The sequence below is a fragment of the Aegilops tauschii genome, chromosome 7 (genome assembly GCF_002575655.3).
Source record: "Aegilops tauschii subsp. strangulata cultivar AL8/78 chromosome 7, Aet v6.0, whole genome shotgun sequence".
Lineage (NCBI taxonomy): Eukaryota > Viridiplantae > Streptophyta > Magnoliopsida > Poales > Poaceae > Aegilops > Aegilops tauschii.
In genome coordinates, this window is record NC_053041.3 from 98,426,139 (window position 1) to 98,484,578 (window position 58,440).

The 58,440-nt window shown below is 45.3% G+C and overlaps 5 protein-coding genes across 5 annotated transcripts; 2 read left to right on the forward strand and 3 right to left on the reverse strand.

The window, feature by feature from the left end:
* Nucleotides 1-13,955: 13,955 nt before the first annotated feature.
* Nucleotides 13,956-26,205, reverse strand: LOC109769681 (chloroplast envelope quinone oxidoreductase homolog). Its single transcript, XM_020328411.3, has 4 exons — nucleotides 26,059-26,205; nucleotides 16,706-16,847; nucleotides 14,980-15,071; nucleotides 13,956-14,835 (listed from the first exon to the last, which is right to left on the reverse strand). The coding sequence occupies exons 1-4, from the start codon at nucleotides 26,140-26,142 to the stop codon at nucleotides 14,140-14,142; spliced, it is 1,014 nt and encodes a 337-aa protein (XP_020184000.1). The 5' UTR covers nucleotides 26,143-26,205; the 3' UTR covers nucleotides 13,956-14,139.
* A 4,639-nt stretch (nucleotides 26,206-30,844) lies between these two features.
* On the forward strand, nucleotides 30,845-31,336 carry LOC141026879 (uncharacterized). Its single transcript, XM_073503753.1, has one exon. The coding sequence runs from the start codon at nucleotides 30,845-30,847 to the stop codon at nucleotides 31,334-31,336; it is 492 nt and encodes a 163-aa protein (XP_073359854.1).
* Nucleotides 31,337-31,659: 323 nt separating this feature from the next.
* LOC141026880 (uncharacterized) lies at nucleotides 31,660-33,890 on the forward strand. The gene is made up of 4 exons (XM_073503754.1): nucleotides 31,660-32,213; nucleotides 32,370-32,683; nucleotides 32,771-32,839; nucleotides 32,956-33,890. The coding sequence occupies exons 1-4, from the start codon at nucleotides 31,660-31,662 to the stop codon at nucleotides 33,888-33,890; spliced, it is 1,872 nt and encodes a 623-aa protein (XP_073359855.1).
* Nucleotides 33,891-35,085: 1,195 nt separating this feature from the next.
* Nucleotides 35,086-35,783, reverse strand: LOC109769678 (histone H3.2). The gene has a single exon (XM_020328405.4). The coding sequence runs from the start codon at nucleotides 35,686-35,688 to the stop codon at nucleotides 35,278-35,280; it is 411 nt and encodes a 136-aa protein (XP_020183994.1). The 5' UTR covers nucleotides 35,689-35,783; the 3' UTR covers nucleotides 35,086-35,277.
* Nucleotides 35,784-41,255: 5,472 nt separating this feature from the next.
* LOC109769677 (protein NUCLEAR FUSION DEFECTIVE 4) lies at nucleotides 41,256-44,429 on the reverse strand. Its single transcript, XM_020328404.4, has 3 exons — nucleotides 43,880-44,429; nucleotides 42,513-43,390; nucleotides 41,256-42,152 (listed from the first exon to the last, which is right to left on the reverse strand). Exons 1-3 carry the CDS (start codon nucleotides 44,210-44,212, stop codon nucleotides 41,672-41,674), a joined length of 1,692 nt encoding a protein of 563 aa, XP_020183993.1. The 5' UTR covers nucleotides 44,213-44,429; the 3' UTR covers nucleotides 41,256-41,671.
* Nucleotides 44,430-58,440: the final 14,011 nt, after the last annotated feature.

Sequence of the window (58,440 nt, forward strand, 5' to 3'; positions counted from 1 at the left end):
AATCCTATGTGAGTCTCTCTTATGTGTCAATTAGGGTTAGGTTTTCTTTGATTTGAGATTTGTTTTCACCGATTTGATTTGGGATTTGAGCATCCACTCTATCAGGACTATTGTAGATCCCATGGATAATTGTTGACCCGGAATGGTGCAGCATTGTTGCCGGAGGAGCCGGAATGGTGCGGCATTGTTGCCGGAGGAGCGATGTGTAGTCACAAGGCGCCGATGCAGAGGGTTGTTGTATTCCAAGGCATCAACATTGGTTGTAGGTTTTATGGATGCACTAATGAGGTTAGTGCAGGTCCTCTGTTTGATCTTCAAGCTAGTAGAAGATTATGCATGTCCTCTGTTTAGTTCTTATCGATTTAGGTTCAGATTGATATGAACAATATGTGTTTATGTTTCCTTGTTAACTGAACATTTGGAGTAGTTCAAGTCTATTTGCTTGTTGCAAATGCTTTATTAGTAGTATTGTGTTTATGTCTGTCAGATTTAATCCATGCTTTGTACTCCATGCTTAGTATTTTTTTTATTCTTATAGGAAGGAGACAATTGTGGTCTGGTCGCATGCGTTGACCCAGAATGGCCAGTAGCAATTTTGGGATATGTATGAGCTGAGCAGCAAAGATATTGACGCTAGAGAATAGGTAATACTCAAGCTAGCAGAAGAGAAGAAGCTAATCCACGAGAAGCATCACAGCCACATAAAGGAAACAAGCAAATTTTTTGCAACAATTCACAATAATATGATGAGGGAGAATTACCAGAAGATTATAGAGAATACTTATGTAGAGAATGTTGTAGTTCAAGCCGAGGAAGAGAGGGCTAAGCATGCATGAGAAAGATAATATGGAACTTAGGACATCACTTCAAGTGATTAAGCGGAGCAATGATGATCCAGTTAGCAATTGGAAGAAGGTTGCAGCATGTCAAGGTTTTGAACAGGTGAAGCAAGAGAAGAAAAGGCTAGAGTATATCATAGTTGATTTGCTGAAAGTTGGGGAGGTGAACAAGAGTATGATTGGGAAAATCAAAGAAATTTGTGACGAGTAAATGTAATTTCTTGGTATTATGTATGGTGGTTGGTTGGTTGTTGTTTGTTGAACTATGTATGGTGTGAAGACTCTAGTGAACCTATTTGAACCTTGGGATATGATTAGTTATAATGGAATATTTGGTAAGTTGGGAACTATGTTGTTGGTTCAAATAAAATATGATGTTGTGAAATGAATTATGATGTTGTGAATTGAATTGTGATGATCATATGCATTGTGGTCCAATGTGCTCATATGGAATTATGTTGATGAGATGTTGAAAAATTTAGGCTATGGTTGATGCCTTCCGTCGAAGGTTGCCGTGAGGCTAGGGTTAACCAATAGGGTTGATGCCTTTCGTCGACGGTTGCATAGAGGCCAGGGTTAACCAATAGGGTTGGTGCCTTCCGTCGACGGTTTCTGAGAGGCTAGGGTTACCAAATGGGGCCTCTAGGTAACCATCAATGAAAGGCATCAACCCTGTTGGTAAACATGAACATCCAACATTTTGATAGCAGCACAACAAGTTGACAAGAATATTCAACATCATATTAAACAACCATAACTTGTTGAATATCAAACATAGCAAGTTCACCTTATCAAATTCAATAGCAAGTTCCCCATAGCTTGCCAACATCACGGCAAGTTCACGATAGTTTGACAACACCACAAACAAGTTCTTACTTGCCAACACCACAACAAGTACATAGTTTTTCCAAAATGATCAACCCAGCAGGATTAACTTGCCAACACCACAACAACTAGAACTGGCTGTCTAATTACCACTAGCATATAAATAGTCCTCAAACTTGCTTCGCCTCTTCCTCACCCTTCTGTCTGCACCTCTTGAAGAACCAGATGCACCAACATGAGCAGGCCTTGAAGGAGAAAATGAAGACCTGGCAATCCTAGTTGGTGCAGATACTTGTGTTGAAGCTGCAGCCCTTGATGAAGAAGCTCTTGATGCAGTTGATTCAACTCTTGAAGCAACAAATGAAGTAGCAGTTGTTGCAGCTCTTGGTCTAGTTGATGTAACAGGAACTCTTGGACCAGGTTTTGGTGTAGCTCTTGGACCTGTTGATGTAGTAGTAGCTCTAGGACTAGGATCTCTAGCAGATGGTGGAGGGCGAGATCTTGCTTCTTGAAACATCAACAAAAATAGATCAAAGATGTGCATTAGTTCTTCGGTGCAATATCAAAGATAAATCAAAGGAAAAATCTATTAATTCTTGGACCTCGTGCTTGTTCTTCCTAGCAGCAAAGGCTGGCATCAAAGGATCATCATAGTTTGTGTACTTATGCCCTTGCTTTCCATAGTCGTTGCAAGTTATGGTTCCAATTTTTTAAGTCTCCTTGGATTTTGGCACTTCAAATTGACCCCTCCTTCTATGAGTTTGCTTTCTACCCTTCTTCTTATGGAACACATGGGGTCTATGTCTCTTGTATCTGTCCTTGTCCATACGCCAGGTTCAGGAACATGGTAGATCATTGGCTTGTAAGCTTCTAAGTACATTGGCTTCTTGAAGAATCGATGAACAAAATCTTCAGGTTATTATTTTGACTTATAGATGGCAAAGACAATGTGGTTACAAGGTACACCTCTCATTCCCATTTTCTACACCCACATGTCCAATTCCTCAAGTTCACAACATATGATTTCCCACCACTATTCACTTGATATAGACCTGGCCCAGCCATCATAGCTTGCAATTCCTAGCCAATTCATTTGACTCCTTTAGCATCTCTATATATGGGTAATTGTCCATCTAGCATCCCACCAATTCTTTTTTCATTGAACTTCACCATCAATTTAGACCTAGCCCCTTCAACCATTGTTTCAATGGGTTTGCCCCTAATACCTAAGATCATCCTATTGAACACCTCGCCAATGTTGTTCACTACTAAGTCAGTTTTACAGTTGGTGTCCATGTTTCTACAGGAATTGCCTTAAGCCAGACCCAAGCCTCCTCACTTTCTTTTCTAATTACTTCCACTGCTTCATCAAACCCATTCCTAGTGCAAGAATAAGTTGTTGCATCCATATATTGCTTAAGTTCATCTCCTCTAAATCCATCACTTTGAAAATTTGCATAAATATGCCTTAAACAATATCTTTGAGGGTAATTTGAAAATACTTGGTGAATGGCATTAAGCATACCCTAGTTACAGAAATGAAAATCATAATTAAGTTTGCTAGGACTATGTTATGCAACTACAACTGCTAAGTAAAGCATCTCAATGAATATAGTAATAAAATTCTAATATGGAAAGAATTTAGAACATAAATTACTTCTGCCTGTCTGAAAAAATTGTGTATTTTCCAAATTGTCCTGATTCTCCCCCCAAAACCATCTTCAGTTGAGTTAAAACCAGCACCAAGTAGGAGTGTCCTCCTTCTCAACTACTCCAAAGGCCAATGGATATATATATTATTGTTTTCATCTCTGCCTGTGGCAGCTAAGATTTGTTTCTTCAGAACTTGACCTCTTAAAATCCCCTCCCCCCAAATCCTCTCAAATACTCTCGTTTTCTTTTGCATAAACTATCTCTAGCAACAACTGGTTCATTCAAAATTCTCTCCACCTTTATAAAAAAATCCATCGGATTGATACCTTTGCTGGCAGCGCCGCCGTACATCATTGACTGTCGCTGCTGACCGTCACGGGTTAGTGTCTAGCGAGTTAGTACACGTTAATTCCCACTATTTTCCATCTTCCCTGCTGCTACCTCTTGAGCACTGTGTTGGTTTTCCCTTGAAGAGGAAAGGGTGATGCAGCAAAGTAGCGTAAGTATTTCCCTCAGTTTTTGAGAACCAAGGTATCAATCCAGTAGGAGGCCACGCACAAGTCCCTCGCACCTACACAAACAAATAAATCCTCGCAACCAACGCGATAAGGGGTTGTCAATCCCTACACGGTCATTTACGAGAGTGAGATCTGATAGATATGATAGGATAATATTTTTGGTATTTTTATGATAAAGATGCAAAGTAAAGAAAGTAAAATAAAAACGGCGCCAGAAATAACTTGTTGTCGGGAGATTAATATGATGGGAAATAGACCCGGGGGCCATAGGTTTCACTAGTGGCTTCTCTCAAGAGCATAAGTATTTACGGTGGGTGAACAAATTACTGTTGAGCAATTGACAGAATTGAGCATAGTTATGAGAATATCTAGGTATGATCATGTATATAGGCATCACGTCCGAAAGAAGTAGACCGACTCCTGCCTGCATCTACTACTATTACTCCACACATCGACCGCTATCCAACATGCATCTAGAGTATTAAGTTCATAAGAACAGAGTAACGCTTTAAGCAAGATGACATGATGTACAGGAATAAATTCATGCAATATGATATAAACCCCATCTTGTTATCCTCGATGGCAACAATACTATACGTGCCTTGCTGCCCCTACTGTCACTGGGAAAGGACACCGCAAGATTGAACCCAAAGCTAAGCACTTCTCCCATTGCAAGAAAGATCAATCTAGTAGGCCAAACCAAACTGATAATTCGAAGAGACTTGCAAAGATAACCAATCATACATAAAAGAATTCAGAAGATTCAAATATTGTTCATAGATAAACTTGATCATAAACCCACAATTCATCGGTCTCAACAAACACACCGCAAAAGAAGATTACATCGAATAGATCTCCACAAGAGAGGGGGAGAACATTGTATTGAGATCCAAAAAGAGAGAAGAAGCCATCTAGCTAATAACTATGGACCCGAAGGTCTGAGGTAAACTACTCACACTTCATCGGAGAGGCTATGGTGTTGATGTAGAAGCCCTCTGTGATCGATGCCCCCTCCGGCGGAGCTCCAGAACAGGCCCCAAGATGGGAACTCACGGGTACAGAAGGTTGCGGCGGTGGAATTAGGTTTTTGGCTCCGTATCTGGTAGTTTGGGGGTACATAGGTATATATAGGAGGAAGAAGTACGTCGGTGGAGCAACAGGGGCCCACGAGGGTGGAGGGCGCGCCTGGGGGGGTAGGCGCGCCCCCTACCTCGTGGCCTCCTGGTTGATGTCTTGACGTAGGGTCCAAGTCCTCTGGATCACGTTCGTTCCGAAAATCACGTTTCCGAAGGTTTCATTCCGTTTGGACTCCGTTTGATATTATTTTTCTGCGAAACTCTGAAATAGGCAAAAAACAGCAATTCTGGGCTGGGCCTCCGGTCAATAGGTTAGTCCCAAAAATAATATAAAAGTGTATAATAAAGCCCAATAATGTCCAAAACAGAATATAATATAGCATGGAACAATCAAAAACTATAGATACGTTGGAGATGTTGGGGAACGTAGTAATTTCAAAAAAAAATTCCTACGCACACGCAAGATCATGGTGATGCATAGCAACGAGAGGGGAGAGTGTTGTCCACGTACCCTCGTAGACTGACAGCGGAAGCGTTATCACAACGCGGTTGATGTAGTCATACGTCTTCACGATCCGACCGATCAAGTACCGAACGTACGGCACCTCCGAGTTCTACACACGTTCAGCTCGATGACGTCCCTCAAACTCCGATCCAGCCGAGTGTTGAGGGAGAGTTTCGTCAGCACGACGGCGTGGTGACGATGATGATGTTCCACCGACGCAGGGCTTCGCCTAAGCTCCGCAACGGTATTATCAAGGTGTAATTTGGTGGAGGGGGGCACCGCACACGGCTAAGAGATCTCAAGGATCAATTGTTGTGTCTATGGGGTGCCCCCCTGCCCCCGTATATAAAGGAGCAAGGAGGAGGCAGCCGGCCAAGGGAGAGGCGCGCCAAAGGGGGGAGTCCTACTCCCACCGGGAGTAGGACTCCTCCTTTCCTTGTGGGAGTAGGAGGAGGGAAGGGGGAAGGAGAAAGAAGGAAGGGGGCGCCCCCCCTCCCTAGTCCAATTCGGACTAGCCCATGAGGAGGGGTGCGGCCACCCTTTGGGGTCTTTCTCTCCTTTCCCGTATGGCCCATTAAGGCCCAATACGAATTCCCGTAACTCTCCGGTACTCCGAAAAATACCCGAATCACTCGGAACCTTTCCGAAGTCCGAATATAGTCGTCCAATATATCGATCTTTACGTCTCGACCATTTCGAGACTCCTCGTCATGTCCCCGATCTCATCCGGGACTCCGAACTCCTTCGGTACATCAACATACATAAACTCATAATAAAACTGTCATCGTAACTTTAAGCGTGCGGACCCTTCGGGTTCGAGAACTATGTAGACATGACCGAGACACCTCTCCGGTCAATAACCAATAGCGGGACCTGGATGCCCATATTGGCTCCCACATATTCTACGAAGATCTTTATCGGTCAGACCGCATAACAACATACGTTGTTCCCTTTGTCATCGGTATGTTACTTGCCCGAGATTCGATCGTCGGTATCTCGATACCTAGTTCAATCTCGTTACCGGCAAGTCTCTTTACTCGTTCCGTAATACATCATCCCGTAACTAACTCATTAGTCACAATGCTTGCAAGGCTTATAGTGATGTGCATTACCGAGTGGGCCCAGAGATACCTCTCCGACAATCGGAGTGACAAATCCTAATCTCGAAATACGCCAACCCAACAAGTACCTTTGGAGACACCTGTAGAGCACCTTTATAATCACCCAGTTACGTTGTGACGTTTGGTAGCACACAAAGTGTTCCTCCGGTAAACGGGAGTTGCATAATCTCATAGTCATAGGAACATGTATAAGTCATGAAGAAAGCAATAGCAACATACTAAACGATCGGGTGCTAAGCTAACGTAATGGGTCATGTCAATCACGTCATTCTCCTAATGAGGTGATCCCGTTAATCAAATGACAACTCATGTCTATGGCTAGGAAACATAACCATCTTTGATTAACGAGCTAGTCAAGTAGAGGCATACTAGTGACACTCTGTTTGTCTATGTATTCACACATGTATTATTTTTCCGGTTAATACAATTCTAGCATGAATAATAAACATTTATCATGATATAAGGAAATATATAATACTTTATTATTGCCTCTAGGGCATATTTCCTTCAGGAGACGTATCACCTGCCAAACAAACAATTAGGCCCCTTCTCCCTCACCATCCAGCTCTAACAGATGGAGTTCAACAACAGATTAATCGTCGGTGACATGAGTGGTAAAAAGATCTCTTGACAAACATGGTCTGAATTTTACAGCTCAAACAGAGATAATAGATTGTGTGCTTGTTTTGCAGGCCAACTTCCCTGACCCGATGTTTTCGACAATTCTCTGTACACGCTAGACATTGGTCAGAATCATTTTTACCTCCAACCTAGCATCACAGGACATCAAGACTAGCAACCAAAATTCTTCAGCCAGATCTCAGGGACAATACATGTAATTTTGGCTTGTATAGATAGGGATTAGTATAATTTGAAATTATCAAAATAATCGACGTATTTGTCAAACTCCATCACGTATGGCACCTGCTCAACTACTTGCAGGACTCAGGGCATCTCCAAGGTGGACCCTCAAACCGCCTGCATACGTCTAGACCGAGGAAGTCATCCAACACGGGCATGTTCAGTCCATCGAGCGGTCCTGGCGTACCTTTTCCGGCAAACCCGAGACAAACGTGGGGGGGGCTTTGTGTGACTCTAGACAGCACACACGTAAGACTCCGACATCCCCGGCCCACCCAAAACCATTCTCAGACCCCGCGCCTCCATCCTTCCCATTTTCTCTCCTTCCTTCTTTCTCTCTTGTCTTCGCCGCCGCTCAACCACCCCGGCCGCCACGAAACACCCCTGCCAGAACTCTACGTCTTCGTCACCTCCAGCATTCCAGGCGGGCTCGATCCTGCTTCTCCTCCGTCGTCGTTCAACCCATCTCCTCCGACCGCCCCGCCAGGTACCATCCGCTACTGCTATACTCACCATGTCCGGCAATTGTTTGATGAACTTTTGATCAAAGTTTGACCAAAAAATGGAAGTGTATAGAAAAAATAGATTTTTTTCAAAAATGAACACTATAATGCTGATCATTCAGGGAAAGTTTCATTTTTTTGCCGAAGAGATTAAAAAATACTCCCTCTGTACCGAAATATATGACGTTTTAGCGATCATAGTGTAAATCTGGCTACGTTACGAAACTTCCCGAGTTTCCGAAAATGCCCTCCCACCTGCCCACTCCCATCCACTTGCTGCCCACTCTCACCCACACCCTCTCATTCCCCTCCCTCGTCGCCTCTCCGCATCGTCGCCGGCCACCGCAGCCCATCGCGTTCTCACTCCGGCAGCCCACCGTGTTCTTCCTCCTGCAGCCCAGCGCTTGCTTCCTCTCCTTCCTTTCCCACCGCTTGCTTCCTCTCCTTCCTTTCCCATCCCGGGGTCAAAAGAGTGGTTTTTTATGCGTCGGTGAAGAGCTTCTGGGCGGCGGAGCTGGTGTGGGCGCCGACGCCGGATCCGCGTGCGCGTACGCTGGATCTGGGCGACGGAGCGGCCTGGACAGAGTGGAGCGGCGACGGAGTGGAGCAGCGGAGTGGCCCCCGGGAAGGATGCATGGCCGGCTGCGGGCACCCTGGGTGGGGCTGCGCGTCTATGCGGCGACCTCATCGAGACCAAGAAGCCGGTGTTGGTGATGTTGCTGCACATCGATGACCTCCTCCCTCTCATGCGTGCCCGTCGTCGTGCGCCGTGACAGGTAGGTCCATGGAACTTCCCTCCCCCCTGCTCGGGACGCCACCAAGGTCCGCCCCCTTCCTCCCTTCCCTTCCATTCCCTTGACTCACGCATGCACAGACGATGCAGGGAGAGGAGGACGACCCCAGCCATGGAGTAGCAACAACTCAAGTTTAAGGTCAAAGTGATGGTCATGGGTGAAATTAGGGACGATGCCCAGCAGCAACAACTCACCAACACCTGCTCCGACGCCATGGACCAACAGCAGCAACTGAAGGTCCCTTCTCCTACACGCCTCCCTCTACCACTCTCTCGTTTCAATTTCGATTTCGTTCCCCTGATGCGGTGCTACTCAATTCTCGTGCTTGCTTGCTGCTCTGAGTTGTGGCCGTCGAGATCAAATTGGCTGTCGAGTAGTTAACCTTGCTGATATGTTAACTGTGTAAATTTGATATCCTAGGAGAGAGAGAGAAACCTCCTGTAAAGTACAGTAGTAGCTTGCCATTTCTTTCAGTCAACACAGAGTTTCAGACACATGATGACTAACTGAATTGTAAAAAAATGAGTTAGAGATTTAAGGGCCTCCTCTACAGTACAGTAGTAGCTTGCCATTTTCTTTCAGTCAACAGAGTAACAACCAATGATAGGATTTCATCTTGCACAGCTATACCTGGAGACTTGGAGTATAAAGAAGAACACAGGACACTTATTATATTTGTGCTTCCATTTATTTGAAGAGGCACCTGTTTGTTCACATATCAAATTTATTTGGAGTAACCGACTACTACAGGAAATGCTAGGAGTAGTTCCTATGTGTACAGCAACATGGATTCGAAAACTATCAATTTGATATGCAGAACTACAGGAAATGCTAGCGTTTCTGATTCAAAAACTATAGCCCGTTCAGTAAATTTTGTGCACCCCAAATTTGTTGGTGCTTTACATGGAGTAGTGCTTGCTGCCAGTATTTAACTGAATTTAACATGTGTTAGAGCAACTAAGCTAGATGGTCAGAGAGATTTTTGCCATAAGTATCCCATAGTAATGTCCCATAGCCGGCGGTCCATTCGGCAGTCTGAAATTGTACTTGCTGAAATTTCTTGCTTGGATTGCTTGCTGAAATTTCTTGCTAGGAAATGCTAGGAGTAGATAGGAGTATTTCATACTGTACTTGCTCAAATTAGGGAGGACAACAGTACTATAGCACTGCAGAAGGAGTACTTTGTTTTAGAGATACTGAACTGAAACTTTTTCAGTTAATTAGGAGTAACAAGCAAGCTGATTTCCAGTACCAATTTCTTAGATTTAAATTAACTGGAGCCTCTCCCCTCCTACTCCTCTCCTCATAAGAAGTTATACAGAGGCTTTACAAAACAAGGAGTTATTCAAATGATCATACAAATCAGAAAATTCGAAAACTTATCACAACAAGGAGTTATACAAATATCATACAAATCAGAAAATTAAAAAACAAGGAGTTATCTCCACACAAATAACCACAAGGATGCAACAAATATACTCCAGAAGCCTCATCCCAGGTCTCTTGACAAAAAACATCTCAGGTCTCATGACAACAAGCATCTCCGGTCTCTTGACAACAAACATCTCAGGTCTCATGACAACAAGCATCTCCGGACTAATGACAACAAGCATCTCCGGTCTCTTGACAACAAGCATCTCCGGTCTCTTGACAACAAGCATCTCTGAACTAATGACAACAAGCATCTCCGGTCTCTTGACAACAAGCATCTCCGGTCACTTGACAACAAACCTCTCAGGTCTCATGACAACAAGCATCTCCGGACTAATGACAAGAAGCATCTCCGGTCTCTTGACAACAAGCATCTCCGGTCTCTTGACAACAAGCATCTCCGGACTAATGACAACAAGCATCTCCGGTCTCTTGACAAAAAACATCTCAGGTCTCATGACAACAAGCATCTCCGGTCTCATGACAACAAGCATCTCCGGTCTCTTGACAACAAACATCTCAGGTCTCATGGCAACAAGCATCTCCCGTCTCATGACAACAAGCATCTCAGGCCTTTTCTTCCATTACTGAACCCTTTCCATTAGCTCTAGATTGTGTAGGGCATTTGCGTAAACCTCTCGAGGGCATGAAGTCTTGGAGGTAGCTGCCCAAGACCCTCAAGCCTTTCTTTGTTCACATGTGGTGTTTTATACTCATTGCCCCCTGCATGGTTCAAGATCTCAATCATCCATGTCCGCAGAGTTAGGAAAATTCTGTTGAGCTTGTAAACCTCATAGCCTTCAAATTCCTCCAAAACACCCGTAATAAGGTCTTGTAGTGCTTTAGGACTCAGACAATCTGTTAGGGATTACAGCGAGTTGAAAAAACCGAGGTCAAGCACATTCGAATCAGGACTGTTGGCGGGCTGTTGTATTATTCTGATGTCAAGTCCAGTTTTTGCAACAGCGGCTAGAAATTATGGGTCATCTGGCAAGATATGGGGCTTAGCATTATCCTGCTGAATGTAGATGGTCTGTCCAGCATTACTTTCGGGCCAAACGGCCTGTATCGCTGGTAAGACCTTCTCTATCAGGAACTCCCTCATCACTTTTCTATCGACCTTTATTGACTTTATCTCTATTGTACCTCTGGGCCTGTTATCACTTCTCCTCTGAGCAGGAACTTCTTTCACGAATGGCCAGATACCGATTTTCCCAGAGAAGGTCACGTTTCCTTCACTGTCCCACCTTGGCCTAGCAACGGCCGTCAAGAACATCACCTTGCCAATACAGTTTCCATGTATATGCCTCGTAGGCTCTTCCTCCCCATCCAACAGATAGTAGGTCTTATTTTTCTTCGTCATATTGAACCATTTCTCATCAATGTGCACAACATTATGCATTGTCTTGAAATTAGGCCTTGAAGTTTCTATCGTTGTCTCATCAAGCATTGACAAACAAAAATTCATCATGTCCTTCTTATTTTTTTCTTTTAGAGCTGGCTTCACATAGTTTGTATGCCTCTTTACCAAATTGAGCTTAACTTTCTGTGCAGTGTGGTAGGGCTACATCCCAGTTGCCAAGCGAGTGATCTGATAGTGGACCTCTTGTTCAGTGGTATTGTAGGGATTTTCTCTAGATTAATGTCTTTTGGCTTTCTTCCACATCTTCTCTTTTTCTGATTGGAAACATCTACCTCTAAACCCTCTGCGATTTGCTCCATTGCCTTCTGCCAAACTCTTTGTATACTCCTCACTCCTACCTTAAAAAATTGTGCAAGGTCTTTCTTATCATTTCTTTTGAATTTGCCACCTCTACTCATGCACACTGCATGCAATGCCACATAAGCAGCATATTTTTGCTCGTCAGTGAGGGTTTTCCTTTTTTTTAATTGCTTGTTCAACAACTGCAGCAAGAAACACATCAATGAAAAACTATTAGTCCTATTGAAATGATCAAATGGTATGAAATGATATCAAATGATCAAATGAATTACAACAAGAAATATAGTACAACTAAGAAAATACTCCTTGATTGAAATGGTCAAATGGAGTATTAACTTAACTGAAAATATTCAGTTAACTTAAACTGAAAATATTCAGTTAACTTAAAATTGAAAATATTCAGTTAACTAAAACTGAAAATATTCAGTTAACTAAAACTGAAAATATTCTGCTGTGTGGGATGTGGGTGAGGAAAGCGGACATGCTCGATGGACCGACAAGGTGGTGAAGGATGAGCTTGTTCACTGTGTATGATCCATCCATGCCCCTTCAGTTTTGTTGTTTGTCAACACACATTGTACTGTATGTTTACATGCTGTCAATGCTCAGTGAGGTCTGTTTCAACGCTTAGCCACTAGTGTCATGTTTCTGTCTACTGTCTTTCGTGTTAATGCGTTTCACACTGAATGTTTTTTACTGTTTAATTCGGTACAGGCTCATGTTACCAAAATGGAGTACGGTACAAACTAAAATGATCATTGCTTTACTCTACTCCTAATCCATTTTATTCTGTATTTTGATCATTTCACATTGAGTATTTGAGTTGACAGTGACATCATCTTTATAGGGAAGATGAGGAAGCTCACCGACTGCATCTTCGTCGGCATCAATGCCCTCGTGCATGTCGATGTCATCTTCACCAGGATCAATGCTCTCGTGCATGTCGATATCATCGATATCATCTTCATCGGGACCGACTCCTCCAGGTATGTCCTCTTCTTCGGGGGGAGTACAGTTCAGATCAAATTCCATGTTGATTACTGTCTTTCTCTCTTGCAGGTTGTTGTGTCGTGCTGGAGATGCTGCCTGCTTCGAGCTGTTGCTGTTGCTGCCTACTTCAAGCCCTCCAGGTACTCTGCACTGCCAATTCCAAATTCATCTGAGCACGATTTCGGTCTTGTATGCCTGCTAGAGTTCTTGTACTCAGAAACTTTGTCTTGATTGATACTCTGCCATCAATTTTTTACTGTCTACAGTACCTGTACACTGAAACTGTCTTGATTGATACAGTACTCTGCCAACAAACTTTGTCTGGAGTATTTTGAGCTTTTCCTTTTCAAACTTTTACTCCAAGAGGCGATCTGGACCAAGTGGGGAGGCTATCTGCAGCAATACCTGGAGCTGCATGGGAGGGCGCGGCGATCTGGACCTGGGGCTGCCGATCTGAAGCAGTACCCCCTCCGGCGAGCAGATCCTCGATCTGAAGCAGTACTCTCTGGAGCTGGCGAGGCCTTGGGAGGGGGACAACGATCTGCAGCAGCACCCCCTCCGACGAGGCGAGTTGGTGAGGCCCCCTCCAGCGACAGGGGGCTGGATTGGCGCAGGCGACAGGGGGGTGGCCCTGGGAGAGGGGCGGCCCTGGGATGGGGGGCGACCCTGTCGGCAGGAAGCAAGCAGCAGCGGCGATTGGGATGGAGAGGATCTGCTCGGCGAGGAAGACGACGGCAATAGCTATTCAAATTAGGGGCACTTTTGTACTTTCCTCCCTTTTCACCTGGTCGGGACGTTTTCTAAAACGTCATATATTTCGGAACGGAGGGAGTACTAGGGAAGTACATATTCAGCCCCGGTGTTGTGGCGGCTGACTAGGCAGTTAGCTCTACAAAACCAATCAAAGCCGACCACAAAACTGATTTGAGGCACATAAGGTTGAAAGTTGTCCGGTTTTGAGAGTTTAGGGCTGTAATGTAGACGGTTTTGGAGCACGTGGTTGTAGATTAAACTAAAGCATGAGTTGAGGGTTGAAATATGCACTTCTTTCCTCTCTTTTTTTTGAGTAGTTTGGATTGCTTACCACATGTGTCACATGGTTCTCTCCTTGTTTTTCATAGTGGTGTTTTGGCATTCTTGGTTTCAACTAGGTATAGTTTGTCCCCGCAGAAAAATAGTGATAGTTTGGCTATTTTCTCATAAACAAACGTACAAATGACTAGTCTGTATAATTCAATCCTAAGTATTCCTCTCCACTGTCTGCATGCAAGTGTGTTGGTAATAATAGCATTGACGACGATCAGCTCTCCATCTCCACGACAATCTTGCCAGTGGCATGGCCATCGATACTGCTCTGCCACGCCTTGCCTGCGTCGCTCAACGGGAACCTCGAGTCGATCACCGTCTTCAGCTTGTCTTCCTCGAGCAACCCGACCAAGAACTCCAGGTCCGCCTTGTTGAGCGACAGGAGCAGCTGGGGCACGAGGCGCTTCTTGGAGAATGTCACCCTGTGCAGCACATATGTGAGGATGGCTGAGAAGTTCGGGGTGATGTCTATCACTCTCCCGGCGTCACTCAGCAACGGCCGGAAAGACGACCAGCTGACACCGACGGCGCAGTGAACCACGCCATCGTACTTCCGGCCGGAGGGGCTCCGCAGGGTCGCTCCCTCTGGGGTCCTGTAGTCCATCACCTCGTCCGCGCCCAAGCTCTTCACAAGATCCATGTTGCGGGCGCCGCAGGTGGCGGTAACATGAAGGTTCGCCAGCTTTGCAAGCTGCACCGCGTACAGGCCCACGCCACCGGAGGCAGCGGTGATCAACACGTTCAGAGGCTTGCCGGTGCCGTCAAACTTGGCACCAATGGACCTCAGCGCCTCGAGCGCAGTGCCTGCAGCAATGGGAAGGCCGGCACCCTCAGCTGCAGAAACCTGAGCTGGCCTTTTGACAGTCAGGTTTGCGGATGCTACCGCGTACTCTGCAAGTCCACCTCCATTCTGTAACAGCGAATACATTGTCACATTAGTGAGCTTACGGCAATATTTTTGAAAAAATGAAGAGGGTTGTTCTTAAACCATCTTCTTTCTAAGTATGAAGATGAAAAACATGGAAAAATGTTGTCATGAGTGAAGTTCACTTACAAGAGAGTTCAACTTGGCAACAACTTGATCGCCCGCTGTGAGACCATTCACTCCAGGACCAACATCAACAACTACTCCTGCGACATCAGTCACTGCAGGAAAAGGAGCAGTAGAGATGCAACTATTAGCACGTTGTTCGATGAATTTTTTTAGAAAAGGAGGATGACCCCGGCCTCTGCATCTGAGCGATGCAAACGGCCACTTTATTAATTATTCTCACAAGACCTTACAAAATCAATACAACAGTAAGACTAAAGCCGCCGTCTAAGCAACAAACTGTCGCTACATCTATCCAGTTGATGAAGGGGCGCAGATAGCCTGGGCCTAATACCAAACAGACATCAACGAAGCCTAACATCTAAAATCTGAGACCCCAACCTAGCCACTTGTCGGGTCTGGGGCACACACTGGTCCGGCGTGCTCTTAGAGGCCGCCGCCGCCAACTGCCACCGCTCCATTTTCAGAACTGTGCTGATACATCAATCTTGCTCGATCCATCTATCGTCGACGCCACCACGGCGCCCAACGGCACCTCCTCCCTGCGCGCAAATAGCTAAACACGCCGTGGTCGCCACTGATACATCTCAGCGCCATGCTGCCAAGTATCACCAGCCGACACAACTTGAAGTCTTTGGAGGATCTGTCGTGCGTAGCACCTGCCGACCAGGCATGACCAAGTGTAGCACCTGTCGGTCAGGCATGACTTGACATCTCCACCAAAGCTCTGTGCAAGGCGAAGCCGCTCCATCTCCTGCCTCTGACTTCCAGCGCTGCTCCACAAACGATGCTCCCAAGAGAGAAACGACACCGCAGTGCCATCATCATCCGATCTGGAACACCAGATCCTAGGGTTTCCCCCGGAGCAGCACGAATAGGTCGACAGTAGTTACACGACGTTGTCCGATGAATCGAGTAACATGCGCGCGCGCACGCACATATGTTATCTTTATCACAACGAAAAGGTAAGAGACACTCTAGATAGACCAAATAACATAGTAAGGCCCCGCTTGAAACGCTGGATAGAAAAAAAATACAGGAATAGAAAAGGAAAACACATGCAAAAGAGAAGAATTGAAAACATAGGGAAAACTGTAAGCATGCCGTTTGGAATGCGGGAACTGGGACATCACAGGAATCCTAATACCACAGTCAAACACAGCCTTAAGCTCGACCTGTCAGAAAATCTTGCCTACAACTACCATGTTCGTGTAGCCAAAGAACATCCTGCAATCACCCTTTCTCCACCACAAGTTCTTTCTTACCCCAACCTCATCTTCTCCATGCACGGTTCCTTCTTTTCTCTCTATGCTAGCTTTTGCTCGAGCGGCTGTTGTAGCTGCAGTACCTCGGTCTTATGCGACGAGACGGAAAAAATGAGGCTGGACTGGATGTTCGGAATCCTGTGAAATTCCTATAGAAGCTAAGGAAATCGATTCCTGTCCTTCGCTTTTCCTATGACGGTTCCTGCGTTCCAAACGACAGGAAAGTTTCCAATCTGAACAATGTTCCTATGGTTTTCCCGTGTTCCAAACGGGGCCCAAGACACAACAGGAAATGAAAATATTGGACAGTTGATAAAACTGAAAGACAGACATCATCAAATAAAGTTCTCATAACTACCCTTGGTGCTATTTTGCTGTCTACATAGGAAACCTCCAAACAAAATTCATAATTGATCGAAAATGGCTAGCATCCACACAGTGACACTATGACTGAGGATAGTTACCTGGAATAAAAGGCAGTCTACGAGGCAGCAGAGGCCGCAAGTCCCCTCTCTGTATCTTCCAGTCAAGTGGATTGACGGTTGCAGCTTGTAGTTTCAACAGGACCTCATTCTTCTTTGCTGAAGGGACGGGGACTTCTACATGCTGCATTAGAGAGATTTCATAATCACATGGTTATAGGTTTTGCTGGAATTTTATCTATTTATGGGCCAGCCCAATAACAATTTCAGAAATTCCTAATAAATCCTAGAGGCCCACTTAACCCATTCGTGCAAGGCAAGGGACAATACTAAAGTTTAGTCCCACATTGCTAGTTTAGAGGGAGTTGGACCTCTTTATAAGGGAGGTTCTTTCCTCACATGTATGAGCATGAGAACAAGAGGGACATCCACGCGCGCTCCTCCTCCGCCGCCTCGCCTCGGGTTGCGGGAATGAGCCCTGCACCTTTCGGCTGTTGCATGTTCGTTTCCGCGCGGCTACTGAGGATGTCGACCCCAAGTCCAGTGCTTCTGCTGCTGCTGTCCCATACGTGTTCTTGCTCTTTCCGTTAGGAGTCCTGCTACAGTTCTTGGCTCTAGTTTCTGCCCTACATATGTTAGGTTCTATGTTGTATAAGCAACTTCATCTAGTGTCTGTTCTAGATGTGTTTAGCTCAAGTTCATATATGCAGACGTTGTTTACCTTCTCTCTGTCAGATTGCATGACTTGCTTTATATTTGCTATATTATTCATGCTTTATCTAGTATTTTCGTTAGCAAAATTATTTGGTAAATTGTTCATATTTCCAACAATCCAAAAACCTTATTATAGGCAATTTACACCAAGTGGTTTTGCTGCTTCCATGAGACCTCCTATGTTTGAGGGTATCCACTATAAGAGGTGGCGCGTGAGAGCAGTCTTATGGTTTCAAACCATGAGTTGCAATGACGCCACTCTTGGCAAACCTGAAGGAGAACTTGATGCTCAACAGGCACAAGCTTTTCAGAAAATGGATACTCTGTTTAAGGCTGCTCTCTTGAGTGTTCTTGGTGAGAACATAGTTGATGCTTATGCGTCAATTGATAATTGAAAAGATATGTGGGATGCACTCGAGGCCAAGTTTGGGGTCTCGGATGCTGGCACTGAGCTGTACATCATGGAGCAATTCTATGATTACAGGATGACTGAAGAGCGCCCCGTGGTTGAGCAAGCTCATGAGATACAGTCATTTGCTAGAGAACTTGAGCACTTCAGTTGTATGCTACCAGACAAGTTTGTTGCCGAGGTATCATCACTAAGCTTCCTCCTTCGTGGAGGAACTTTGCTACCTTACTGAAATATAAGAGACAAGAGTTTTCCGTCCCGGATCTCATGGGCACTCTTGATGTGGAAGAAAAGGCGAGAGCAAAGGACACACATGCTCGAGGTATTGAGGGAGGATCTAGTGCCAATCTGGTACAGAAAAAAAACTTCCAGCCCCACAAGTTCAAGAACAAGGGCAAGTTTGATGGTAAAGCAAAGTTTGATGGGAAGAACAAGGCTGTGCAACACACGAACTTCAAGAAGAAGAATGACAAGAAAGGTGTCTGTCATGTGTATGGGGATCCTGATCATTGGGCTCCTAGTTGCCCTAATCGCTATGACAAGCGTCATCCTGGGAAAGGCGGCAAGACCGCTAATGTTGTCATTGGGGATACTGACATGAAGGATGCTGGGTATGGTATATTTCCCACTATTCTTTCAGTATGTCATTCTCCTGATTGGTTGATTGACACGGGTGCTAATGTGCATGTATGCGGTGATATTTCCATGTTTTTGTCTTATCAGACCGCAGGGACTTCAACCGTGCTAATGGGCAACGGTTCAAGTGCTTCTGTTCATGGTGTTGGCACGGTCGATCTGAAGTTTACTTCGGGCAAGATCGTGCGGCTGAAGAACGTGCATTATGTCCCCTCCGTCAATAAAAATCTTGTTAGCGGATCTCTTCTGTGTAGAGATGGCTACAAACTTGTCTTTGAGTCGAATAAATTTGTAATATCCAAGTATGGAACCTTTGTTGGTAAAGGCTATGAGTCAGGAGGCCTGTTTCGTTTATCTTTATCAGACGTTTGCAATAAAGTTGTTAATCATGTTTGCAACAATAGTGAATCAAATGTGTGGCATTCACGTCTTTGTCATGTTAATTTTGGTTGCATGTCGCGACTAGCGAAGTTGAACTTAATCCCTAGTTTCACCACTGTCAAGGGATCTAAGTGTCAAGTTTGTGTGCAAGCTAAGCAACCCCGTAAGTCTCACACGACTGCGGAAACGAGAAATCTTGCACCACTAGAGCTCATACATTCAGATCTATGTGAAATGAATGGTGTTTTGACAAAAGGTGGAAAGAAATATTTCATGACGTTAATTGACGACTCCACTAGATACTGCCGTGTGTATCTTTTGAAATCTAAGGATGAGGCTTTGAACTTTTTCAAAATCTATAAAGCTGAAGTGGAAAACCAACTTGATCGAAAAATCAAGAGGCTTAGGTCCGACCGTGGTGGAGAATATTTTTCCAATGAATTTGATGCTTTTTGTGTGGAACATTATATAATCCATGAGAGGACGCCTCCCTACTCACCTCAGTCAAATGGGGTGGCCGAAAGAAAGAACCGTACTCTAACTGATTTGGTTAACGCCATGTTAGACACATCGGGTCCCTCCAATACATGGTGGGGGAGGCGATATTGACAGCATGTCATGTCCTAAACCGAGGCCCCGCAAAGAACAAAGAGATAACTCCATTCGAGGAATGGGAGAAGAAAAGGTTAAAACTCTCTTATCTGCGAACATGGGGTTGTTTGGCGAAAGTCAATGTTCCAATTCCAAAGAAGCGGAAGCTTGGACCAAAGACTGTGGATTGTGTTTTCCTGAGATATGCTTTTCATAGCATTGGCTATAGATTCTTGGTTATAAAATCTGAGGTACCTGACATGCATGTCGGTACGATCATGGAGTCGAATGATGCGACTTTCTTTGAAGATATCTTTCCCATGAAGGATATGGCTACCTTGTCTAATCAGGAGATGCCTAGTTCATCGAATCAGGAACCAGTTACAATTACCGAACCTGCCATTTCGATGGAACACTTTGAAAGTTCTGTGGAGGAGAACAATGAAGTTCCTACTAGGAGCAAGAGACAGAGGACTGCAAAGTCCTTTGGTGATGATTTTCTTGTGTATCTCATAGATGACACTCCCAGTTCTATTTCAGAGGCCTATGCATCTGAAGATGCTGACTACTGGAAGGAAGCAGTCCGTAGTGAGATGGATTCCATCTTGGCAAATGAAACTTGGGAGATAACTGAGCGTCCTTATGGGTGCAAACCTATAGGGTGCAAATGGGTATTCAAGAAGAAGCTTAGGCCTGATGGTACTATCGAAAAGTACAAGGCACGTCTCGTGGCTAAGGGTTATACCCAAAAGGAAGGTGAAGACTTCTTTGATACTTACTCACCTGTGGCTCGACTGACCACTATTCGAGTTCTACTTTCACTAGCTGCCTCACATGGTCTTCTCGTCCATCAAATGGATGTTAAGACTACTTTCCTAAATGGAGAGTTGGACGAGGAAATTTACATGGAACAACCAGATGGGTTTGTATTAGATGGTCAGGAAGGGAAAGTGTGCAAGTTGTTGAAGTCTTTGTATGGACTTAAGCAAGCACCCAAGCAATGGCATGAGAAGTTTGAAAGAACTTTAACCGCTGCAGGCTTCGTTGTAAACGAAGCTGATAAATGTGTGTACTATCGCCATGGTGGGGGCGAAGGAGTTATTCTTTGCTTGTATGTTGATGACATACTGATTTTCGGAACAAATCTGAATGTTATTAAGGAGGTCAAGGATTTCCTATCTCGTTGTTTTGAGATGAAGGATTTAGGAGTGGCTGATGCCATTCTGAACATCAAGTTGTTGAGAGACGATGATGGTGGGATTACATTGCTTTAATCTCACTATGTGGAAAAGATCTTTAGTCGCTTTGGCTATAGTGACTGCAAGCCTTCTCCAACACCATATGATGCGAGTGTGTTACTTCGAAAGAATCGAAGAATTGCTAGAGATCAATTGAAATATTCTCAGATTATTGGCTCGCTTATGTACTTAGCCAATGCTACAAGACCTGACATCTCTTTTGCTATTAGCAAACTGAGTCGGTTTGTCTCAAAACCAGGAGATGTGCATTGGAAAGCTCTAGAGAGAGTTTTACGTTATTTGAAAGGCACTGCGAATTATGGAATTCACTACACTGGGCACCCAAAGGTGCTTGAAGAGTATAGTGACTCAAACTGGATCTCAGATGCTGATGAGATAAAGGCCACGAGCGGTTATGTATTCACTCATGGAGGTGGCGCTGTTTCTTGGAAGTCTTGTAAGCAGACCATCTTAACGAGGTCAACAATGGAAGCAGAACTCACAGCACTAGATACAGCTACGGTCGAAGCAGATTGGCTTCGCCGGCTCTTGAATGACTTGCCGGTTGTTGAGAAACCTGTACCGGGTATCCTTATGAACTGCGACAGTCAAACTGTGATCACGAAAGTGAGCAGCTCAAAGGATAACATGAAGTCATCAAGACACGTTCAGAGAAGGTTAAAGTCTGTCAGGAAAATGAGAAACTCCGGAGTTATTGCATTGGATTATATCCAAACGTCTAAAAATCTGGCAGATCCTTTTACTAAGGGTCTATCACGTAATGTGATAGATAATGCATCGAGGGAGATGGGTATGAGACCCACAATATGAGTTGTTCACAGTGATAACCTATTCTTTGTGATCGAAGATCCCGTGAATTAGATGTGGAAGACAAGTTGTTGATCAACTGAGAGGAGAGTATCCTTACTATTAACAATACCACTCCATGAAGATGCAATACTCTCCTAAAACTGCATGGCAGGTTGATGTGTATCTTAATGTGTTCTAAGTGGCCCATTTAAGCAGAGATGTTGTCCTGCAGAACATCTTTTGAAGAACACACCTATATGAGTCTGATTGTTAAACGTCACAATCTATGAGAGTAGGGTTCTCTCTAGTAAACTCATGAAAGGTCTCGGAGTATGACGCATAAGCTCCACCCGCGGGGAAGACCCACGGTAGCCACGTATCGGTCAAGGCTTTATGTGAAGCTAGATTAGCAGAAAACTTGCAGTTCAAGGCCCAGTCCACTGTTCAAGTTACTTACTAGTGTAGCATAGAGTTCTAGGTGGAAGTTCAACTTAACAGTCTCCACTGCAGTACCGGTATATAAAACGGTATTTTGGAACTAAAGGCAAATTCTATGTGCCTCTAGAATCTGGTGGGGGATTGCTGGAATTTTATCTATTTATGGGTCAGCCCAATAACAATTTCAGAAATTCCTAATAAATCCTAGAGGCCCACTTAGCCCATTCGTGCAAGGAAAGGGACACTACTAAAGTTTAGTCCCACATTGCTAGTTTAGAGGGAGTTGGACCTCTTTATAAGGGAGGTTCTTTCCCCACATGTATGAGCATGAGAACAAGAGGGACATCCACGCGCGCTCCTCCGCCGCCCGCCTCGCCACACCACGCCTCGTCACGACGCACCGCGGGTTGTGGGAATGAGCCGAGCCGATGTCTAAATTTTTGCCACGCACTACGGGTATACGAAAGGTCACTCGGGAGCTGGAAAGTTTTTGTTGTAGTGGATATTGAATACGAACGCTGCACCCTTCGGCTGCTGCCTGTTCGTTTCATCTCCCTCGTTCTCTTCAGCTCCCAGCGCAGCCTCTCGCCTCCTTCTCTTACGCCTATAAAAGGGAGGTCGCTCCTCTCAGAGAGACGCACCAGAACTTCTTCCTCTCGCCACCGGTTTCATTCTCTGAGCTGCTGCAGTCTTCCTCATCTCGGCTTGCGGCGTGCACCGCGAGTCGGGACAGTAGGCCTCCGAAACCGCACCACTTTGAGTCCTGTACGGGAGAAGGGTGATAAGGTTTTTGGGGAGCGCTCCGCGCGACTACTGACTTCTTCATCACGGACTCCGACGACTACTTCCCGACGACGACTTCTTTCCCGACGTCGACAACCTCATCGACGACATGGCTGGAGAGGATGTCGACCCCAAGTCCAGTGCTTCTGCTGTTGCTGTCCCGTACGTGTTCTTGTTCTTTCCGTTAGGAGTCCTGCTACAGTTCTTGGCTCTAATTTCTACCCTACATATGTTAGGTTCTATGTCGTATAAGCAACTTCATCTAGTGTCTGTTCTAGATGTGTTTAGTTCAAGTTCATATATGCAGACGTTGTTTACCTTTTCTCTGTCAGATTGCATGACTTGCTTTATATTTGATATATTAGTCATGCTTTATCTAGTATTTCCGTTAGCAAAATTATTTGGTAAATTGCTCATATTTTCAACAGGTTTTACTGGTTTATCTTCATGAAAGAAGGAAATCTTGATGTTTACTGTTTTTCTTTCTTTTGAAAAAGCAAATTCCTTTGACTTGTTTGTTAAGCGGAAAAAGCGTCAAGCTGCCAGGCAAATCTCTCTACGCTAGAATAGGGTTCTTGTGAAAAGAATCCCCTGTCAACCAATTCTCACAATCAGTGCTCACACAACTGACTTGCTCATCTCAATATTAGGATTTAGAGGTGCCGACTCAGGAGTCGGAAGTTGAGGCCATAAGAACTGTCTCCGAGGCTTTTCGAAGCATCTAACACAAGCATGTGCCAACTTTTAAATAATAAGTTTCTGACTGACTCACAAATCAGCACTCACCGAATATTTTGGGATCCAGGAGTGCTGAGAGTGCTGAGTCATGTTCACAATACAAAAATTACGGCTCCCTGCGTCTCAAAATAAATGTCTTAAGTTTAGTGCAACTTTATACTAACAGGTCCTAAGAGTATACAAGAGAAAGAGATACGTTATACTAACAGGTGTCAAAATAAATTTCTCAACTTTGTTAGTACAAAATTATACTAAATTTAAGACACTTATTTTGGACGGAAGGACTATTATTCAGTGCTTTTTCCGAGCACCCAACACCAGGTATGCGCAACCTATTTATTATTTTGGACGGAAGGACTATTATTCAGTGCTTTTTCCGAGCACCCAACACCAGGTATGCGCAACCTATTTAACTAATTTCACTGTAACATCTTAACTAGTCCTAAGAGTATAAAAGTAGGTCCCGATTCAAGATAAATTCATGAGGAAGTGGTATCTCTTTAGGATCCACCCCAGCGTCAAGAAATTGGTTAATTGGTAAAGATACATGAGAGAATATATCTGAGTTAAATTACATACAAGTATCATAATTGGAACCGTGCTAGTTGATTGGTACCACTTTCCGTAAATTTTTGCAAATCAGTATCAAGCCTGAGGCGCGCGGCTACAAATCAATCTAAACTGCATATAAACGCTTATTAAAGATGGAACTGGCCGGTGGGGCCTGTCTGGCAGGGCCCATGTGGCATGTTCTTTTGCGGGAAACCCCCTTGCTTTATACTTAATCACGCAAATGTCCCTCATGTGCCGAAAATAACAAAAAACAGTATCAAGCCTGAGGCGCGCGGCTACAAATCAATCTAAACTGCATATAAACGCTTATTAAAGATGGAACTGGCCGGTGGGGCCTGTCTGGCAGGGCCCATGTGGCATGTTCTTTTGCGGGAAACCCCCTTGCTTTATACTTAATCACGCAAATGTCCCTCATGTGCCGAAAATAACAAAAAACAACACGGCCGTGCCAGGATTCGAACTCGAGACCGACCGATTGAAACGCGCGCGAGCTAACAAGTAAGCCAACAAGCATGATTGCAAAATGGAACCAACGTATACTAAAATAATAGAAGCCTGTATTTAGATATAGGCATGTCTCTATTAGCGTAAACCAACAAGCTAGACTTGTACCGTCGACCTTTCAAAGTCAACATTTTGGTGTTCAGATCAATCTTTCTGTCCGCACGATTAATCTTTGACAAAGCGCTGCTCTTCCGCTCTGTTACATATTATAAGAATACAGTGCAATTTTCAATACTAACATGGCATTGTTCTTCTTCTGATTGCTAATATGCCGCCCATACGACCGTGGAGACCTCGGCGTGCTCAACATGGTTAAATTTACGCGCGTCATCCATCTACGTTGGTTATGGTTTGAATGGATGGAGCCGTCCAAGATGTGGGTTGCCCCCGTGATTTCTTTTATGCCTCCACTACTACCACTGTTGGGAACAGGGCCAAGACCCCTTTTTAGGAGGTGCCTTGGGTGCATGGCAGGAAGTCTATTGATATTGCTCCTCTCATCCATGAGGCTTCCACAAGAAAAAAAAACAGGAAGGTGAGAGACACTCTCAAGGAGCCTGGATCAACAAAATCAAGATGACTGCCAACTTCTCTATGGCACACATTCGTCAATTTGAACTTTGGCTTATAATCTCGGATTTCCCACTTGAGGAGCACGCAGAGGATGAGATTATTTGGAAGCACGCCACAGATGGTCAATACTCGGCAGCGACGACTTACTCCGCACAATTTCTAGTGCATGGTCCATTCTCCTATGGATCACATGGTCTGGAAGGCCTGGGCACCACGGAAGGTGAAATTCTTCGCTTGGCTCGCCATACAAGATCGAATCTAGATAGCCGATAGGTTGGCCCGTCGTGGATGGCCAAATTGTCATCTCTGCCCCCTATGCAAAAGAGAACGAGAATTTGGGCTTCACCTTTTCGTCAAATGTTGATTCACCCAGCGCCAATGAAATTTGGTCAATGAGTGGCTACATTTAGAAGATCTTGACACAACTACATGGCACCCCGAGGACTCCATAAAGGAATGGTGGGTAAATAGATCAAGCAAGAGCACCCACAACCGGAAAGCCATGGCCTTCCTCACCATGCTAATGGGATGGACCATTTGTAACGAACGGAAAGCCTGGGTCTTTCGACAAACGAGTATGCCTCCAACAATTTTGCTCAACAACATCAAGAATGAAGCCATCTTTTCGGTAACCGCCGGGCGAAGAAATTTGGCAACATCATACCGGGAGAGTAACATTTCTTTTTCCAGTTACGAGGTGTAATTCAAACTCTATTCTCCCTTAATTAATATATGAGGGTAAATCTTTTGCCTTGGTTTCGAAAAAAAATCTCCACCAAGGGAGAGGCCCAGGAAACAACTAACATAGACTGTAATACTTGCTAACTAATCAAATAGGCAGTGAATTAGGAGGTCTCCAGTGAATCAGCCATATCATCATTAGCACCAACCTCGATCGCCGACCAGAATAGAATACAGAGCAAACTCACAAGCTTCGGCCCTCTTCCCCAGCTATCCCGAATAAAAAGATCACGTACAGAGCTGCGGGTCCGGTAACTGTTAATTACCTTGAGGCTGGGGGCGCCTCCGCCGCAGGCGTCGTAAAGCACGGCCCGCATCTTCGCCGGCGTCGTCGTCGTTGGGGTGGTCATGGCGAAAGAAGATAGCCAACGGAGGGGAAGAAGCCTCGTAAGGCTTTAGCTGATACGGTGGGTTGGCTCTCTAGTTCTTATAATGGGGTGCACGTACGGCCTGTGTCTGGGCTGAGATATATATACACACACGCCGACGCGAGGAATCCTGGGTTTTGACTTTGGGAAACGTTTTACGTTGGCGCGCCGGCGAAACGCTGGGCCGGTCGCACCGCTCGATCGCTCGCGCAGCCCTTGCTGCTAAGCTACTTGTGCGCCGCGTGACCGCTCAACCTTATCCTTTTCCATTGCTGTTGACCGCTCAACCTTTCTCCTTCCGCGAGACGCTTCTCTTCCACGAATATGGTTAAAGAGTCTGAACCTTTGACTACAAAGCATTAAACAAATTGTTATCTGATCAGTTTATCAATTATGTGCTGTAGACAGAATGAAGATGGGATGGGGCACGCCTGTTCCTGAAATGCAAATCAGTTAAACCCGAATGGCGTGAACTGCAGATGGACAATGTCGGAGGAAGCTTGCTGCTCTGTCGTGACGCAAAGCAAATGATTTTGCACGCGTACTGTCCTTGCCGGATCAGGAGAAGGTCGTATGTATCACGGTGCTCTGGGTATGGTGGGATACTAGGAACAAATGCAACGCTGGGGAACCAAGGAGAAATGCTACTTCGGTTGTTAAAAGGGTGAGATCTAATGCTGAGGATTTCAAACTGTTTTTTGGGAGGGTCAATCAGCGAAAGAACAGTACTGAAAAATGGCAACCTCCCAGAGATGGAGCTCTCAAGATTAATGTGGATGGAAGTATGAACCATGAGAATGGGCACGGAGGATGGGGATTTGTCATCCGAGATGATCAAGGGGAACCAGTGGGATCTGCTGCTAGGTACATGAATGCAGTGCTTGATCCTCTCACTGACGAAGCAACAGCGTGTCTCAAAAGCCTTCAAGCTGCGCAGGATTGGGGAATTGCAAAAGTTGAGGTGGAGACTGACTCCATCATGCCGGTCCAAGCTCTGAACTCCAATGAACATGATCTACCGGCTAATGGAGTACTTCTTAGGGAGATCAAGTTTTTTTGCTAGTCTAAACTTTAAGAGTGGATTCGAGGTTTTACCCCCTATTTTAACATTTTTTACACTAATTATCCCATTTAGCAAGATTTCATCCGTTTTACCCCATTTAGCTTATGCCACGATTTACCCTGTTTAAAATTTTGCGAGTGTTCTGAACGGCAGAGGTCCCAATTGTCAGGTGCAGCTAGCATGCCACATCGACGGGTTTTGCCTGCATATTTTTCTCTCTGCTGAACCGGTCCTCGCAGCTTCTCCCGACCGGGCCGGCCCGATGGAGGTCGCTCGCGTCGCATCCAACGCACGACGCCTGAGTCGGCTGCACGCCACACTCACCCCCAACTGATTGCATCGGCTGTCTAGGCTTCTGACTGCACGAACCTAGGATTAGGGATTGCGAGGCGCCGCCACCGGCAGTGCGATTTCATATCTCCTCGAACAGCGTTGTATGACCGCAACATCAAGGCAAAAAATGACCCAGTGGAATCCGATTCCATCAAGCTCGCCGATGTCGGTGTGGGCGCGTCCATGTACGTGACACCATTAGGTTGTGCTCAATTGCTCTCCTACTTTGGCGACATAGCAGGGACCTCATCAGGCTGTGCTCAGTTGATGGCGGGTCTATGGCGACCGCTAGTCCAACAAATCAGTGAGGTTGGTGAACAAACAAGCCCTCTCAGTCGTACCCCATTTCACATGATTTTGACCATCTCTATCATAGCAATTTGTGTATCTCAAGTTTTCCCGACTCATGCATTGGTTGGTGAGGCGTTTGATTCGGACATAATTAAGATGCTTATTAAAAGATTATACATGTCACCCTTGGTACAGTAATTTAAAGTTTTGTCAACATTTTGAATATTGTCGAAATTATTTTACTTCTTGGTTCACGGCAGAATTGTGCGTGTGATTCAAAGGAAGGCGAGCGATGTGTGCCACGAATATTGAAGGCCAGAGTGGTGCGGCCCGACTTACACGTTGTGCGTTGGACGTGAGCGACCTGCACTAGTGTGATCATATTGGGCCAGCCCGATCAGGAGAAGCCGCGAAGACCGGTTGTCAGCCAGATCTCAGGGACAATAAAGGTAACTTTGGGTTGTACAGATAGGGGATAGTATAATTTGAAATGATCAAAATAATCGACAAATTTGGCAAACTCCATCATGTATGTCACCTGCTCAACTACTTGCAGGACTTATGCAGCATTGGGGCTCACCGGATGCTAACCGGCCTTCCTGTGGAGCGTCCCCCTAACAGCAATTATCTGGATGAGTATGGCATGGTTGTCTACTACAATAAACTGCTGAACTACAGCTTGGCCCAAGATAGGAAGCCACGGCCGGAGGCGTCCATCGTGTATGTCAACAAAAATTCTGTTATGCTTGAGCTGTTCAGGCATTGAAAAGCTCATGGCAAGCTCTCTCGGATGTCGGATCCCTTGTGACATCCAATTTCTACATGAGTTTGTTTGGTTCATAGCCGTATCTTTAATTACAAGTGTCAAGTACTACTAAAAACTGGCTGGGTGATGATTTCAGGGCTGAAGAATGGGACCAAGATTTGCTGCACATACAGTGACGGAGCTTACAATTTTAACCCAGACGTGTTCTGTGGTACCAGCAAGATTGTGAACGGCAACCTTGCAAGTGCCGCAGCCTGCGGCAACCACTAGAACTACAGTGAGCTGGGATTGAATCCATGTCATTGCCACCGAAGCTGCAAACAATGCCATAGCATCTGCAGTGATGAGTGGCTCGTACACTCCTCAGCGCGTTTCAACCTTTTCAAACTTTGCCAGTCGTAGCACATAGGCTGATTACAACAAGTTTAGTCAGGCACAGCAACGATCGATCGATCACGACTTAGCTAGCATCAGCCCCACCTACCCTCTCGTTTAGGGTTTTTAGGCTCTGGCGGCAATCCCATCGCCGTTAAGGGATCTTATCGTTATACCTACCGCCGGCCGAACCCTTGCCCGGATCATCCTTCTGATCGGCAGGGGGGTGTCGGATTGGGCTCTCTGGCGCATCTGCATCGTTTCACCGGAGTAACCCTAGATGGCGAGCCGCGCAGAATCGTTGTCGGCGGGATGAACCGGGAATAATCTTGAGGAGCTGCTGCAGCATCTGGATCTTCAGGATGACGAGCTCGATGATGTGGTGGTGGGGGAAGAAGATGTGAAGAAGTTTGAAGCGGACGCAAGATGGTTGGCTATCGGGAAGGTGAACACGACTCGCCCCTTCAGTTCATCGTCGATGTTTGAGTGCATGAAGTCAATCTGGTCGCTCACGCAAGTCCCAAAGTACAGGGAGGCAGGAGAAAACCTGTTTATTTTCCAGATGTTCTGTCTTGGTGATTGGAAGAAGGTTGTGCACGGAGGCCCATGGCTTTTTAGGGGGATGGGGATGCTGATCGAAGATTATGATGGAAAGAAGGAACCAACATCTTTTGAATTTGATGGATTATACGTGTGGGCTCAGATCCATAATATACCTGAACTCTACCGCAAGGTAGAGGTCGTAGATCAATTAGCCCGTCGCATCGGGCGGGTGAAAGAAATTCAGCTTGCCCCTAGGCTGTATTATGAAGGTGATTACGTTAGGGTTCGAGCTAGGGTTCTTGTGAACAAGCCCCTGACACGAGTCACGCCGCTGAATGTTGTGGGAGAGGGAAGAATCCGCCTTCCGGTGAAGTATGAGAAGATCCCCTACTTCTGTAAGGTTTGTGGATTAATGGGCCATAATCACGAGGAGTGTGGCGATGGTGTTTGGGAGGAGAAACATAAGCAGTGGGGCAGTTGGATGCTAGCACAACGAAGGGAGATTGCACCAGAGCAGCAAAGCGGCTGGGTTCCGCGTGGAGGTCGTTCGGGCGGAAGGGGTAGAGGAAGGGCAGGCCGGGGCGCCCAAGCTACCCGTCAGCGTTCTCCACCACGCAAACGCTCATCCCAAGACGCTGGTTTTGACTCGACCGCTAATGAGGAAGATGTGACCAGCCCCCTGAAGGCTGGGGAGGCAAGAGAGGAGGAGAAGGCTGCTCAAACAGCTCGTAAGAACCTGAATCTTGTCTTGTCAGATAGCCCGGCTGCTGTTGCAGGTTTGGAGAGTAACAAAGGCACTGTCGGTCCGGCTTTAGGAGCAATCCCACCGCCACCCCCAGCATATGTCTCCCCGAGGGATGCCAAGAAAGCTAAGAAGACAGGGTCACCTTTGAAGAAAGGAACAGAGAAGATGGCGTTATTGGCGGGCTCCTCCTTGGAGCACCGCCAGGCCCAATGAAAATATTAAGCTGGAACTGTCGTGGGATAGGCGATCCCGCGACAGTTCGAGAACTCCGCGACCTGGTGGAGCTTAGTTCGCCTACTATCCTTTGTTTAGTTGAGACTCAGTTACAAAAAAGTCGTGTTGAAGGTCTTCGTTTCTCTTTAGGTTTTGATTTCAGTTTTGGTGTTGGTAGTAGTGGTCGTAGTGGAGGTATTTGTATCTTTTGGAAAAATTCGGTGGAGGTTGCAATAAAAAAATTTCGGAGTATCATGTGGATGCTTGGGTGCTGGAAACAGAGAAGGAACAATGGCGCCTCTCATGTTTTTATGGGGAGGCAACTAGATCCCTCCGGTACAAAACATGGAACACAATGAAACGGCTGAGGGGCGAGAGCACTCTTCCATGGCTGTGTATTGGTGATTTCAATGAGATTTTGCGCCCTGAGGAACAGTTCGGACCAAACGAGCGGGATAGCTCACAGATTGAAGCTTTCAGAGAGGCTGTGGATATATGTGGACTTGCGGATCTGGGATACCGCGGTCTCGACTGGACTTGGGAGAAGAAAGTGGCAGGAGGTCATTTCTGCAGGGTCCGGTTGGATAGAGCCTTGGGTTCGGCCGACTGGTCTATACTTTTTCCTTTTGCCACGGTGGAACACTTAACTGCAGCAAAGTCTGATCATTGCCCTATATTGTTGGAAATGGAGCTTGTTGATGCAAGTGTGAGAGCAAAGCAAAAGCAGTTTTGGTATGAGTGCATGTGGGAACGTGATCCGAGATTTGGTGATGTGGTCATGGAAGCCTGGAACTCCACTGGCAAGGCCAAACAGTCGCGGCATTTTCTGAAAAGTTGGCCTCTGTAGCCGGGAGATTGCACAAGTGGGGACGCATTACCTTTGGTGCAGTCAGGTCAGAGTTGCGTTCATTACGCCAGCAACTTGCGGAGCTGCGCGCACTACCTGACCGCGTGGGACCGTCACCAGCGGAGGAGCGAGTCGAGGCTCGCATGGCTGAGTTGTGCTTACGCGAGGAAATTATGTGGCGCCAACGTGCGCGTATACAGTGGCTCGCGGAGGGGGACAACAATACCCAATTTTTCCATCGAAAGGCTAGTTCACGAAAAGCAAGAAACCGCATCACTGAACTACAACGATCAGACGGCACGATGTGAACGGATGCTCAAGAGATGGCTAGTCTGGCTACGAGTTTTTATGGTAATCTCTATGCTTCTGAAAATACAGCGGGGATTGAGGAAGTGTTGTCCCACATACCACCTAGGGTGGATGCTGCCATGAATGATATGCTCAATGCTCAATACACCAATTCCGAAGTGAAAGCCGCCTTATTCCAAATGTTCCCTACCAAGGCTCCAGGGCCTGATGGCTTTCCAGCACACTTTTTCCAAAGGCACTGGGAGTTGTGTGGTGATGAGGTAACTGATATGGTGCTGCGAGTTCTGAAGGGAGAGGATTCTCCGGAGGAGATAAACAAAACGTTCATTGTGTTAATTCCCAAGATTGCAAGTCCAAAAAATTTAGGACAGTTTAGACCGATTAGTCTCTGCAATGTGATCTTCAAGATTGCATCCAAGGTTTTGGCTAACCGGCTCAAGCTTATTCTCCCCGATATCATCTCTGAGGAACAATCAGCTTTTGTACCAGGACGGCTTATCATGGATAACTTCATCTCTGCGTATGAGTGTCTCCACTATATGAAGGCAAGGAAGTTAAAGAGCAACAGGTAATGTGCTTTGAAGCTTGACATGATGAAAGCTTACGATAGAATCGAGTGGAATTACCTCGAACGGGTGATGCTAAAACTGGGCATTAGTCCACGCTTTACAGAGATTGTCATGAGATGTGTCACTTCAGTCTCTTTCTCTGTCGTTTTCAACAGTGCAAAGCAAGAGGAATTCAGTCCATCCCGGGGACTCAGACAAGGCGACCCCATATCTCCATACCTCTTCTTATTGGCCGCTGAAGGTCTATCTTGTTTGCTGAAGGCGGCTGATCCGAACGAGAGTGTGCGGGGAATCAAAGTGGCGGAGAGTGCTCCCGAGGTAAATCATTTACTTTTCGCTGACGACAGCCTATTATTTTTTGATGCTACACCTGAGATGGCGACAAAGGTAGATCTCTTGCTTCAGCGTTATTGCGGCGCATCTGGCCAGCGCATCAACAAGGACAGGTCCTCTATATATTTCAGCAAAGGTTGCACGGATTCTGTGAAGTAGGGGGTTAAACAAATTTTGGAGGTTCAGAATGAGCAACTGTCTGACATATACCTTGGTCTTCCAGCTGATGTGGGGAGAGCAAAGGAAGGATCCTTCAAATACCTGAAAGATCGAATATGGAAGCATGTGCAAGGTTGGATGGAGAAGGCTCTATCCGCTGGTGGAAAGGAAGTGCTCATTAAATCAGTTGCTCAAGCTATTCCTACATATTCCATGGCCTGTTTCAAACTGCCACGTGGTCTTTGCCAGCATATAAACGGATTGTTGAGGGAGTTTTGGTGGGGATCAAAGAAGGGGGAAAGGAAGACTGCCTCGGTCTCTTGGGAGGTTATGTCACAGCCAAAATGCATGGGAGGAATGGCTTTTGCGATATTGAGCTCTTCAATTTGGCACTTCTTGCCCGGCAAGCCTGGCGACTCCTGACCCAGCCTGACTCTCTCAGCGCTCGAATTCTTAGAGCAGTATATTACCTGTCCTCTTCAATTCTCGAAGCAGAAGTGGGCAAGAACCCATCACAAGTATGGCGTTCAATTGTTGAGGGGCGGGATGCACTCAAGCTCGGTCTTGTGAAGCGCATCGGATCGGGAGAAGATACTAATATTTGGCATGACAATTGGATCCCTCGCGACTACAAGCTTCGGCCGGTCTGCCCAAAATCCTCGAACCCTCCGCAACAGGTCTCTGAACTTATCAACTCTGTCACGTTCACCTGGGACCGGGCACTGCTTCAGGAGCATATGTACCCGATGGACATGGAGGCAATCTTAAACACCCCTCTTAGCAGCAGGATACAGGCGGACTTCTGGTCATGGCATTATGAACGGAAAGGGATTTTCACAGTGAGGTCAGCATACAGATTACTAGCCTCCACAAAGCAGCAGTGCACCGACTGGCTTGAACACAACGACGGCCATTCCAACGTCCAAGCTGATAGCCGGTCATGGGCCAAGCTATGGGGAGCAGCGGTTCCCTCCAAGGTGCGGGTCTTTGCTTGGCGATTAGCCAAAACCTCCATACCCACAGGGGCCGTCCGAAAGCACAGAAGTATGGCCGATTCCGCGGAATGCTCTATTTGTCATGCGGCGGTGGACTCATGGCGCCATGCTTTATTTGACTGCCATATGGCGCGCTGTGTTTGGGCGCTCGCCGATGAGGATATCACTGAAACGATCATCTCCAACTGAACTGAAGGTGCTAAGCTTTGGATGTTTTGGCTGGTAGATACCCTACCCACGGCGGCCCTTGCGCGTGTGCTCGTAACGATGTGGGCAGTCTGATGGGCTAGGCGTCGAGCTATCCATGACAACCAGTTTCAAAGCCCCCTCAGTGCCCATGTTTTTGTTCAAAAGTTCATGGCGGAGCTCGACCAAATTCCAGAGAAGGGGGCACGTACCAAAGAACTGCATGCGTTGTCCAAGGACCTGCATGTAACATCCAGGGGCATGCATGCAACTCCCAGGGACCTGCATGTAAGGTCCCGAGTACCTGCGAGACAGCACAACCGGCATGGCTGCCACCGGCAGTCCATGACGTCAAGATAAACGCGGGCGGAGGCTTCTCCAAGATTGGGGATAAGGGCGCATCAGCCGTGGTGTGCCGAGACAAGCATGGTAAATATCTTGGCGCTTCTGCCGTCATTTTTTATGGTCTTTTGGATCCAGCAATTCTTGAGGCACAGGCATGCAGCGAGGCGCTAGCACTCGCTTTGGATTTACACGTTCGATCCGTATGTGTGGCGTCAGACTGTCAAGAAGTTGTGACTAGGATTGCAGATGACTCCCCGTGCAGGTTCTTTCCAATTCTACAAGATATCAAGCATCAAAGGAGGTCTTTTAGTGATGTTGAATTTATTTACGAGAGTAGGAGACATAATGGAGAGACCCATGCCTTAGCCAAGGCTGCTGCATCTCTCCCTCCCGGGCGCCATGTGTGGCTTGCTATTTTGCCCGAAATTATCTGTATTCCGCTGATTTTGAACGTTTAATAAAGAGTACAGATTAGCTCAAAAAAAAGTCAGGCACAGCATTGATTAAACCAAATTATGAACCCTGTCGATGAATCATCATAAGCAAAAGCACAACAATATGGAATATGACCTTGAAATAAGTTCAGGTCGAATTTTGTTTGGTTTTGCTTATAATGGACCACCTGACGTGTCCTTGTTTGGCCGAATGGATGGTAGTGAAAAGATCACGCCAAAATGTACAAAAAAAGATTGCAATCTCTGCAGCAAATGTCTGACGCGCAAGAGCCATCTGAAAGCAGCAAGCACGGCCAGCAAAACTCCAGCCCAGAAATCAGTCCCAGGTCGAGATCACTCACCAAATATAAACATCCAATCAAAGAAAATACTATGGGCAATCAACATGAACTCGGAAATTAAGATGAATTGCATCACCTCCGTTGCAATTTTCGAGCGGGTAATCAACAGCGTGAGACTAATAGAACAGAACAAATTCTAATGACAACTCGAAGCACGACGAGACTAGACTAACAGGGCAGAACAAATCCGTCGGCGGGATCAACCAGGAAGGAACCGCGGCGGCAGGCGTGACGCAGAGGCAGAGAGGCCTAGGCGCGCTCCCCACGGATGCGGCGAGCGAGCTGGATGTCCTTGGGCATGATGGTGACGCGCTTGGCGTGGATGGCGCAGAGGTTGGTGTCCTCGAACAGCCCCACCAGGTACGCCTCGGCGGCCTCCTGCAGCGCCGACACGGCGGAGCTCTGGAACCGGAGGTCCGTCTTGAAGTCCTGCGCGATCTCCCGCACCAGGCGCTGGAAGGGGAGCTTGCGGATGAGCAGCTCCGTGCTCTTCTGGTACTTGCGGATCTCGCGCAGCGCGACGGTGCCCGGGCGGAACCGGTGCGGCTTCTTCACGCCGCCGGTGGCCGGCGCCGACTTGCGCGCCGCCTTGGTGGCCAGCTGCTTCCGCGGCGCCTTGCCGCCCGTCGACTTGCGCGCCGTCTGCTTCGTGCGGGCCATCGGAGCCGCGCGGGGGCTGCCGGGGGACTGCGGTGGGGATTCTTGGGAGGGAGCGGGGGCGGTGCGGCTGGCTGAGTTGTGAGGATTCGTGGGGAGCGGCGGAGGGTTTAAGTAGCAGGGGTGGGAATTTGGGGCATGGCGCGCGCGGGTGGGAGATGGAGCGGAAATTTTTGGGTTTGGGAGGGGTGAAGGCGCCACGGAGGGAGGGGCGCGCGGGGTTGGGTGAGACGTTAGATCAGGGATGGACTGACGGTGCAGATGCGCTTATGCGGGTTGGCCACGGATCGTGTTCCGTGGGAGTACTAGCATTTTGGCTTCGCTCGCACTGTGTGTTGCTGATTGGCAACTGAATTTCATTCATATTTGTACCATCTTGTATGTGCCCTGATGAAGAAAACAACTTACTGAAAATCGCTTGTGTAAGAGTTGTTATTACTATAAAAGTTTATCAATGGAGTGCACATTTGTTTGTTTATTTATTTGTACTACTAGATGCATATAGTGCACATTCGCTGGTAATGATTGTTCCTGCATTATTATTTTTAGCGTTTATCTTAGGGCGTCTTCAACGTGGACCCTCAAACCTTATGCAGTCGGGCTCGTACACGGTTCGACACGTACACCCTGTCGGGCACGTACACACAGTCCGACACATACACCCAACAGCTCGACACGTACATCTAGCCGGGCACACACAAGGCACGTACACGCACTGGCGGAGCTACATGCATGATTGCAGGGGCCATGGCCCCCCAGCCTAGCAAATTTAGTGAAGATAATTCATATAGGGAGTTTTATATTAGAAAAAAATAGAGCTTTTGCCACCCTTAGAAACTGTATTTTCTCATTGGCCCCCCAATCAATCTTGTATAGCTCTGCCACTGCGTACACCCAGCCGGGCACGGACATGTACACCCAGTAGGCCAATTTGTACATTGACCAGGAGGAGAAGGGCGGCGACGTAAGCCTTGACCTAGTTGAATTTGTTGTTGATCTAAAATAAGAGTGGTAGAGGAGAAAGCTTCAACATGAAGGAGGACGAGTTGTTGTGTGATGTGTGGTTGACCACTAGCATCAATCTTATTCATGACGTGTAGCAAAAGGGAGCAACATTTTGGGCCAACATTCATACTTGGTTCCATGAGCACAAGCATTTCGAGCCCTACACCGACGAACTCATCCGCAACCATGGGAAAAGTCGCTCGACCATCAATGCTACACCATCCAAGAGGTTGTGTCCAAGTATTGCGACCATTTGAAGCAACTTATCGGTTGATGGCCAGGTGGTGGGCAAATCACCGAGCAAGTAAATTGTTATATGTGTTTGACATTTGGCCGGATATGCTCTATGTGTTGGTCATTTGGGCTGATCGGATATGCAACCTACTGCCCCGATATGCTTTATGCGTTGGTCATTCGGCCTGATCAGATATGCAACTTGTTGGCCGGATATGCTTTATGTGTTGGTCATTTGGCCGAATATGCAACTTGTTGACAATGTTTTTATTTGTAGCCTTTCCGGTGCGTGCAACTTGTTCCTAAAGGTGGAGAAGAGGAACTTCGTCCTCATGAATTGCTGTTGAAGTTGAGTGGGCAACCCAAGTGGACTTTATTCATTGCCAACTCCGTTAAGAACGCTATTATCGCCACCGAGGAAGGAGCGGGTGATCCAACCAACCCAACAAAAGATCCGCCCCGGAAGGTTAGAAGAGGGTTCCGGGGAAAGAAGTGGAAGGATGAGAAGAAGAACCGTGGAGGGGAGGCGGACAACATTACAGAGTGGTTAGAGGACATCTTCGCAAAGAAGGAGGAGGCATGTGTCAAGCACTCCAACATCAAGGAGGAAAATATCGAGGGGTTTAACATCTTAATGGTGGCGACCTATAAGAAGCTCAAACTTGAAGAGAAGAAGGCCAAGCTCGAAGAGAAGACGGTTGAGATCGCAGCCGCTTCTTAGGATGTTGAATCGGTTGAAGGAGTAGCTGAAGATGTCGGAGAAGGAGGCAACCAAGAAGGAAACGAACGGCGAGAAGGAGGAGGTGGCAAAGTGAGCGTGGAGGCTCGGATACCTAGTCTGGCAGGGGGGAAACTTTTTTTGCATGGACTGTTGGACGGAGATACTTTTTGCACGGAGGGGCTTCTAGAGCATTTGTGGCTATGCGCATTGGTGCCCCTGTCCTTGGGATTGGAGCCCGACGTCGTGGGCACAAGAACCTAGCGTCGGGGTTGGTTTGACGCCATGGGGCCATCCTCGAGGGCATGCATGTATCTCCGGCCACCACTCACCGACTCTAGTCTAGAGCGAACATGCACCTTGAGCCGCCGATGGATGCATTGTTGCCGTTGGATCCAGGCCCCATTGGCTCGTACGCCACAAAGGCACGGGCGCGCCTAGTGCTCCATTTGTCATGAGCTTCCAGCAATGGATTCAAGCCGGAGTGGATCTCAAGTCAGAGCGGAAAACTAACTAGACGACTATCTCCTCCTCGTTTGAGCAGGGGATGAGGTCTTAGTTGACAGATCCGGATTTACTGGACTCGGATCCGTTACCCGCCATGCAGAAAATGGCCAGAAATCACTAGAGAGGAGTTGGTGGAGCGAACTAGTAGCGGAGTGTAGTGACAAATGGCTACGGTTTAGTCTGGGATGCATACATGGATGGGATATTTGTGGGGTCAAGGTAGTCTGGTCCGACAAGACGAACGCCCCTGAGCTACGACCCAAATCCTCTCAACAATTTGACTAGATTTGAGCGGTGCCGGACAACCCAGAAGTTTGGCCTCACTTTGATGAGTTGGGCGGCGTTTTCTAGTTTGGGCGGTGTCCCAGCTACATATACACCAAACGCTAGGAGGGGAGGGAGGCACGACAACTATGCGTCGCCCATACCTATACCTAATAGGAACCACCAATGGGTGACAACTAGCAGGCTGGCCCATTTTGTGTTGTAGTCCCTGCCGCTCGTAGTGGTCGTTGCAGGTTCGGTCTCTCCGATTTTCCTCGTTGTGTTATTATTATTATTTTCATTGGTTTTCTTTGACTTTTCTTTTTTTTCTTCATGGTGATTTTGTTTTCTTTGTTTTCTCATTGATTTTTCTCGGTTTTTCTATCTTCCTTTGTTATACCTGGTTTTCTTTTGTTTCTTTTTGTATCTTTGTGGTTTTTATCGGTTTTATTTTTTAACTCATGTCTATCTTTTCTCAGTATACAATGTACATTTTTAGAGCACATGTGAAACATTTTTATGACACAAGTTCGGTAGTTTCCAAATACATGATATATATTTTTGTAAAATACATGTTTTTAACACTTTTCTAATACACGCTAACATTTTCCATATAAAAGTTGTACATTTTTTAACTGGCAATAAACATTTTCTTAAACTACACAAAATAATTATACATTGTACAAACATTTTTCTGGAAACATGTGATTTTTTTATTTAAAAATTTCATGTACATTTTTTGAATGGAATTTTTTTAACCTACGTAATTTTTTTACATTGCATATAACATTTTTTAAATACTAAATTATTTTTCTTCTATGCAGGAATATTTTCATAAAATGTGTTGTCCATTTTTGAATGGTACGAAACATTTTTTACACTACGCAAACACTATTTTATTATATTGTATATAGATTTTTCAAATGCATGATTTTGTAAAGCGGGAATATTTTCATTCTCATGAGTTTTTTTAAAAGTTATCAACATTTTTTAAAACTGTGCTAACAATTTTTTAATACTCCTATGTTAGCATTTTTTGTTAAATTCATGGTTTTAATTTTGTTAGTAAATGTAAGTCTTTTTATTATATGCATTTAAAATATAAATATAAATAAAAGTAAAGAACAAAAAAGACATTCAAGTGACGTTAGCATGACGTGCATGTCCTACTAGGCCGGCCCACCCGCGGCGCCTTGTAGGCGAGGCAGGCTTCTGCCTCGCAACAGGCGGGACCTAGCCGCACCCGGATGGAGAGGGGAGGAAGTGGGGATGTAGATGCTCTTACGACAATAGAAGGGTAGCAAGCTCTAGCAGTTCAGCGATCATATCCGAGGTGAGCCCATTAATCATTTGCCATTGCACACCGCGTCCCTAACGGTACGATTCTTGGTAGCATGCAATTCTAAATAGGGTTGGAGCAAAATTTCTAGGCCCCAAAGAGCCAACGATCGCGCTAGAAGAATAAGAGTGTGATCTCCACTGCCGCGGAGAAGGAGACCTCCAGTGAGCAAATTGGCGCTCATGCAAGTAGCTTGGGCCGGCCCAACAAAGGGCGCCAGCTATTTTGACTATTCCACGTTTGTGCAAAAATAGACCGTTCCATGTTGACTGCTGACCAACAAGAGGTGGACGGTTCACTGTTGACCAATGGCGTAGTTGACCATTAGCCGCGGACATAAAAAAGTTCAAGACTTCAAAAAGGTCATAGAATAAAAAAACATAACTTTGGTAAAGTTCACAAATTTATTTATTTATTGCAATTTGGGAAAAAATCATGAATTTGAAATTTTTCATAAATTTTAAAAGGTGCACGAAAATGAAGAAGTTCATGAATTTGAAATAAGTCCATAAAATTTGGAAAAGTTTGTGAATTCGAAAAAGTTCATAAATTTGGAATAAAAATTGTAAATATGAAGAAAAAAACTTCATGAATTTAAGAAAAAAAATCAAATTTTGAAAAATATCGGATAAAAAGAAGTTTACACATTTGAAAAGGAAAAGGAGACAACCAGGCAAAGCCGTGCTGAAAACCCTAAAGAAAAACTCCTAAGACCGATGACAAAAAAACACTACATGGCTGGCCCCATTTGCTACTAGTGCCGAGGAGGGGTGTGCGCCAGATACCGAAAATGCCTATATGTGGCTCTTAGCACGCGATCATGCTCTTCAGAAGGCAACCGGGAGCCGACCCACGGCATCTTCCAAGTCATTCACATGATCACATCCATCTCAAACGCAGAGCCCTACCAGATCTACCCAGGTCGCACACCCCCTAAGACCTCCTCAAGATTTTGGATGGCACACGCCCGACCAATTGACCCGGGGATGGACCGATACCAGGTACTCGCTCTATACAGAATTAATAGCAGTGATCTAAAAAGTCATATATATTTTTACGAGTAATGCTACACGCACGGGGTAGTTTTGCCGGATTCAACGGAGTGCGATTAGGTGGCAGTTTCTGATTCGAGATTAGGAGTGAGGCAGGGCCCACCCCCATGAAATTCAGGGGTGGGGGAGGAGAGATATATTAGCGTTGAGTATCCCGTGTGATGCCCGTAATCTTCCGTGCGCCTAGGATTATCTTTATTTACAGAGGGAGTAATTTTCACGAGTATATGATGCCACAGACAGGTAAACTGGAATACACTGACAGCAGGTAGCTAATGAAAAAGGACGGTAACACGCCCTGTTGTGCAGGCATATAGATCTGTCAGCTTCAGTGCAGTTTTCTTAGCGAGACCAAGATGTAGATCTATATCGACTTCGGTGCTTAAATCTGGCCAACTCTGGTTAAATCTGATCGAAATTGCAATAAAAAATTATAAGCAGCAGTGGCATGTTACCAAGACAACGGGTACTAGCATTTTAAAAAGATTTTTCAGTGGTATACAGAGAGAGCACTAGTAAGCAGTAGTACGGGCATCATTCTACATGGCTGGCTTCTCACAGCCTGAGAACCATCCAAATAATACATGATATCTGGGGTGAATAAGAATATTACAAATCGCTACTCTACAAGTGTAGCAATCCCAGTTATTATATCCTCGGGTTCATGCATCAGTACACTAACCCTTCAATATGATACCTCATCCTGGAGATCCAGATCTGAACACGTCCCAGGATGGCAATATAGACCACAAAAATGAGAGCCCATGTTCATATTTCAAGTGCAATAAATTACAACAGACCATCAATCAAGCTCTGCGAGTCCGATCATCGTATCTCCAGGGACCCGAGAGTTCCGGTCGCCGTCAGTCAATGTGCGGAGCTCCTGGGCTGGCTGAAGGATCCACCGGCGTAGAGCATCTGGTACACCGGCCGGATCCTCACGGTCAGAACTATGCTCAGCAGTGTGCCCAAGCAGGCCATGCCAGACAGAATAAAGAATGTGAGTCTGAAGCAATTGGGGCCATGGCACGCGACGTCGAAGTCTGTCGTCGTGGCGTGCTGCTTTTCCACCTCGAGATCGTAGAAATATCCTGCCAGACTGTTGAACAGGAGCGCGCCGAGTGGATTCCCTAGCGAGATGAAGTTATAGATCTTCCCAAAGTGCTTCAACCCGAACAGCTCCGATGATGCTGAGATCATCGCCGAGAACTGGATACCGTAGCATATGCCAAGCAAGGCAACAGCGACGTGAAGTGTAGAGTGGAGACCCAATGCAAAGAGCAGGTATGTGAATATCATCACTACTTGGGTGCATATAATCAATGCTGTCCGGGGAATTGTCCATGACCTGCAAAACAAGCACCATGGTCATACCAAAATTCAAATTGTAAAACAGGGTATATCAACTATGTACCCACACAATTTTTTTGTTGATTGTAAATTTGTATACAGCTGGGACCGGAGAAAACAGTCCCGGCCCTAAGCAAGAGTGAATATTGTTTGACTTAATCTGAAACTGGAATGGAGGCTTTGATCATTCAACTAGGGAAACAGTTGATTCCTAAACTAGAATGGCAGGCATTTGTTAAGAAAAAGGTTAACTAGCTAACATGGTACTCTATCACAGTAGGTAGAAAATCTCTACTGGATTGACAAACTCTATATTTGAAAAATAAATGTGTTCCAGTAAAACAAGAGACTTCATTACCTGACAAGATACTCAGAAACAGCACCACCTCCCAAACGGCCAAAAAAGTTGCAGAAACTGAACAGAGAGAGTGATATAGTGGTGTCCACAGCACCTGCTGCAATTCCAACTTGTGCAAGATTGTTAAGGACCATGACTCCAGATCCAACACCGATGAAATATACAGCAAAGAGAAGCCAAAAGTCTGCCTTGAGCAGTGCTTCACGAAATCTGAAGTCCTCTCCTCTTTTTGGTCTTCTTCTCGTCTGCTTTACAGCCCCTTCACCCTCCGCATAGAGAATGTCGATATCGAAGGAATCCTCATCGTCTAGATCAGTAAGGTTTGATCCGGAGGCAGAAGGTGGAAGAAATGGTTCTGTATGATCACTATCAGCGCCGGAAGAGTCCGACGGGCCTTTTCTTCGGTTACTTGGAAACAATGTCATTTTCAAGGGTATTGCAACCGGCGCAAAGAGAAGAAGGACCATAATAACAACCAGAGAATAGTTCACTGCATCGCTAAGTGTTACGACATGATCCAATACTGTGGCCCCAACAAGATAAACCCCAAGAATAATGCTCCCGATTTGTGTGAAGAGGAAGTGAACTTGCTCTGAAGAATTCGGCACCAGAGAGGGTTGACAGGGCTGAACAAAGTACATGGTCAGAAAGCACACAGAAGGAACCCCGAGAGCGAGCAAAAGCAAAAGGCTCGCGGCTGAATCGTGAAGTATGCCGGTGTATATTTCAGTGTAGACGGCAGCGCTTAGACCGGCGTAGCCTTTAAGGATGCCGGCAACAGCACCTCTGCTGAGTGGGAAGTTCCTCATGTTGGTCACCAAAACGGCCGTCCCCAACCACGCGCCACTGTTTGCAGCAAGGCACAATGCCAACCATACCTGTAATAAAATACAGGAGAAAGGCCACTAGTCAATTCATGGTACACTATAATCAAAGCAAAGTTTGCAACGAAAGGCTGAATCAAAAATCATCCATGTGTGCACACACATTGCCAGCGGACAAGGCCAAATGGTGCTTCCCTTTGGCCAAATATGACCGGCGATTACTTGATTGCTAGTGTTCAGTATTATATTTCTGTTGTTGGGATCATAGAAAGGGACGTTTGTTTACGGGGAACATATTCGTCCATATATTAGTCCAGGAGATGTTAACTTGCAGCTGCAAAAGCAGCCACCTGGCACAAAAGAAAAGAATATTACTTTCCCCTAAATTTACTGAACGAGAGCAGTTCAAGTTCCCCTAAATTTACAGGTTGCAACTAGTGAACAAAAAGGGATCTTAAGAAATCGACCTCGGAGCCAATCGAGGATTTAAATTATAATGAATATATATACGGATTGAGGCGCAGGGAAGGAGGGGGAGGTCACCAGCCAGTAGGGCAGCGCCGGGGCGGCGCCGGAGACGGCGAGCCAGGTGGTGCCGTAGCCGAGGACGCAGGCGGCGGCGCCGATGAGCAGGAGCAGCGCCGGGTGGAGGCGGTTGCAGAGGACGCCCGGGAGCAGGCCGAGGTTCTCCCCGACGTCGCAGGCGACGGCGAGCAGCGCGAGGCGGCGCTGGTCGACCCCGAGCGCGAGCTTGAGCGCGTGCGAGTAGAGCGCGAAGGTGGAGCTGGCTCCCCCCGCCACCTGCACCCACACCGCCGCGCTCAGCCCCAGCCACGGCGGCCGGCTCCCCGCCTTCACCGCCCCGGGCCCCCGCATCCTCGACCGAGCCGAGCTGGCTCTCGGGGTCCTGCGCGGCCCGCTGGTGCTGGCTGGCCGCCCTGGTTTTCGGGGTGGGGGAAGAGGGGGAGGAATCTCTGTTGCCTGAGAGGAGGGATGGCGAGCGAGTTTGGAAGTGAATTTAATGGGGGGTTTTGGACAGGGGGAGGGGAAGAAAAGGGGAGCGATGGACGGGGATGGTCGCCAGTGTCGGCCTGCCTATGCAAAGCAGCTGCCGGGATCTCAGGATTTGGTAGGGGAAAGCGAGAGATCGGCCGGCCTGGCGCGCCAGTCAAGATGGGCCTGGAACGGAGGCTGGGTTCTGGGCTGAATCGGCGCAGCGGGATGTAAGGGTGTGTTTGGGCCAGTTTGGGCCAGATCCTATTCGGCGCCTTTAGCGCCCGATATAGGTCTTTTCACAAACGGGCGCACCCCCCCCCCCCCCCCCCCCCCCGCATTTCCTATTTAGCGCTGCAGGCGCCCGTTATAGGCAAATTTACAAACGGGCGCCTGCAGCACCCCGCGCTGGGCCGGCCCATTACAGTGCATTCTCGTCGTACGCCGCTGACTGAGAATCGAACCATTGACCTCGCTGGAACAGATTCGTTCGCACAACCACCGCGCCAGCAAGCGGCATATGTTTAACTGCAACTCTTCCCTTCTTTCATTCCTTGCCTCTATCTTTTTCCTTTTTCTCGTTTTCCTTTTTTTTTCATTTTCGTTTTCTGTTTTTTCTTTCTTGTTCTTCCTGGTTTATTCCCTCATTTATTTGTTTCGTTTTTTCTCTTTTCTTAAATGCATGAACTTTTTTCAAATCGATGGTGTTTTTGTTTTCAAAACCAATGAACTTTTTTCTATTTTTTAGTGAACTATTTTAACAAATGATGATTTTTTTTCAAATTTGATAAACTTTTTTCAAATTAGATGAACTTTTCTCAAACCCGTTGAATTTTTTAAATTCGATGAACTTTTTGCAAATTTGATTAAGAATTTTCAAATTCGATGAACTCTTTTTTAAATCCGATGAATTTTTTTGAAAAGTTCATGAACTTTTTCCAAATCCAGTGAACTTTTTTTCAAATTCGGTGAACTTTTTAAAATTTGATGAAGAATTTTCAAATCCGATGAGCTTTTTAAAAATTTGAAGAACTTTTTTTCAAATTCGATGAACTTTTTTCAAATCTGTGAACTTTTTTCAAACTCATGATTGCTTTCATTTGTTGTGAACTTTTTTTTACAAAATTTGTGCACTTTTTTTCCATTTCATGAACTTCTGTTTTTGAATTTGTGAACTTATTTGAATACATGAACCTTTTTTACATTGGCCAACTTTTTTATGCATGTTCTTCAACTATCCAATTTTTTTATATTTTTTCCATACATTCACGTTTTTCATCAATGTTTTCCTTACATTCACGTTTTTCATCATTGTTTTTGATGAACATTTTTATAAATTTGATGAACTTTTTTCAAAATTTATGAACTTTTTCGATTCTGATGAACGTTTTAAAAAATCGCTGAACTTTTTATCAAAATTGATGAACTCCTTTCTCAAATTCGATGAACTTTTTAAAAATTTGATTTTTTTTCTTTTAAGAATTTGTGAACAATATTCAAATTTGATGAACTTTTTTGCAAAATCGATGAACTTTTAAAAAACAATAAACGTTTTCTTCCAAAATGAAGAAGTTTGTTCAAAATTGCGATCTTTTTCTCAAATAATTAAAAAAAAGTGGTACAATAGATGAATGGTTCTGTTCAATAAAATAGCGCTGTGGCTTACTATTTATGTGTTTACTGTTACTAAACACAAACAAGAAGTAGCTCGTGTGGTTGGCTGCACCTGCACGCTAACAGGAGGTGGTGAGTTCGGAGCTTGCAGAGAGCAATGTTTTTTTTTTTTCCTTCTTTTGCGAGCTTTTTGGGTTCACTGGTGTGCATGTTTCGTGGGCCGGCCCAGCGTGGGGCGCTGCAGGCGCCAGGACCGCGAACGGGCGCCTGCAGCGCCGTATAGGAGCTCCCCACCCCCTTCATTCGCCACAAACGGGCCGGCCGGATACAACACTAACCACTAGGCCACTTGCTCGTTCGCGCCTATTTACTTCCGTTCTTTATTTCTATGTATAGGAAATGCTTCCTATCCTTTTTACGTTTTGTTTTTCCTTTTTCTTTGTTTGTTTTCCTTTTTCTTTAATGCGTGAACTCATTTCAAGTCGGTGTTTTTTTTTCAAAATTGATGAACTTTTTTCAAACACGGTGAACTTTTTTTCAAATTCGATGAACTTTTTCCAAATTTGATGAACTTTTTTTAAAAATTTGATGAACTTTTTCAAATGCGATGAAATTTTTTTCAATTTCGATGAACCTTTTTGAAATTCAATGAACTTTTTTCAAATTTGATGAAATTTTTTTAAAAATCGATGAACTTTTTCAAATTTGATGAACTTTTTTCAAATTGGATGAACTTTTTTTAAATTCGATGAACTTTTTCAAATCCGCTGAATTGTTTTGAAAAGCGATGAACTGTTTTTCAGATTCGGTGAACTTTTTCTAATTATGATGAACTTTTCTCAAATTCGATGAACTTTTCTTATAATCGATGAAATTTTTCTAAGATTCGATGAACTTTTCTTCAATTTTGATGAACTTCAAAAAACCAATGAACTTTCATTCCTTTTTCTTAAAAAATTTCCTTTATTTTTTTGAAAAGTGCACGTATTCAGCAAAAAAAGGAAATAAAAAAGGCGAAATAAATCGTTACAGAAAAAGAGAGAAAAAGAAGAAAATAAATGGTTTGGAAAGCTTCCCACAGCGGGAACTTTGCGAGCTGGAGAAATAATAAAAGAAAGCAAGCGAACATGTTTTCGCAGGTCGTTGGATAGCGTAGTGGTTCATGCACCCCTATGCGAAGGGAGAGTTCCCTAGTTCAAGTCCCGCCTCCCGTACATCTTTTTTTTTAGTTTCTAACGGAAAGAAGCGATCGACTGGTTCGCTGAGAGCGAAGGTTTCCTGGGCCGGCCCACTAGAGGTCTCCTTCAGGCGCCAGGGAGCTGTTCGGGCGCTTAACGCGCCGTATAGGAGCTCTCTGTGTTTGGTTTCGATCAACAACTAGAATGGCATGGGTCGGACCCATGACTGGGCCTCGTTCCTGCGTTCGGTACATAGCTGGAACGGGAATCAAGTCGTTCCCACCGAGCGAATATTCGGCTGATATGCGGAACCCGCCGATACCTCCAAATCGGAGGAATCACGCGGAACCGGTCGCGTCTCCTCTCTCAAGCCGCCTCCGCCTCGTCTCTCCCCTCCCTCCCTCTGCTCTCTCACAGCCACAACGTTCCCATCTAGGCGGCGGAATGGGTAGCAACCGGTGGTTGCTGGCGTCGGGCACACCCTAGATGGCGGCCTGACCTATAGGGAGGCGGTTGCAAATTTGTGGCGTTGACCAGATCTTCCGGGGAGCGGCGGCGGCCTGATCTGCTTGTGAGAGGCGGCAACCTGATGTGCTGGTGGGCGACGGCGGCCTGACTCGCCGGTGAGTAGGCGGCCGATTTGTTGGGGGCGGCAGAGGAGCAGTGGCAGATCGCTAATAGCAGCAACCTGGCCTAATGGTACATCCACGCAGGGACATGGGAAGAGGAGCCTGGTGTGGTATTGTTCGACGAACATCCGATCTGAAGCTTTACTCAGGAGACTAGTGGCGGCAGAGGAGCAGTGGCAGATCGCTAATGGCATCCGCGACGCTCGTTACCGTCCGCGAAGGCAAAAATAAAAAATAAAAAAATGAAGATGATAAAGAAGAAGATAATCAATGCTGATTTAAAGTTTCAGCTAATACAAAAACCATGGATGCGGATGTTCGCGGACGTCGCGGATGCGTCCACTTACATCCCTACACCCACATACTCTTTCTCTGTTTTCGGCGCATTTTCTACTTGTGGTTGTGGTCCATCGTATTGTTGTTCAGTGGACAATGCGGAGTATAAAACCACATAGTATTAGAGTCTTAGTTATGATCCCTAAGATACTTGGTCCAACTTTTCTCACTCGTTCCGCTCCATTAGCCCATGAGTGTGTTGTATAAGATTGCATCCAAAGTAGGTGCACCTGAAGGCTATTGGAGGAATGGCATGACGCCTGGAATAGAAACGTCCCCACGTCGGCAGGGTCTTCAGCGTGGGTCTCCTTCGGAGGAAGGGTGGATGAAAGCTAATGTGGAAGGTGTTGTGGACTGGGCATAGGATGCAGGTGAAGGCAGGGTGGTCCTACGAGATCACCATGGAGCGTTCGTGGAAGGAGCGTGCCATTTTTCCCCTCACGTCTCGGATTCGGCGTTGGCGAAGCTCATGGCTTGCAGGCGAGCAACATAATTGGCAAGAGAACTTGGGCTTGAAAGAGTCCTGGCAAAGACCGACAGCCAGGTCGTAGCATCTTGGCTGCGATCCGAGGAGCAAGGTAGATCGACGTACCTATGGATTATCGAGGGAACGAAATGCTTGCTCAGGCAGTCAGGGAACTTCAACATATGTTGGACTCGTCGGGCGGCTAATGGTGCGGCACACCGTCTAACTAGGGAATAAGCATTGTAAAACTTGCCTACATGTAACTTCAGGTTTCATTTTGGACTTGGTTATCTCGGAGTTTGCCGAGCACGTTGAATAATTAAATGCAATGAGTTTTCCCCTAAATAATTTAATCTTTGTTAAGATTATTTTCGATGAACAACCTGCCTTCGTGCTTGGCAGTTGATCACTGACAACATTATTATGGTATATGAGTGTTCATATATTATGAAGTGCAACAATGTGGTGAAGCATATACATTATACTCAAGCTAGACATGATAAAATCTTATGACAGGGTGGATGCTCACTTCTTATGACATATGTGAAAATTAATGATGAAAGCTATAATGTTGCATGAGATCATCCTTGGGGAACAGTCTACCTTCGTCCATGGTTGTAATCTCCGGCCTCTCTTTCCTTCGGGAGAGATTACATCGAACTCTTGTCTATGCACAATGAAACCTCAAGATTAAGGGTGGACTATGTTGTTGGCTATTTCTATGGCTACACAACCATTGAAGATACTTGTGCGGAACGTCCACGGATTAAATGTACCAGCACATAGGAGCACAATATTTCAGATCGTAGCCTCAAGAAACCGAGCATTGTCTGTTTCCACGAGACAAGATTGGCATAAACTAAGCTTGCAGTTGTAAGGCATTGCCTGTGTAATAAATTTGAGAACTTCCTTTATTTGCCAGTTGTTGGTACACATGGAGTCATCCTCCTATCATGGGATGTGATTGTGGTGAAGCTCTCTAATCCGCACCTCACAGACTACATGATCACGACTCTTGGTGGATCACTAGGGTATATGGCCCTAATATTGATGCGGATAAATTGGACTTCATCCAGGAGATGGTGGGCATGTGAGACTTGCAAACGAACCCGTGGGGCGATCATCAGTAATTTCAACCTGTTGATGAACCCCGAGGACAAAAGCAATGACATAGTGAATATATGGATGATATGGCGCTTTTGTACAAACTCAGTAGGCTGGAGCTGAAGGATATTTACCTAAACAGACGTTGATACACATGGTCCAATGAGAGGGAGCGCACAACGATGGAAAATATTGATCATGTTTTTGCCACAACATCCTAGGAAGATCTATACCACTCTTGCTTCCTTGCGGCACCTGGAACCGCCATATTGGATCACTGTCCACTATTACCGGATATCAACGCTAGGATGGTTAAGAGGTTCAAGTTCGAGGCTGTTTGGACGGAGGTGAAGAGGGTTATGGAAACTATATAGGTTGGGATCCTTTCATTGCGCTGGATAATGAACTTAAAGCCACCGCAAAGAACATGCGACGATAATTTTTTTGGTAACATCAAGTTGTTGATTGCCATTGCATTGAAAGTTATTCGTCCTCTGGATGTGGCGGCAGAATCTAGATCTTTGTCATCTGAGGAGACTGACCTATACAAATTACTGAAAAGGATGCTGCTGGGCCTATGCTCCCTTGAGCGATCAAATGCAAGGCAGTGCACCGGCTTCTTATACCTATGTGAATGAGATATGAATATGCGTTGTTTTCACCAACACGCCAACCACCACCAGAGGTGTAATGTGATCATGATCCTACACAACAACGAAATCTATACGGGGCAGGATGAAACTACGATTGTTGTGGATGAATACTGTGCATGTATTGGTGCACCAGAACGTGCATATGCTCTCAATCTGGATGCCTTGTGACTACCATCAATGGACCTCTTGCACCTAGAACTCTCGTTCTTTTCTGAAGGGGTGGAGCGCATTGTCAAATCGATGTTGTCTGACAAAGCTCCAAGGTCGGACGACTTCACGGATAGATTCTATAGTGTATGTTGGAACATCATAAAGGGGACTTCATGAAGGCCTTGGAGTGCTTCTACCGCAGAGATATGCGTGGACTGTCTGCTATCGACAAGGACATGGTCTCATTTCTACCAACGAAGGATGAAGTCATGGAACCGCGAGATTTTTGCCCGGCCAGTCTTGTCCACTGGGTTATAAAGAATTTTGACGAGGTTCTTTCATCGTGTCTATCGGCGAAACTCCCAATTCTGGTGGGGATGCACCAGAGTGCCTTCGTGCAAGTGGGCTCTATTCACAAACTAAGGAACTGAACTGAGGAAGGAATCACAGTGGGATCACTAGCGAGTTTGCAAGGCAATTTTAAAGGGTTTTGGACACGAGGAAGAAAAATAAGGGGATAAAAAGGGGGGCGACCGAGCAAGGCTCGAATAGGGATGGTCGACAGTGTTGGTTTGTTCGGGCAAAGCAGATGGACAAAGTGAGAGACTGGACCGGCCGACGCAGCCTATTTACGACTCAAGCAAGAAGGAAGCGCCAGGCTATTTATTGTCACAACGAGAAATAACTTTGTCTCGCCTTCCGCGCTCCCGCGAACAGGCCGGCCAAACAAGCAGTTTTCCTGCGCGCGCAGGTAGCATGATTTTTTTTGCGCGCTAGTTTTTTTTTGGTTTGGTGTGCTTTGCTTCAGGGTTTTTTCGGTTTTCTTATTCTTTTCTGGTTTTCTACTTTTTTTCCTTCCGCCTTTTTTCTCTACGGTTCTTTACAGGTTTTCTTCTATTTGTTGGTTTTTCCTTTTTTTTTTCTCAAATACGTGTCGACTTTTCAATACAAGTTGTACACTTTTTATTTACACACGGAATAATTTTTGATCCACGTTGAAATTTTTTCATAAACATGATTTTCATTTTGCCAAATACATGTTTGAAAAGTTTTTCCAAATATGTGTTAATATTTTGCAAATACACATTGAACATTTTTTTGAATGGCACAAAACATTTCTTTTAAACTACGAAATTGTTTTTTCTAAATTTCAAATAAAAAGTAAATGCGTGAGTATTTTTGAAATGTGACTTTTTTAATGTGAACATATTTTTATAATGCATAAATATTTGTTAAATGTCACGTGCAGTTTTCCTGAATGGTACAAACATTGAACATACACTGCATGAACATTTTTTAATGTGTGATGCAAACACTTAAAAATTTAACTAAATTGATTTTCCAAATCATTTTTTTATAATTTTCTTGAGGAACATAAAAGAACACGGTGCATGATGTCAGCTTGACGAGCCCACATGGCTATTTGACGCATCGTGTCTTGTGACGACCGACAGAGCGATTGGGCCGGTCCATCTGTACTATTTAGGTACAGATTTCACGTTCCGAATTTGACTAAAGAAAAGCTTTCACGTTCCGAGTCCCCCCCCCCCCCCCCCCCCACACACACACACACAAAAAAAAGCTTTTATATTTCGGTTTTGGGAATGTTCTAGAAGGTTTCCACCGGTTTTTATCGGTATTGGGAACAATCTACGTCGTTCCTGAACAGGTCTATCTTTTTTTCCTTCCCTTTTCTTTTTTTTTTTCGTTTCTGTTTCTCTTTTTGTTTATGTTTTTTTTCTGTTCCCATTTTACATTCGTTTTCCGTTCTTCCTGTTTCTTTTTTGATAAAACATTTCAAATATTGTTTGGTATTTCAAAAAAAAAAATCTCATTTTCTAAAATTTTCACAATTTCAAAAAATATTCAAGACTTCTAAAAAGTTGTTCTCATTTTCATAATTTTATAATTTCAAACTGTTCTCATTTCCTAAATTTGTTCACAATTTCAAAAAAATATTATATTCGTATTTCAAAAGTAATTATTGTTTAATTTTTTTCACAATTTCAATAAATGTTCTGGAATTTTAAAAATATTCTAGTTTGCAAAATATGTTCAGAATTTTAAAAAAGTTCTCATTTAAAAAAATCGTGTTTAAAAAAGTATTCTTGTTTTCGAAATTTGTTCACAATTTCAGAAAAATGTTCGTGTTTCAAAAAATGTTCAGTAATTTCAAAAAATGTTGTTGTTTTCAGAAACATTCAAAATTTTAGAATAATGTTGATGTTTCAGAAAATGTTAGCGGTTTCCACATTTGTTCGTAATTTCAAAAAATATTCCCATGTTTTTTGTCCTCATTTACAAAAAACATACAAATACAAATTTTGTTAGCATTTTAAAAGAATAATCGTGTTTTAACTTTTTTGTTCTGAATTTAGAAAAAAATATCATGTTTTCAATGTTTGTTAAAAATTTGAATTCGTGATCTCAGAAAATATTTAGGAATTTCCAAAAACTTTGGGAATTATAAAAGAAATCACTCTTTTGGAAAGAAATTGTAATATAAAAAGTAATTGCGTCATTTCAAAGCTGTTCACAACTTTGAAGGAATGTTTTCGAAATCTCAACTTTGCTTTGTATTCTTGTAGAGCTTTGTGCCTTTATGTACAACAGCCACGGTCTGGTGGAGTGGCTAATGGTTCACAGTGAGAGCATCTCCAGCTGCGCCCTCAACAGGCCCCACAGGCGCCTTTTTACGCGTCGGCGCCGAAAAAACCCGCCACCCGCGCCAAGACGCCGAAATCCGCCAGCTCGGCCCGTTTTTGGGCCCGGCGATCGCAGGCCGAACCCAGTGAACTGGGGGGCGCTCGGGGGCTCCGGCGCAAGGGGAAAACACGCCCGGGCCACACTGTCACGCGAAAAAGTCAAGCCAATCGTCCAGATTCGCCTCCCACCCCCGCGCACTCGGCCACCACCCTGCCGATCCCGGCGCCGCCCACCGCCCTGCACCGCTAGATAGGCCATTCCCCGCCGGAAAAGAGAGAAGGTTTCGCCGCGGCAGCCTCTCCACCACCGTTCGGGCGAGTTTTCCGGCGCTCCGGCCGCGCAGGGCGGTATACCGGCGGGTGTGTGTTGGGGAACGCGGTAATTTCAAAAAATTTCCTACGATCACACAAGATCTATCTAGGTGATGCATAGCAATGAGCGGGAGAGTGTGTCCACGTACCCTCATAGACCGAAAGCGGAAGCATTATATCAACGCGGTTGATGTAGTCGTACGTCTTCACGATCCGACCGATCCTAGTACCGAAAGTACGGCACCTCCGTGATCTGCACACGTTCAGCTCGGTGACGTCCCACGAACTCTTGATCCAGCTGAGTGTCGAGGGAGAGCTTCGTCAGCACGACAGCGTGATGACGGTGATGATGAAGTTACAGGCGCAGTGCTTCGCCTAAGCACTGCAATGATATGACCGAGGTGGAAATCTGTGGAGGGGGGCACCGCACACGGCTAAAAGCAATCAACTTGTCTATTCTAGGGTCCCCCCTCCCCACATATATAAAGGAGGGAGGGGGGAGGCCGGCCGGCCTCTCTAGGCGCGCCAAGGGGGGAGGAGTCCTCCTCCTAGTAGGAGTAGGACTCCCCCTTTTCTAGTCCCACTAGGAATAGAAGGAAGAGGGGGAAGGAGAAAGGAAAGGGGGGCCGGCCCCCACACCCAATTCGGATTGGGCTTGGGGGGGCGCGCCCCCTCCTAGGCTGCCTTCTCTCCTCTCCCACTAAGGCCCATTAAGGCCCATATGCTCGCCGCGGGGGTTCCGGTAACCCCCGGTACTCCGGTAAATGCCCGAACTCATCCGGAACTATTCCGAAGTCCAAACATAGTCATCCAATATATCAATCTTTATGTCTCAACCATTTCGAGACTCCTCGGCATGTCCGTGATCATATACGAGACTCCGAACTACCTTCGGTACATCAAAACACATAAACTCATAATACCGATCGTCACCGAACGTTAAGCGTGCGGACCCTACGGGTTCGAGAACTATGTAGACATGACCGAGACACGTCTCCGGTCAATAACCAATAGCGGAACCTGGATGTTCATATTGGCTCCCACATATTCTACGAAGATCTTTATCGGTCAAACCGCATAACAACATACATTGTTCCCTTTCATCGGTATGTTACTTGCCCGAGATTCGATCGTCGATATCACCATACCTAGTTCAATCTCGTTACCGGCAAGTCTCTTTACTCGTTCCGTAATGCATCATCCCACAACTAACTCATTAGTCACATTGCTTGTAAGGCTTATAGTGATGTGCATTACCAAGAGGGCCCAGAGATACCTCTCCGACAATCGGAGTGACAAATCCTAATCTCGATCTATGCCAACTCAACAAACACCATCGGAGACACCTGTAGAGCACCTTTATAATCACCCAGTTACGTTGTGACGTTTGGTAGCACACAAAGTGTTCCTCCGGTATTCGGGAGTTGCATAATCTCATAGTCATAGGAACATGTATAAGTCATGAAGAAAGCAATAGCAACAAACTAAACGATCATCGTGCTAAGCTAACGGATGGGTCAAGTCAATCACATCGTTCTCTAATGATGTGACCCCGTCAATCAAATGACAAATCATGTCTATGTCTAGGAAACTTAACCATCTTTGATTCAACGAGCTAGTCAAGTAGAGACATACTAGTGACACTCTGTTTCTCTATGTATTCACACATGTACTAAGTTTCCGGTTAATACAATTCTAGCATGAATAATAAACATTTATCATGAAATAAGGAAATAAATAATAACTTTATTTTTGCCTCTAGGGCATATTTCCTTCAGTCTCCCACTTGCACTAGAGTCAATAATCTAGTTCACATCGCTATGTGATTTAACACCAATAGTTCACATCACCATGTGATTAACACCCATAGCTCACATCGCCATGTGACCAACACTCAAAGTGTTTACTAGAGTCAGTAATCTAGTTCACATCGCCATGTGATTAACACCCAAAGAGTACTAAGGTGTGACCATGGCTTGTGAGAGAAGTTTAGTCAACGGGTCTGCCAAATTCAGATCCGCATGTATTTTCCAAATTTCTATGTCTACAATGCTCTTCACGGAGCTACTTTAGCTAATTGCTCCCACTTTCAATATGTATCCGGATTGTGACTTAGAGTCATCCAGATCGGTGTCAAAGCTTACATTGACGTAACTCTTTACGACGAACTCTTTATTACCTCCATAACCGAGAAATATTTCCTTAGTCCTCTAAGGATAATTTTGACCGCTGTCGAGTGATCTACTCCTAGATCAAAATTGTACTCCCTTGCCAAACTCAGGGCAGGGTATACAATAGGTCTGGTACACAACATGGCATAATTTATAGAACCTATGGCTGAGGCATAGGGAATGACTTTCATTCTCTCTATCTTCTGCCGTGGTCGGGCTTTGAGTCTTTACTCAACTTCACACCTTGCAACACAGGCAAGAACTCTTCCTTTGACTGTTCCATTTTGAACTACTTCAAAAATTTGTCAAGGTATGTACTCATTGGAAAAACTTATCAAGCGTCTTGATCTATCTCTATAGATCTTGATGCTCAATATGTAAGCAGCTTCACCGAGGTCTTTCTTTGAAAAACTCCTTTCAAACACTCCTTTATGCTTTCCAGAAAATTCTACATCATTTCCGATCGACAATATGTCATTCACATATACTTATCAGAAAGGCTGTAGTGCTCCCACTCACTTTTTTTGTAAATACAGGCTTCACCGCAAGTCTGTATAAAACTATATGCTTTGATCAACTTATCAAAGCGTATATTCCAACTCCGAGATGCTTGCACCAGTCCATAAACGGATCGCTGGAGCTTGCACACTTTGTCAGCACCCTTTGGATCGACAAAACCTTCTAGTTGCATCACATACAATTCTTCTTTAAGAAATCCATTGAGGAATGCAGGTTTGACATCCATTTGCCAAATTTCATAAATGCGGCAATTGCTAACATGATTCGGACAAACTTTTAAGCATCGATACAAGTGAGAAAATCTCATCGTAGTCAACACCTTGAACTTGTCAAAAAAAAATTGCGACAATTCGAGCTTTGTAGATAGTAACACTACTATCAGCGTCCGTCTTCCTCTTGAAGATCCATTTATTCTCTATTGCTTGCCGATCATCAGGCAAGTCAACCAAAGTCCATACTTTGTTCTCATACATGGATCCCATCTCAGATTTCATGGCCTCAAGCCATTTCGCGGAATCTGGGCTCATCATCGCTTCCTCATAGTTCGTAGGTTCATCATGGTCTAGTAACATGACTTCCAGAACAGGATTATCGTACCACTCTGGTGCGGATCTTACTCTGGTTGACCTACAGGTTCGATAGTAACTTGATCAGAAGCTTCATGATCATTATCATTAGCTTCCTCACTAATTGGTGTAGGAATCACTGGAACTGATTTCTGTGATGAACTACTTTCCAATAAGGGAGCAGGTACAATTACCTCATCAAGTTCTACTTTCCTTCCACTCACTTCTTTCGAGAGAAACTCCTTCTCTAGAAAGTATCAATTTTAGCAACAAATATCTTGCCTTCGGATATGTGATAGAAGGTGTACCCAATAGTTTACTTTGGGTATCCTATGAAGATACATTTCACCGCTTTGGGTTCGAGCTTATCAGGTTGAAACTTTGGGTAACGATGTTCGGACACACCATTATGCTGTGGTGTTCCAGGTGGCGTGAGTTGCGAAACTATTCCACATTGTTTCAAATGAAGACCAAACTCGTAACTCAAACATTCACCTTCACGATCAGATCGTAGAAACTCTATTTTCTTGTTACGATGATTTTCCAATTCACTCTGAAATTATTTGAACTTTTCAAATGTTTCAGACTTATGTTTCATCAAGTAGATATTCCCATATCTGCTCAAATCATCTGTGAAGGTCAGAAAATAATGATACCTGCCGCGAGCCTCAACACTCATCGGATCGCATACATCAGTATGTATTATTTCCAATAAGTCAGCTGCTCGCTCCATTGTTCCAGAGAAAGGAGTCTTAGTCATCTTGCCAATGAGGCATGTGATACGTCTCCAACGTATCTATAATTTTTGATTGTTCCATGCTATATTATATTCTGTTTTGGACATTATTGGGCTTTATTATACACTTTTATATTATTTTTTGGACTAACCTATCAACCGGAGGCCCAGCCCAGAATTGTTGTTTTTTGCCTATTTCAGAGTTTTGCAGAAATGGAATATCAAACGGAGTCCAAACGGAATGAAACCTTCGGGAACGTGATTTTCGGAACGAACGTGATCCAGAGGACTTGGACCCTACGTCAAGACATCAACCAGGAGGGCACGAGGTAGGGGCGCGCCTACCCCCCTGGGCGCGCCCTCCACCCTCATGGGCCCCCCGTTGCTCCACCGACGTACTCCTTCCTCCTATATATACCTACGTACCCCCAAACTATCAGATACGGAGCCAAAAACCTAATTCCACCGCCGCAACCTTATGTACTTGTGAGATCCCATCTTGGGGCCTGTTCCGGAGCTCCGCCGGAGGGGGCATCGATCACGGAGGGCTTCTACATCAACACCATAGCCTCTCCGACGATGTGTGAGTAGTTTACTTCAGACCTTCGGGTCCATAGTTATTAGCTAGATGGCTTCTTCTCTCTTTTTGGATCTCAATACAATGTTCCCCCCTCTCTCGTGGAGATCTATTCGATGTAATCTTCTTTTGCGGTGTGTTTGTTGAGACCGATGAATTGTGGGTTTATGATCAAGTTTATCTATGAACAATATTTGAATCTTCTCTGAATTCTTTTATGTATGATTGGTTATCTTTGCAAGTCTCTTCGAATTATCAGTTTGGTTTGGCCTACTAGATTGATCTTTCTTGCAATGGGAGAAGTGCTTAGCTTTGGGTTCAATCTTGCGGTGTCCTTTCCCAGTGACAGTAGGGGCAGCAAGGCACGTATTGTATTGTTGCCATCGAGGATAACA

Bases quoted from the DNA above. Each gene is read 5' to 3' on its own strand.
- LOC109769681 (XM_020328411.3), bottom strand. From the start codon at position 26,142: ATGACCACCCCAACGACGACGACGCCGGCGAAGATGCGGGCCGTGCTT. The intron at 16,848-26,058 runs GTAATTAACAGT...TCTCTAATGCAG, and splicing joins GAGGCGCCCCCAGCCTCAAG to CATGTAGAAGTCCCCGTCCC. The intron at 14,836-14,979 runs GTAAGTGAACTT...TCGCTGTTACAG, and splicing joins TTGCCAAGTTGAACTCTCTT to AATGGAGGTGGACTTGCAGA.
- LOC141026879 (XM_073503753.1), top strand. From the start codon at position 30,845: ATGAAACGGCTGAGGGGCGAGAGCACTCTTCCATGGCTGTGTATTGGT.
- LOC141026880 (XM_073503754.1), top strand. From the start codon at position 31,660: ATGGCTAGTCTGGCTACGAGTTTTTATGGTAATCTCTATGCTTCTGAA. The intron at 32,214-32,369 runs GTAATGTGCTTT...CGTTTTCAACAG, and splicing joins AGGAAGTTAAAGAGCAACAG to TGCAAAGCAAGAGGAATTCA. The intron at 32,840-32,955 runs GTTGGATGGAGA...GGTCTTTGCCAG, and splicing joins AATATGGAAGCATGTGCAAG to CATATAAACGGATTGTTGAG.
- LOC109769678 (XM_020328405.4), bottom strand. From the start codon at position 35,688: ATGGCCCGCACGAAGCAGACGGCGCGCAAGTCGACGGGCGGCAAGGCG.
- LOC109769677 (XM_020328404.4), bottom strand. From the start codon at position 44,212: ATGCGGGGGCCCGGGGCGGTGAAGGCGGGGAGCCGGCCGCCGTGGCTG. The intron at 43,391-43,879 runs GTGACCTCCCCC...ATTTTATTACAG, and splicing joins CGGCGCTGCCCTACTGGCTG to GTATGGTTGGCATTGTGCCT. The intron at 42,153-42,512 runs GTAATGAAGTCT...CTTGTTTTGCAG, and splicing joins GTTTCTGAGTATCTTGTCAG to GTCATGGACAATTCCCCGGA.